This window comes from Phragmites australis, chromosome 10 (assembly GCF_958298935.1).
Source record: "Phragmites australis chromosome 10, lpPhrAust1.1, whole genome shotgun sequence".
Taxonomy (NCBI): domain Eukaryota; kingdom Viridiplantae; phylum Streptophyta; class Magnoliopsida; order Poales; family Poaceae; genus Phragmites; species Phragmites australis.
This window is the reverse complement of record NC_084930.1, coordinates 31,149,266-31,215,016: the sequence shown is the minus strand read 5'-3', so window position 1 is coordinate 31,215,016 and position 65,751 is coordinate 31,149,266. Positions and strand designations below refer to the sequence as shown.

General features: G+C 44.5%; 3 protein-coding genes across 4 annotated transcripts; 1 reads left to right on the top strand and 2 right to left on the bottom strand.

The window, feature by feature from the left end:
• Window positions 1-7,626: 7,626 nt before the first annotated feature.
• On the bottom strand, window positions 7,627-9,190 carry LOC133931215 (uncharacterized). Of its 2 annotated transcripts, XM_062378055.1 has the most exons (4): window positions 8,987-9,190; window positions 8,783-8,907; window positions 8,530-8,651; window positions 7,627-8,431 (listed from the first exon to the last, which is right to left on the bottom strand). In XM_062378055.1, exons 1-3 carry the CDS (start codon window positions 9,137-9,139, stop codon window positions 8,546-8,548), a joined length of 384 nt encoding a protein of 127 aa, XP_062234039.1. In that variant the 5' UTR covers window positions 9,140-9,190; the 3' UTR covers window positions 7,627-8,431; window positions 8,530-8,545. The 2 variants fall into 2 exon arrangements, with proteins under 2 accessions (XP_062234039.1, XP_062234038.1); XM_062378054.1 differs by having other exon boundaries at window positions 7,630-8,651.
• A 15,396-nt stretch (window positions 9,191-24,586) lies between these two features.
• On the bottom strand, window positions 24,587-32,217 carry LOC133930707 (uncharacterized). Its single transcript, XM_062377422.1, has 9 exons — window positions 32,000-32,217; window positions 27,080-27,832; window positions 26,880-26,972; window positions 26,685-26,780; window positions 26,411-26,572; window positions 26,217-26,282; window positions 25,609-25,674; window positions 25,462-25,530; window positions 24,587-25,155 (listed from the first exon to the last, which is right to left on the bottom strand). Exons 2-9 carry the CDS (start codon window positions 27,728-27,730, stop codon window positions 24,919-24,921), a joined length of 1,440 nt encoding a protein of 479 aa, XP_062233406.1. The 5' UTR covers window positions 27,731-27,832; window positions 32,000-32,217; the 3' UTR covers window positions 24,587-24,918.
• A 12,760-nt stretch (window positions 32,218-44,977) lies between these two features.
• On the top strand, window positions 44,978-50,319 carry LOC133930706 (ethylene-responsive transcription factor 1-like). The gene is made up of 3 exons (XM_062377421.1): window positions 44,978-45,387; window positions 49,083-49,953; window positions 50,040-50,319. Exons 1-2 carry the CDS (start codon window positions 45,117-45,119, stop codon window positions 49,907-49,909), a joined length of 1,098 nt encoding a protein of 365 aa, XP_062233405.1. The 5' UTR covers window positions 44,978-45,116; the 3' UTR covers window positions 49,910-49,953; window positions 50,040-50,319.
• The last annotated feature ends 15,432 nt before the right edge of the window (window positions 50,320-65,751 follow it).

Sequence of the window (65,751 nt, the reverse complement as noted above, 5' to 3'; positions counted from 1 at the left end):
ATGATAACAACATGCAGAGGAGCACATACTATGGTCAAATAGAGGAGGTCTGGGAGCTGCACTACTTGGAATTCATGATAGCCCTGTTTCGATGTTGTTGGATACATGGGGTAAAGGGCGTCACTAATGACAAGTATGGATTCACTAGCGTTGATATCAAATATGTTGGATACAAGTCTGAACCCTTCGTTCTCGCTAAATATGTTCGACAAGTCTTTTATGTGACTGACACAACAAAGAAGAAATACCATGTGGTTCTCGCTGGGAAAAGACGCATCATCGGAGTTGCAAACATCGTTGATGAGGAGTTCAATCAATTCGATAAAATTCCCCCTTTTGCTACTGCAATCGTAACACGCCTTTCACTGACTGCAATCGTTGATGAGGAGTTCAATCAATTCGATAAAATTTTGTTCGACAGGCCGCCCGATCTCCTCCCTGTCTCTGCTCGCACTACCCGGTCTCCTCCCCTTCTCCAACACATAGCCCGGTCTCCTTCCCGTCTCCGACATGCCACCTCGGCCTCCTTGTCCCCGATCATAGAGCGCATAAGGTAAGGATCATTGTGTCCTTCACTCCAATTTTGGGGATCCGAATGGGTTTAAGGTTGGTGTTCCTTGCTTTGTCTGACGTTGGGTACCGAAGTAGCTTTTGTCTGCAATGCAAACACAAAACCATCAGTGCTCTAGATGAAAAATTGAGTGTAGTAGTACCAAATTGCAAAAATGAACTAGTATAGAATAGTAGTGTACTTAGAAAGATGAATTGGAAAGAAATACTAAGCCAGCGAAACATATATGAGTGAAGTTATTGTCCTTGTTAGTATTCTAGCCAAGATGCAATGACCTTGTTAGTATTTTAGGAATTTCTTTTAACAAAACAACAATGGTTTCCAACAACATCTTTGTAAAGCTTGATTATTAACTAGGTGGATTCATGAATTTATAACATAAAGGGGAAGGTTTGAATATAATCAAGAGGCATGACCAAATAACGTCCATTTTCAGATCAACACTTGCAAACTAGCATGAAACTGTTGATGTATGGTATGGTATCAGCAAGAATTTGACATTTGTCTTGTTGTGTAGCAACTTTTCTAGTGAGGCAAAATGCTGAACTAATATTTAAGTAGACCAGCTACTTAGGGAACCATCTAGAATGTCCCATTCAGTGAACAAAATTCTGGGCTAATCTCTGATGCATGATCACCAATTTTTACTCAAAAAATGTTTAATGAAAAAATGGGGTTAGTTGAAGAGATTCTTGGGGGAGTGCATTTTGGGTTTATCAGAGTTCATTATCTGTGTTATAGAAATGTACAAACTGGATTTTAGTTTTCTGAGGGATGTGTTCTAGGGACACAAACTGGAACTTGTATCGCTATGAACAATATGTCTAAGTTTGACAAAGTTGTAAAATTTCTAATGAGTAGAGAATGAATAATATGCAAATGGCATAAACCGGTGGAAGCTCACCTTTGCAAGCTAGAGTCTTGGCTCTTTATGGCAAGCTCAATTATTGGCAGGCTTAGTAAATTATGTATCTTGTTTAAATTATGAAATAGAAATTGTCATCCATTGGTATAGTTGGAGCTTCCTCATAGTTTTGTAGCTGTCTAATGAGTCTCCCCATTTGCTAATGAGTTTTGTAGCGATTTGATGCGTGGTCTTACTTCACATACTCATGGGATCCCTTCTCCCATCTAGAAAGCAACTTGTGAATAGCTTTGTCAGTTGCAAAGAAACACACACACACACACAGAGACCTCAACTCCAAAGTATGCAGATAAAGCCGGATGATGTACATCTATACATTACATGGCTACCTTGATTTATATATTACCTTGATTCCTGTTCTTAACCTTGATTCCTTTTCTTTCCTCTAAGAAACCATGGAGCAGAAGAGGACTGTCATCCCTGAGAAACCAAAAGCACAGAGGATACTAGCACTAGAGGTCGCCCCAGCGCAAGATGGGGCGGATAGGAGCCGAAGCACGCACCCAACGTCCTCCTCCAACAGTAGCGAAAGCCAGTATCATAGCTCGAGCCTTGACTCGTCACCGATGCGGGAGAGCTGATGTCGGGCAAGTGACGAAGAATACAATCCCACTGAAGATGTATTGATATGAGCCAATGCATTTTATACTTGTTGAGTGGAGGAATATTTTTTGTTTATGTCAACTCCCATTGTTTTCTCTCTAGATGGATGAAGTACAGTCTCCAAGCTAGACAGCTGGTAGTGGTGCATGAGCCCGAAAGACAAGGTCACAAACATAGTGGCCGACGGATAACTTACCGTCATTTTTGGAATTGATGCTGACTGGCTGCCTATGGATGAAAATGCTCTGAATAGATTTTGGAGGGTTGCAGGGCTCATTGCTCGAGAGAGGGTGCCGATAACGACTAAGTTCGAAGACCTCAGTGACGAAGCTAAGAGGGACTTGTTCGATAATGTCATCAAGAAGTATCTAGAGTACCCTGGAAACATGAGCGAGCGTCAAACGATCGCTGTTGTCAATGCAGTAATGAAAGCGATCGTGAAACTTCACCGAAACTTTATGAGCAAGCTTGTGAATCGGTACTTGGCTAAAGGGTTGGCTCCCTTCGAGAGCTACAAGCACTTGAAAGAGGAAGATTGAGATACTTTTGTGCAGGTTAAGAGCTCAGAGTAGTTCAAAAAGGAGAGTGAAAAGAAGAAGTAGCTTCGAGCTAGGAACAAGCATAACCAAAGGATCGACACAACCGGGTACTGTCGGAGGGTGAATTCCTCAAGCGGAGATCCGGAGGGACCCCCTTTGAGATTCGACTGGGGGGATGATTCTGAATCCGCTTCGTAAGTGAAATAAATGGAAGTAAATGAGATGCAGGTGGAGGTGAAATGATCGGATGTGGGAAGGAGTAAATTTTCAGGGGATTTTTAGGTAGGTTCGGGCCACACTGAGCGTAACACCCTACTCCTGTGTTTATGCTATAAATGCTCTGAGAATATCTCTCTGAGGATCTGCTATGTTACAAGAATATTTGTCTAAATCTAGAGCTTCGTGCTCCTTGTTCTTCGGGACTCGTCGATATGTTCCGTGCTTCGATGGTGGTCGTCTAGTCGTCCCAGCCTCGGTCTGGTCTTCTCTCCGGGGAGCTCGCCCCGCTTATATACCCGCCGGGGCGATAGCGTGCCCAGAAAAGGATGGTGCGAGTTCCAAGGCGCCATAAATGGAAAGCAACCATCATGGGCTGCTGCGCGAGGTGACGGGGAAGGTTGAAAACGCGCCCCCGTCCGGTCTTGTTCGTCATCATTCGACTTTTCGTCGAGTGCTGCGGGGAGGGCCCACCGGGCAGCCTCTGAGCAGCCCCGTGTGCCCGCCCGGTCAGAGCAAGACTGACACAGCAGGGCGGCAGGCGGTGTGCCTCGAGCTCCGCGATGTTATCCCGAGGCGCGCCGAATGACGCGCGATGGGACCCGTGCATTAAATGTCCCCACACCTCCCTACCAGGCCGTGGCAGGGACTGACAGCAGGCGTGGGGGGAGTGGTTGGAAGTGATAGGCCACGCGCCCTCTTAAATGCAGCATCGGGCCTCTCACCAGTTGACACCTCACCGCTGAGCCCTTGTGGGGACCACCGGTGAAGGACTTCTCAAGCCCTCGGGGAACTGTGAGTGCTCGGGGGCTACTGTTGGCAGCCCCGAGCACTCTCTCCCGGATATGCCTTCTCTTGGTCCTCGAGGAACCGAGTGCTCGGGGGCCACTGTTCACGGCCCCGAGCACTCTCTCCCGGAACTGACTGTTCGGGTCCTCGGGGAACCGAGTGCTCGGGGGCCACTGTTCACGGCCCCGAGCACTCTCTCCCGGAACTGACTTCCGTTTGGTCCTCGGGGGACTCGGGTGCTCGGGGGCCACCGTTCGCAGTCCCGAGCACTCTCTCCCAGAATGGCTTTTCTTGTCATCGGAGAACTTGGGTGCTCGGGGACCACTGTTCGCAGCCCCGAGCACTCTCTCCCGGAACTTGGCTTTTCTTGTCATCGGGGAACTTGGGTGCTCGGGGACCGCTGTGCATGGCCCCGAGCACCCCCTTCCCGGTACTTGGCTTTTCTTGTCATCGGGGAACTTGGGTGCTCGGGGACCACTGTTCATAGCCCCGAGCACCCTCTCCCGGAACTTGGTCTTCTCGGACCTCGGGGAGGTAACCCCCGAGGGAGGGCGTCATGTGGCACTCTGCTGTTCTGGCCTCGGAACTCGGGGAACCCTGGTTCCCATGTCACCGACAGGTATGCTGGAAAAAGGCTAAATGGCAGGCGGAAGACGAAAAATTAGCTAGAGAAGGCTGCAAGAATCCTTGGTTCCAATTCCTAGGATGATCACAGTTATATTTGCGTGCAAGGGGTAAGCTATCCGAAAGCGGAGAAATCATATTCAAAAACAGTGAAACCCATGCAATCGCAGAAAAAGTAAAAGAAAAGGCAGCCGAATCCAGCCAAGATTCTTTCATGGGGTTAGGGAACATGATGTTCTCTCAGCTGGGAAATCAGGAGTACTCAGGTCGAGTGCGAGGTGTATCCAGTTCTTAGGGCTGGAAATGCAGCTTTCTTGAAGACCTCAGGATGTACAAGAAGAGAAAAAGGTCGGGTGTAGTGGACGTGGATGCATTGACATAGGATATCACCCAGAAAGTTTATACAACCATCATGGGGTAGCTTGCAAAAAAGGGAATAGATATTTCCATGCCACAGGAAGCTAGTCCTGGAGCTACAGGGAAGAGTGGCTGCGCCTCCAAGGAGGTCGAGCAACAAGTAGCTGTGCTGTGACTGAGCCAAATACAATTACCCTGCTAGAAAGGCCCACACCCTGCAGCCTTGTAATTAGGCCCGGCGGGTATCTCATCGAGGTTATAAGGGGGCAGGTGCTTCCAAACGTCTGTATCTTACATACGGTCCTGATATGTGATGGTTACACCATGGTTACGGTGGATATGGTACATAGCAATGCCACTGATCACGTGTTGGAGCTCCCCCCCCCCCCCCCAAATGATGAAGTCACAACTCTGGGTGAAGCTCTTCGTCAAAGGATCCAGTGGAAGAGGGGCGACATCATGGTCTCTAGTGCATCCCAGTCTGGATGAGCGTCAAGTGCACCGTCGTCGTGCCTCTCGCTTCCAAAGAAGGAAGCTTCACTGCCTTCTCCTCCTCCTTTAGAGAAGTCATGTTTGTTGTCTTCTCCTCCGTATCCGGTAGCCTCACTTCTAGCTCCAATGTCGTCTCCCCCAAAAGATCCCAAAAAAGAAGGAAAAGGAGGTCAAGAAGAAAGGCTCTAAGAAACACCTGCTGGAGAGGTCAAAGGCTATTGTACCAGCAAAGAAGTCCACGGACATTGGAGCAGTGTGGACACAGGCCAACACGAAATTTCAATATAGGAATCCCATGATGACGGTAGATGGTCTAACAAGGGCGGAAAAAAATATATGTCAACCTACATAATTACTACATGCAGACTTCTATAGATAGCATTGCCACATCCATAATAATACAATACAAACGATGACACTTATTAAGTAATAACGACAGCTACTTCATTGTGAGCTACAATAACTTATACGGCCTCTTCAACCTTGATGGCCTGGACATACCGTTATTACGGATCTTCACATTGTAAGTCTCTTGAAACTGTATAATCATTAATTAATATCACTAAGTGTTGAATCTAATTATGACACTTGATGAAAGAAAAAAAGAAGAACAAGGAGTTCATCTCATTTCTTGACCCTAAGGCCATTACAACATCGATTATCCAACTTCACCCCGACTATGCTACGGACCATGTGGCCAGGATAATGCAACAATATTCCAAAATGGACTACCTGTTGAGCGCCCACAACACCAGTAGTTACTGGATCTTACTGGTTATTTCTCTCAAGTAGAACTTGGTGTTCTACCTCGACTCGTCGAGACCAGTAGGACCAAAAGACAAACTTAGACAGCGTGATTACAACGCTGTAAAAAGACTCCTTGACGCGTAAGTTTTGCCTGACTTAGTTTACATGTTTAACTTTTCTAACACTCAAATGCTTCCTAATCGATCCCTCTTTATACAGAGCTTATGACAAGTACCTTCGAGTTCAACCTGACTACAACGCGAAAGACAACCGCAGACTAACACAAGATCGGGTTCGCGGTAAGTGCTACCTAACGTATTACCAAATGCTCTATGTTGTTTTTTCTCCTTTTGATTTAATACTAAATTTTCTGTTCAGTAGTGCCACCAACAACCAACGGGCAACTTCTGTGGATTTTATGTTGTATGGAATATGCTCCTCACGCTCCGCATAAAAAATCTCAAGTCCCTTGATGTAAGTTCAACGTAAGATTATTCGTAACTAAGTTTAGTAATTAGTTTAATTTTATGGTAACATGAGATTAATTATATGCCAAATTATGCAGGAATTTAACGCTTTTTTTATACGGTGCAGTCTCGTACTCTATCCCAAGCCCGGCAAGGATGTACGGCACCACCTCTTCTTCACGAAGCGGGTGGCCAACAGACGTCATCATGTTGGCTAGGTTCTTCATGCGGTGGAAATACTCGGACATTGTCATGTCCTTCTTGGTGGTGTTGACGAGCTGTGTGCGGAGCTAGATCATCCGCACCTTGGATCAGGAGGTAAATCTCTCCTCCAACTCCTTCCACACTTGTGCTGTCGTGGACATGAATAACACATGTCCCAGCAGCTCCGGCGACAGAGAGGCCAGCAGAGTGCTTAGCACCAACTGATCCTGCTGGAACCACCTTGCGTGCTACGGGTTTGGCATCTACGTGGCGCCATCCCCGGTTGCCGTCGAGATCATCGCCGGTGGTGCAGGGCGAGGTCCATCAACGAAGCCATATAGATCATGGCTATGAAGAGCAAGAACGACCTGCGCCTTCCTTAACAAGTAGTTGTCGCGATCGAGCTTGACGGTGATGAGCGAGCCAAACGATGGTGTTGGTAGACTTGCAGCCGGCATGGATGCCACAGCGGCAGAGGTGGAAGATGAGGTGGAGCTGGTGGTCGACATGGATGGCTCTGGTACCATGTGAAGAAAGGTAAAACGCAAAGGAATGGGAAATTTGCCGCATGAGACCCAAGCATGGCTTGTCAACTATTTATACAACCATTGTATACATGTACATGGAAAGATTACAACTGAATACGGCAAGGATCAATCAATCGTATCTGCAGATAGGCTTCCTTCTATACAGTTTCCATTTCAGCCACTGTCGCTGGAATGTCCGGCTGGATCCCAGAAAGTCCGGCTGGCTGGTTCCTTTGACGTTTGCATCTCTGAATCAGATCGGTTCTTTAAAACTTGTCATGTAAATCTTCCTCAGGAATGCAGCGGTTGATCACAAGCTACCGCCTTTCATCGGGTGTTCACTTACGTGGCATGCAGCCACGCACCGTGTAGCTTGTGTGCTTGAATCTAATGGAATCAGAATGGCTCTGTGTTTGGAATTGTAAAGCCATTATGTTTTGTTCTGTTTGGAGAGAATGATTTTCATTTGGAATTGTAAAGCCATGATCACACGTTCGAGTCTCATGGTTCTCCCTGGAATTTCGTTGGAAACTTCGCATCAGGAACCCGTTTAGAACACATGAAGATTCTCTCATTCGTGCAGGGGTAAGTTCCTGCGTTCCAAACAGGGACAGGATGTTTCTTTTGCCCCAAAAATCCTAAATATTTTGAACGACTCAACCACGGAATTGCTGCAAATAAAGTCTAGAAAGTATAGTCTTTGCTAAAGTCCAAAATACTTTCTTGTTTAAGCTGATAATTGATGCTGAGTTGCTCACAAGGTATGAAAGGATAATGAGATGGTTGTTGAATGTCTCCAATGATGTTGACATACACAAAAGCCTCCAGATTCTTACCCACACATGACAGACTTGCATTAACAATGGCCACCAGTTTGCTGATCATTGACCATTTCTTTTAATTTATTTTTTTGTTCTGAGTTTCCATGGACTAGCGATGTTATTGCTGGCTAAATGCGATGGAACAAGAAGTGGTATTCACAGTCAGATGACCAACCGAGGCTATAAAATGCAAGTAGCTGCAACTGTATTTCTTCAAGCTAAAGAAAAACAAAGCTTCTGGTGTATGACATGCCCTGATCAGGAATACAGAATTTCAGGTCTCTTTTTCCGTCAAAGGGAAAATATATTCAGATCTTTTTGCTGACGTAACTGGTAAAAAAAGATGTGGTATAAACAATCTCATCCTTGCAGAAATGCTTCTGTATAACTTTTTCACCACTTGATAAGTGCTCTTCTATGCTACTGTGAGAAGAACAGAAGCAATTTTGATGAAGCACAGAGTTAATCCTGGTAAATTAAACAAACTATAAACTGCAGTGCTTCCTCTTCAATATACGGCTTCAGTTCCCCAGGTCCATCTCTTTTCAACTAGAGGACGATGGAACAGGAGGAGCAATATGAGTAACTAAGTGCAACACCTCTTGCGGTTATTCTCAAACAGCATCACTCTAGACAACTATGCTTACATGATCAGTTCCATGTTCAGGGCTGCCTCTTCTGATCACTCTTGAGCTGAAGAGCATCGACGTCCTCGAAAACCCGGAGCGTCGCCAGCTGGATGAAGTCAGTGACATGAACTCCCACAGGCCTACAATTTTACACAACATAATGAGGATTAGTCAGATGACTGAGTTTTCTTTCATCAGACAACACCCTTTTCTTAACCTTGCCAAACCACCGAGAGCCAAGATGCAGAATATTCAGAATTCAGATGCTCACCATGGGAAGCAGGCCTTCTCCGGCAGCCGCATTCCAAGCCTCGGGCCTTCGTCGTATCCTTCGCAGATCATCTCCCCCTTCTCATCTATGTAGCACACTATCCCTCTCAATTGGTCCTCAAACACCTATCAATTCGAAGAACAGATTAGAACAATAGCTTAAACACACCTCGTTAATCTTGTACTACTCCATGTCCATGTCTACCTTCTTGTTGTTCGTTGCAGCAAAGGAGAGGTTGCTGCCATGAGCAGAGGTGCTGAACCTGAAGGAAGCCTTCCTTGTGCCAGACCTTGGGCTGATCATGGCCATGGAAGAGGAAGAAGCAGGGTGACCATGACAAGAGATCCTGGCTGCCATTTTTGGTTTTGGTGAAAAGCAAGGTGTTCACCAAAGGGGCCTCCACTAGGCTGAAAAGGATACATTTATAGGAGATGGGCATGGCAGCAGAAAGGGTCACAAACCAACTACTATTGTACCATTTTATTATTTTTTTCGAAACAACGGCAAGAGCTCTGCCGATTTTATATTAGAAGAAAAGAATTGATCTAGTTTACGAGAAAAACCGAACCCGAAAACTATATAACTGCACATGGCATATCAATGACCACTTGGACACCTTAACTGATGGAATCTGCCATAGGTTATCATTGCCAAGCATGATTGCAGCTCTAACCTCCTATGACGATCCGCAACTACTACCTCTATCCACTGAGGCAAATAATCTGACAAAAGAAAATGTCCAGTGAACAAAAGGTTCAAAGTGGTCAAAACCGCCGCCGAAAGATCCACGCTCGCCCCCAAGCCTGCAGCTACCCGAACTCAGGAAGGGACCTCCATTGCAATGCCTCTAAGAAAGGAACAACATCCGCAGACACCGTCATCGCTTGTTCGAACACTCGGAGTTCAGTTTTCACATGGGGAGTCCCCAACCTGAAGATGGGGGGCAACACGACAACGCCTTCAAGAAGGGGAGTGGCGCCACAGGCGTCACCGTTATCGACTTCGGCAAGAAGCCGAGCAGGGCTTTCACCCGTGTCCCCCGCACCCCAACCGACAAGCCACAGACAGACACCGCGGCACATCAACAAAAGTAGCCACCCCTCCACACACGAGCCACCCCGGGCCACCACCATGCCGCCGAGCTCCCCGCAGGCCAGATTTGGGGGAGAGAAGACAAATTCGGCAAGGGGAGAAGCAAAAACAACAATGGGGGGCTAGGAGGCGACCGTAGGGGTGGAGAGGGCCAACAGCCACAGTAGATCTGCAGCCGGGCCAGCCACCGCATCGTCGGTGGCCCACCGAGCTGCCGACAGTGCCGTCGTACCACCCACCGCGTCGCTGGGCCAACCACCGTGCCGCCGGGCCGACCACCTCAACGGTCGACGGCACGGAGCAAACATCAAAGTAGCAGAGGGGTGGCTAAAGGTGAACACGACAGCAACAACCTGGCAGCGCGAGCACATCAACAGTCGGCTTCACACTGCGACAGCAAAAACAGCATGGCACAACAGGAAACACGACGATGACAGGCTTCAACAGCATGGCCAACAGCAGCAATAGGGTTGTAAACAAGCCACACAAGCGACCGACCACTGGGCATCTAACTGACATAATTACGTCGCTGCACCAGTACCGACGGGAACCGACACAGAGAAGAAGACGCCTTCTATGCACCCTGACGTCGGTGCCCGGTTCCTTGCAGCGTGGCGCCATTCATGGATCCGGCCACGGAGGCTGTCAAGACCACTGAGTAGAGCTAGATCTGGGCCAAGAGCGGCCGGATCCAACCGACAAAGGCATGGTGACACCCGACAACCTCAGAAACCCAAGCTACAAAAGGAAAGGAGGGAGAGAGGATGAGGAAGAGGGAGGAGGACCCGTGACAGCTGCCCCACTTGGCGTCGCCGCCACCGGTGACGGCAGCCACTGCACCGAGCAGGCCGACGAATGGGGTGCGGCGAGTGAAGAGTCAACCCCCCCCCCCCCCCGATAGTGTGTGTAAGGAGAAAGATTGTACCATTTTATTGCAAGAATCAAAAAATGAAGGTGTTGATTCTTGTAAGAGTAGGGTAGGAAATGGCAATCATATGCAGGAAAAGGTCAAAGCTATCAATTATTTTGGTTGCAAGTTAGTCTTGGTACATCCTAATGACTATTATTATTGTACCATGTCAGCGATGTGAAGACGCTGCGAGGACCGCGTGATGCAGCAATCCGATGGACGAAACAAAACCAGCTACGTGGACCAGCTGGCCGCGCGAGATCTCGACGATGACTAGAGAGGAACATATGCAGCTAATGGTTTTTCGTCGCCGCATGCCATCTTGCCTCTAGGCTTGGTGGGCACGTGCCATTACCCCACAAACAATAGCATCAAAGTTGTTAATTAATAATTAATATTCCTTAATTAATCAGACACAATTGGCTACAACATGACTAGGCTTATCCGAAGATGTGGAAGACTTATTAAACAATTACATGGCCATCTCATTATCAACAGGGCAATGGTTAAAAAACAGAGGGTGGCAGTCGTCTTGCCACTTGTGGTTTTTTTTTAAATCAAAAACAGATGCTGATAACATGGGCATACATAAAAAGTTGTATAATCCATTACGCATAAAATATGTAATTAGAGGAGGGGAATGGTTGTGGAAGCCAAATTCAAATTTTAATTCACCTTAATAAAATACTCAATTTAATATCAAAATCAATTAGGGACATATCACATCAATAAAAATGATGTATAAAAAGATCTTACTGACTGACAGATTGCCCCCCAATTTTAACTGTAGAAACTAAATAATGATAAGAAACTATTACAATAAGAATAAGTCAATCAGATCTTCAGATCAAGAGTTATGATTTTTGCAAACAAATTGTAACAGATGGTGACAAAAATAGATTAAACCCTAAACTTACGATTATACAAGAATTACAAACATTGAATCTATCAAACTTTTTAGAACTTTACCATGATGCTCTAGGATGATTTTGGATGGATCAAACCAAGACATATTGTGACGATCAAAAGATTCACCGAAAATCAACACAGAATGACAAACGAAAAGCACGAAGAAAGAACGGAATTACCAACTCATCAACTTACAAAATTTGATCTTTATTGCATGGATGAGTTCACAAGATGCATCTCAAAGCATCCCTAAAAGATTTACACGAAATCCTAACCCTAGATTAGTTTCCTCTCTACTATGTCTCTCGTTGTCGCTATTGTTCCATGTACGACAATTAGAACCATCGCTATTTATCGTCCAATCGGTCTCTACAATACCGAGTTGGACTCCCTCACATCAACAATCTAGGTTGTCTCCACACACCGGCTGTGCATGGGCCATGGTGCCCTCGCCTACACTGGCCCTCTCATCCACACATCGTGGTCTGCTGCAGGCTGGACTGAGAGCACCGAGCCGCCCACACAGAAGATCGCCAAGAAACAATGCCAACAACACAATACCATGCATTTGATCCAATTTCCAATTCCTCTGTTCCATTGCAGACACACATGCATGCATATAGAACAATTTGGCCACGCCATACATCACATGACGCGATCCTCCACATCACAGACTGCACACCTGTCGTGTACATCTCATGGTGTAATCCAACTTCACCACACAATAGTTCGTACATCTCCCATGTACATCTCATGGTAATCATCTTCGCATACACCGTTCCCTAATCCGAACGTCATGTGTGACCTCCTAACCGTCTTCACCTCAGTTCCTCCCTAGACTTAGTCTCGATCCTATCGTCGACCACATCCGCCCTCAGGACACACATGCATATGAACAAAACCAACTAGAAATTATGAGCACAAGTTCTCACAAACTTGACTCGCATCAATCCGCACACTACCACTCACATGAGTATATTGCACATATCAAACCACAAATATCATTATGCTATCACGAGCATATCCAAGCAACATATTATAGAAACACATGCATATCATCTAAATACCAAATACTTTGCCAATTTTTCTAATTTCACAATAACACCAATTTTTCAGCATACATGTCCAAGGGCTACTATGTGTCTGGGACTACGAAGAAGGGCTACTACATCGCGGAACCAAGAAGAAGATCCCTTGCCACGAGCTTGGCCTCTTCATAAATGTCAAGGAGGATTGGCTCAGGAACAACGTTCTTGAGGGCCAGGAGATCGAGCGCACCAAGTACAAGAAGCAATTGCATGGGTCCTCTTTCTCAGCATCAACGACAAAGTCTCCACCACACGCCTCATCAAATGAGGGCTGGAATGGGTGGGAGGCTCTGGCACCACATCATGACTTTTTATCCATGCATTGCCTATTCTCCACTGGAATTAGCACAAACTTTGCTGGAAAAAATAAGCAATAAGACCATCAAGCTTCTAAATAGTGTGATTGTTTGGTTGAAACTCATATCTTTCCAAACATGTGCAATCTGGTAATGAGGACTTCATCTGTGCCTCCAGATCAACCTTTGCCATTTGCACATGTCCACTTTTATAAAGCGTGTGTTCTCCCCTTTCACATCATTGAGTTTCTAATGGACTTTTTTATGAGTTTCCTGTAATACCAAGTAGAATAATATCTTAGCTTGACAATATTCTAAGTTATTTTTTTCTATCATTTTTTCTCTCACCAAGCTACACATATCAGTTTTCCACTAAATATTTGTAGAATAGAAGAACATTTAGCCTTTATTCCTTGGTATGAAAGAGGCAAAATATTGGAAAATCTTTATCTAAAAACCTTAATTGAAGAGTAAATTTCTTCAGGAGATGGGTGCATAGCAATTGTCTAAGTATGTTTTTGTGGTTGGTTCTAAGTTTATATCTGTTTAAAGGGGAGGACTAGTGTATAAATCTTAAAATCTGAAAATTATAAATCAGAATGGATATGCATATGTTCTTGATGAATGCAGGTGGATGACATGGTTTCAATGTTGATCTCCTTTTGAGAGAATTTTCATACTTGGTTTTGTTCGGGGACAAGCAAAATCTAAGCATGGGGAGTTGATGACGCTCATTAACACACATATTAGCATCATATTCTCTTAATATATTATTAATTATCAATGCTAATCTTGATGATATTTGTGTATAGTATTGTTTGGTTATGACTTACAGAAATTAGTAGAAAAAGACGATGAAATCAAACTCAAATGGACCCTACGGAAAGACAGACATCGATCCACTAGGAAGTGGACCACTTGAGGCCCAAAATTTGGTGATGCCACGTGGCATGGCCCACGGAGCCACGCAACACTACCAGTTCAAAGATCACCTCGGCCCATCCAAGGCCGAGGTACCTTTCCCTCGTATAAGCTTTCCAGAAGCTACCGCCGACATCACTAAAAATATTTTTAAAATATCAAATATGGAAATTGAATTTTCAAAGATTTAGACTTATCTTTATAAGTCTATCTCAAGAAATCTACACGTATTGGGGTCACATGAAAGCCCCCTAGACATCTTCTAGAAGTTAGCTGTGGCTGACATGACAAATGAGCCTTCGTAAAAATCTAAACAGAGTGGTAAAAATCTAAACAGAGGGAACTTTTAGTGGTATTAAAGTTAACCATTGCAGTCCGATGGTAAATTTCTAAAACGTGCATCTTTCGGTAGCACGAAACCAATTTTCCCTAAAGTAAACCATTGTCTAGTTTTCTTGGGTGAAAATGCTACAATTGACCCATACAGTTGCGGTATTTTGATTGTGCGTAACTAGCATCAATACCTCCCTCCCTTCCTCCTTTTGCAAAAGCGTCCATAATCTTAGCCAATAGGTGCCCCTAAAAAGTGCATGCAAAAAAGAAGTAATTGTTTTTTATCAAATACAATATCGTTGCGGCATTTCCATATAACCCAAAATAAGGCTACCACCCGGACCATGATTTTCTTCTTTTTCATTGCCCTTATATCATCCAGCCAACTAGTCTACATATGAATAACATTCCTAGGTTTATTGATACCTAAGGCTATTCTAACAATACGCCAAACTAAGCTAGCAAAGTGACAAAAAAAATAGATGTTGAATACTTTCATTGTGGTTGCAAAAATTGCATTTGAGGCTCCCATTCCAGTTTCTTTTGGCCAAAATATCCTTGGTCAAAATAACCCATCTATCTAAATATCACAAGAAAATCTTTATTTTGGTGTGGTAGGGAAGGTGTGAAAGTGCCTAAAGGGGGGGTGAATAGGCTTTTCTGAAAATTAAAACTAAAATAGCGGATTAAATCTACTGGATACTCCGGTATGGTCCGGAGTATCCGGTCTAGTCCGGAGTCTCCGGTCTATACAGGAATTTTAGAACAACTACGAATTAAAGCTAATAGCTAGAATCTAAGGTTGAAACTAGGTCTACTGGATATCACGGAGCTAGAATAACACTTAACACTAGCAAGATGATCACTAGAGCAATTTGTATGACGAATCACAAATTTCACACAATAAAGCAAATTGCACAAATACGAACACAAGAGATTATCCCGGAGTTCGGCCACCTCACAAAGAAGTGCCTACGTCTCCGTTGAGGAGCTCACAAAGAGCCGGGTCTTTTCCAACCCTATCCTCTTCTAGCGATCACCAAGATCAAGCTAGAAATTCTTACTCAATGTAGATGTTTACAAACTTCCCGTGGCACTCCACAAGTTTGGGTGCTCTACGGGCGACGCCTTGCCGTCTAGAAGCACAAAGCTTCAAGAGAAATGATCGTAGCGAATGCTCGATGAAGAACTCAATGCTCAAGTGGCTTGAACCCTCTCCAAACACAAACTCTCTAAATTTTTGCAAACTTTGCACTAGAGGAGGTTGGAGGGTCTTTGAATGCTCTTAAAGTGCTCAAGAGGTCTAAAGTTCACCAGCAACAGCAAGCTCTAAATGCCATGGGGTGTGGGAGCATTTATAGCCCTCTCTAAAAAACTAGCCATTACTATTTTATCAGAACTGACCGGAGTATCCGGTGAACACCGGAGTATCCGGCCCTAAATCCAAAAATGACGTCAGAACGGTCACAGAACGTGTCAGAACTAGCCATTACAGTTCTGTTAAATTACCGGAGTCTCCGGTCCTGACAGGGCTTCCAAAAACTTTAAGTCCGGAGACTAGCCGGACCCTCCGGCCTCTCCAGGTACCGGAGTATCCGGTGCACACCGGAGACTCCGGTCTTTATTTTTTCATCAAAAAGATTAAAAGCTAACCGAGAGTCTCTGCCGGAGTCTCCGAGGTTAACACGAAATTACTTACCGGAGTACCGGAGTCTCTGGCGGAGTCTCCCTTGGAGACTCCGGTCTGTTAACCCATAAATTACTAGAGTATCCGGTGAACACTGGAGACTCCGGTCAAATTCCAATAAAAATAAACCGTAACCGAGACTCTCTGCCGGAGTCTACCTCGGAGACTCCGAGCTAAATGCTGAGTACCGGAGTATCCGGTGAACACCAGAGTATCCGGACTCAGTGAATTTTGCAGAATAAACTCGGTGTCCGTGGGTGATTGTGTCTCTCAACTAGTTGGTTCTAAAGGATATCTTGAGCATTGAGACACTAACCAAGCAATCAAATGCAACCCTCTTAATAGAGCGGCTATCCTAGACTTAATTTCAAAAATAAAAGAATTTAAATCCTATTGAGTACTCTTCGTTGATTCTCCATTTGTTTCGACGGGCGTCAAATGTCACTTATCTTTTCAACTAATGCTTAAACCTGTTCATAACTTAGATAAGTATGTTAGTTCTTTAATCGTTTTGTCATCAATAAGCCAAAACCCACTTAGAGGGCCTAGATGCACTTTCAAGGTGGCAGGTTGATTTACAATTTGTTGGTACATAGAATGGACTAAAAATTGATCATTCACATGCAACCTCCACCTAAACATTTCCCTCTATTATATGGCTATATATATTGGAGTTTGCATGCATCTGATAGAAGACAATAAGAATATCTGATTTTATCTCGCACTCTCTTTATTCTCTACATTTTTGCGTACCAATTTTCGATAGTCAATAAGTAGTTAGTATATATTCCCTTCGTACATCTCTATAAGGCGTATTTTGACTTAAAAAGGTCAAACTTTGTAAACTTTGACCAACAATTAGTCAAAGTATATGTATGTTTAGAGTACAAAGGTTGCACCAATAGATTTATATTTCAAAATACTTTTAATATGATGCTAATTTTTAGCAATTGACAATATATCATAAGAGAAATTGATGCTTAAAATACACTCTCGAAGACTTTTTCAAGTCAAAATACGCCTTATAGAGATGGGCGGAGGGAGTAACACGTTATCAGCACGACTGCCTCTATAAACTATCGTGAATTACATTTCTTTAAGAATATTTTGCTAATCGTCGTATCCTTTTCCACGGTAAGATATTATTTCTAGTCTATTAAATTTATATATTGTCTCTGTTCTATATTTATGCTTTGCATTCGTATATTGTAGTTCGCTATGTCGAATCTTGCCAAACTTGATTTCATGGCTTTGGATATTACTGGCAAGAACTACTTGCCTGGGTGCTATATGCTGAAATTCACTTGAATGCCAATGGGCTTGGTGAAATAATCAAAACAAAAAATAAAGCATCTGATCAAGACAAAGCTAAGACTGTGTTCTTTATTCACCGCCACCACTATGAAGGTTTAAAGATGGAATACCTTACTGATAAAGATCCACTTGTTCTTTAAAATAAATCAAAAGAAATGTACAATCACCAAAAAATAGTAATTATCCCCAAAGCTCATTATGACTAGTTGCACCTGAGGTTGCAAGATTGTAAGAGTGTTTCTGAATAAAATTTAGGCATGTTTAGAATCACTTCACAATTGTTGTTATGTGGAGAGAAGGTTACTGATGAGAAGAGAAAACATACTCTACATTTCATGCTTCAAATGTACTACTTTAGCAGCAATACCGTGAGAAAGTATTCAAGAAATATTTTGAACTTATTTCTTGTTAACTAGTGACTGAACAAAATAATGAACTTTTGATGAAAAAGCACAAGTCCCATCCAAGTGGTTCAAGTCCACTCCTAGAAGCAAATGCAACTAGATATGATAATCAAAATAGAGGACGTGTGTAGCGAAAATGACCCTATTAGATCATGATTATGATTTTGGTGATTAATGACAACATAGTCATTGGGACTAACATGTTTGCCAAGAATATATATTAGTAAGTCTCATGGATGCAATACATCAAGAAGCTACCTCATTCGGGACAAAGTTTTATTGAATTGGAGAAGTCCCAAGAGAATTAACCTCATGGGAAGGTCCAGTGCAGAGGAGTTTGCACTCACCGGAGCATTGTGCATAGAGACTGATAGCCTCACCAGATAGTCTGATGCTCTGTGTGTTGAACTCACCAGAGTTTTTTTAACAAAGGGGGAGAAGGTTAAGGACCTCATCGGATAGTCCTGTGATCTGCATAGTGTAACATCGGAGTATTTCTTGCAGAGAAGAATGCAAATGCAGAAGACTGAATATCAACCCACCAGAAGGTCCGGTGCTTGGTTTGTGCACATCGGAGTATAGTACCGGAATATTTCTTGTAGAGGCGACTACAAATTGCTGAAGAATGAAGATTAACTCACCGGATAGTCTGGTGATCACATAAATAGTTGCATCGAACCATTTCCAAAGAAAAGAAGAGAAGATTTAACTCACCGCATGGTCTGGTGTGAATGGAATGAACACTAGATGAATGCACCGGAGCATTTTACACAAAGGCTGTAAAGGCTCGAACAGCTCAAGATAACTCACCGGAAGGTCCGGTGATGGATTTGAAGGCACACCAGAGTGTCCTATGTTCACAAAGGCTTTGAGTGAAAGTCCAACGGCTAGTTTATGAGGTTCTACTCACCGGATGATTTGATGTTAGTACTACTGTTCTCATCGAATCATCCAGTGTTAACAGCTTTTCTGAGCCACTAGGAAAATAGCTAGTTGGCGGGTTTGAAGCTATAAATACCACTTCACTCAGTCATTTGAAGGTGTGGCATGTTGCTGGAGTTTAGAGGAAGCTCATATACACTTGAGAAGACATCCAAGCAACCAAAGTGCTTAAAGTGATCATTCAAGGCGATTAAGCACAAGATTAGAGAGTTTTTAGTGCTTATAGGCCTAGATTGAGTTGTAGCTAGGTGCTGTGACTTGAAGAAGGGATCAAGGAGTGATCGTAACTTGTATCGAGTGGTATGTTGGCGCCTTAGAGTCTTGGTGACTCACTAGTATCTTGGGTCTTGGTGGCTCAAGCTTGTTGACCATCCGATTTAGTGTGGAGTGGCAGCAAGACACATGTACGGGGACACGGAGATCTTTGACTTGGTGACTCAAACTCCAAAGTGATCACGACGGTAAGTGACCGAAAGAGAGGCTAGTGATGAGATCTTGTCTTGGTAGCATGGTGACTCATCGTGCTTGAGACCTTATCTTGGTGACTTTGTAGCTCAAGAGTTGTGAACGGAAAAGACTTGGTTGCTGGGAGCATATCCTTTGTGGAGCTCCAACGTGGATTATGGGTGTCATTCATGTCATTGATACCATGGGATAAAAATCTTTTGTGCCGAGTTTGTCTTTCTACCTTATTTATGTTTTCGCATTTACATACTTGCAATTTACCTTGCTAGAGTAGGTTGTAATTCTCTTGAGCGGTAAAGTAGACACATTAGATAAACCTAGAGCCCATTTAGATAGAAATTGATATAGATTTATCTTGTGAAGTTTTTTGAGCCAATTTGTTTTAGGTTTCTCAGTGTCCTAATTCACCCCCTTAGGATGTCACCGTTTCTCACAACATGGACGAGGTCGCGGATGCGGACATGGCTGTTGTCGTGGTTATGGATTTGGGTGTGGCCATGGTAGAGAAAATTATGGTGTTCAATTCAAAAACTCAGTCAATCCTCATAAAAGACAAGAAAAGGGATATAAAGAGAAAGGTGAAATAACTGAAAATACATGCCACCGTTGTGGAGAAGAACTCATTGGGCACGTAACTGTCGTACACCAAAATACCTTATCGATCTATATCAAGAATCACTTGAGAAGAAAAAGAAAAAGATAGAGACAAACTTTGCAAGTGGCAGTGGTAATGATATTTTCAAAGATGATCTTATTGGTGTGACAGATTATGGAGAACACGGCCACGATCATGCAACTCACTTAGATGTTGCTGATTTCTTCACACAAGAATAGATCATCTAGTTGTTACTTATTTCTTCATGCATGAATAAATATGATGTAATAATAGTAAGAATAAAGCATGTTGCACCTTATTTATGAATGAATAATTTCTATTGTGTTTGTATTTAGCATTCATGGCTATATTGTGTCACTACTTATAAATTCATTTTAAACGTATTAGTATTTATTAGTGTATTTTCTTTTGAAGTGAATGGATGAGCTGTTGACTCAAGAGCCTGTATATGAAGAAGATATATGTCTTATAGACAGTGGAACAACACATACCATATTAAAGAGTAAAGTGTATTTTTCTTATCTTGTGACACAAGATGCAACTATTCATACTATATCCGGAAGTGCTAAATTGATACAGGGCTCTAGAGGAGCCATAATTATATTACTTTGTGGGACAAAGATAAACATACACGAAGCACTATATTCCCCCAAGTCTCAAAGAAATCTGTTGAGCTTTAAAGATATCCGACAAAATGGATATCACATTGAGACAATATGTGAGGATAATTTGGAGTACCTCAACATTACAAAGATGTCATTGGAAAAAAAAGTATGTGTTGAAAAAATTACTAACATTGCCTTTTGGTTTATACTACACAAATCTCAATAAAAGTGAATCATATATGGTGGTAGAACAAAAGTTCGCCAACCATGATAACTTTATTATTTGGCATGACCAGTTAGACCATCCTAGATCAGTAATGATGCAAAAAAAAAAATATTAATAATTCATGTGGGCATATGTTGAAGAACCAGAGGATTCTTCAATCTAATGACTTCTCATGTATCGCATAGTCTCAAGGAAAACTGATTGTGCGTCCATCACTGGTTTAAGTTGGACATGAATCCCTTGCTTTTCTAGAGTGCATACAAGGAGATATATGTGGATACATTCATCCACCAAGTGGACCATTTAGATACTTCATGGTTTTAATTGATGCATCAACTAGATGGTCACATGTCTCCTTGTTATCAACCCGCAACCGGGCATTTGCGTGGCTGTTAGCTCAAATAATCAAGCTAGGAGAACAATTTTTGGACAATCCTATCAAAGCTATATGATTGGATAATGCCGGTGAATTTATATCAAAAAGTTTAGACGATTACTGCATGTCGATTGGAACAAGTGTTGAACATCCTGTAGCACATGTTCATACACAAAATGTTCTTGCGGAATCACTTATCAAACGGCACTAGAAAGGCCATTACTTATGAAGTCAAAACTCCTAACACATGCTTGGGGTCATGCTATTTTGTATGTAGCAACATTAATTTGCATCAGGCCAACAAGTTATCATACTGACTCCCCGTTACAATTGGTTTATGACAAAGAGCTAGATATTTTTCATCTAAGAACTTTTGGATGTGCAGTATATGTTCTAATTGCTCCACTGAAATGCGCTAAGATGGGACCACAAAGAAGGTTGGGAATATATATTGGGTATGAGCCCCCATCTATAATAAAGTATCTTGAACCATCAACATGAGATGTATTTACCGTAAGATTTGCTTATTGTCATTTTGATAAATCAAATTTCCCAACAACAGGAGGAGACAACAAGCAGCTGAATAAAGAAATAAGTTGGAAAGAATTATCACTATTTCACTTTGATCCTCGCACAAAATAATGTGAGCAAGAAGTTCAAAGGATAATTCATTTACAAAGTTTAGCAAATAATTTGCCAGACGCTTTCACATACTTGAAAAGAGTGACAGAGTCACATATTCCAGCTGCTAATGCTACTAAAAAAATTAATGTCCAAGACGGGCAACCGTCCACCGCTAATGAATCAAAACCTACTATAAAATGTGGTAGATCATTGGGTTCCAAAGACAAAAAAAAAATCCTCAAAAAAGAAAAGGAACAAATAATCAAGATGGCCAGGTCGAGGAAATAACGATAATTCAAGAAAAATCTCTTGAAGAGATAGTAGATGGCAAATAGTAATGCTACAAAGGAAATAAATATACATGATTCTTCAAAAAATGAGATCCCATTAAATTATGTCATGTCTAGAAAAATTTAGAACCATGATAAAATCATCATTGATGATGCATTTGCATATAACCTAGCACTAGAAATTATGGATGAAAATGAGGATCAAGTACCTTGATCAGTCGAGGAATGCAAACAAAGAAAATATTGGCCACAATGGAATAACGCAGTTCAAGCAGAATTAAATTCCCTCACAAAAGAGAAGTTTTTGGACATGTAACCCATATACCTAATGGTGTCAAACATGTTGGTTATAAATGGGTCTTTGTGTGAAAACGAAATGAGAAAGGAGAAATTACAAGATATAAGACACGATTAGTTGTCCAAGGATTCTCCCAAAGACCTGATATAGATTATGAAGAAACGTACTCTCTTATGATGGATGTACCTTAGATATCTTATTAGTCTGGCAACATAAGAGAATTTTGACTTGCGTCTCATGGATGTTGTTACAGCATACTTATATGGATCACTTGACAATGACATATACATGAAACTCCTTGAAGGGTTTAAACTGCCAGGAGCAGGTTCTCGAGAACAATATTCAATCAAATTGAACAAGTCATTATATGGATTAAAGCAATCTGGCCGAATATGGTATAATCGTCTCAATGAATATTTGACAAAAGAGGGGTACAAGAATGACTCTATTTGTCTATATATATTCATAAAAAGATCCGGATCTGAATGTGTGATAATAGCTATTTATGTTGATGATCCAAATTTGATTGATACTCCTCATGGAGTTACTGAGGCAATGGATTGCTTGGAAAAGGAATTTGAAATGAAGGATCTGGAGAGAACTAAATTTTGTCTTGGATTACAAATTAAACATCTCGAGGATGGAATTATATTGCATAAAACAACTTATACAGACAAAACATTGAAACAATTTTACATGCATAAAGCGCATCCCTTAAGTACCCCAATGGTTGTGAGGTCACTTGATGTAACCAAAGATCCTTTTTGCCCACCAGAAAGTGACTATGAAATTCTTGGTCCTGAGGAGCCATACTTAAGTGTCATATGAGCACTCATGTATCTTTCTACTCATACACGATCTGATATTTCATTCGTTGTTAATTTGTTAGCAAGATATAGCTCTTGTCCTACACGATGACATTGGAATGGTGCGAAGCATATACTTCGTTATCTTTAAGGTACAAAGGACATGGGTTTATATTTTTCTAATATATGCAAGGGAGAACTAATTGGTTTTGCAGATGCAGGGCATCTATCTAATCCACACAATGGTCAATCACAAAGTGGTTATGTTTTCATGTGTGGTGATGCATATTTCTCATGGTGCTCAATGAAGCAAACTATAGTAGCAACTTCATCTAACCATGCAGAAATTTTGGCAATTTATGAAGCCAGCAGGGAATGTATGTGGTTAAGAAATATGACACATCATATTCGCAAAGAATGCAATTTACTTTCAGAAGAAGTGTCTATAGTCATACAAAAAGACAATATGGCTTGCATCACTCAATTAAAAGATGGATATATCAAAGGAGATAGAGTGAAATATATATTGCTGAAGTTTTTCTTCACCCATATTCTTCAAAAGGATGGTGTTATTATAGTCCAATAAATTCGTTCAAGCGAGAATCTAGCAGACTTATTCACGAATGCACTCCCCACTTCACTATTCAAGAAATTGACTCACGATGTTGGACTACAACGACTCAAAGACATTATGTGATATTGCTATCAAGGGGAGTGAATATGGGTGCACTCTTTTTTCCTTGGCCATGGTTTTTTCCCACTGGGGTTTTCCTTGGTGAGGTTTTTAACGAGGCATACATATTCATAATTAATGGACATTCAAGAGGGAGTGTTATGAAATCTTCATTTATGTGGATGTCCATAACCCCTATAACATAAAATCTTTAACCTTCATGGTATTAGTGATGTAACTCTCCTAGTATCAATTCTCGAAACAATGTTATATGGCTATGTATATATAGGAGTTTGCATACATCTAGCAGACAATAAGAATATCTTATTTTATCTCTTACTCTCTTTGTTCTCTATATTTTTGCATACCAACTTCTGATAGTTAATAAGTAATTAGTATATAACAAAGCCCTAAAATTACTTAATTTTCCATGAAAGAAAATTACTCAGTTTTTATCCCCACATGCCTTTGAAATATCAGGCCAGTGGCTCAACCATGATCTTCAAAAGTAACCGGGCTTTTCAGTGTGCCCTGGTCTGTGCCTCTGCGCCTTAATCGTCGTCATTCACAACACTATGCAGCCCTGCAGTCCACAGTTGCCTTCTCCAATTACTTGGTACATCCAGCCAAGAGCCATCATGTCCCAAGGAAAAGTTCATGGAGAAACAAATGGCGTACGTTCGCTGTCAACACTTAACACCACATGATTGAAACTGATCGAATGACCGATGATGGCTACAGCTAACAAACTGACAGCCGGTCATGGATTCATATCAGGAAGGAACCCACATGTACGATGCACCAGGCCTACCAGGTACCAGCGCAGAATCAGTTTGGTCTCACAGTTCTGCTCCTCTGTGTGATTGCTTGCTTGAAAGATTCATGCAAGCGCACGATTACCAGCAGCAACTACCAGCTCACACTTCGTAGATTTTACATTTTGTATGGACAAAAGAGAAACCAGATAGGTCCAGATACAATTCAAGTTTCCAAAACGCAACTATCCTACAAGCGTCCTGCTGCAATCCGGAAAAAAATAAGGAAAAGGATACACATGAACAGATGGGTATGGAAAAGCTAGAGATTCTGACAAGCAAATTAGTAGATTAGGCCATAAACTGGAACTGGTCAGATTAAGTTCCTATCTTGTATGCCATGGGGTTTTATTCTCGCAAAATCTATGGAGTCTAGTGCGTTCTTCAACCGTTGAGTTCTGTCTTCTGCAGTTGTTTCCTCCTGCCGACCGGTGGAGCAAGTGTTTTCACCTTTCAGGAGGGATTGCAGCTGCAGCCATGCCTTTCTGGTTGGATACGGCTGAAGCAAGAGCAACTGGCATCAGGCAGAGGCCTTTGTTCTGAAGGTACTGCATTGCACTCGTGATACTTGTTTCCATCAGCTTCACAACCTCTTGCTCAAAGGAGATGGTATCTTCCAAGTCTTGTACATCCGGCAGTCCTTGTGCAGTGGTTGGAGCTGACAGAGGTTGACCTCCAAGGTCCTGCATGAAGTTTGACAGTGTACCACTTGCATGAGTGAACTCATCGGTGCATGGATATGTGTCTATTTAAGTGAATAACAAACAACTCAATAAAAAAAAATAAGGCGGTATATCAAATGCAACTACAATACAAGTGGAACTCTAAGACTGTTGCAATAAGCCATCATGCTGTAGCTAAAGATATTTGAAATATTGCAATCGGATACACAAATGAAAGAAACGTGAAATCTAAAGTAGCAATTATAGAACAACAACGTTCTTTCAATGTTACATTGGGAACTTGTAGAAAATAAGAAGGTTTGGCACCTTGGTTTGAGAATCTGTGAGAAGGGGAAGAACTGCTCCAGGACCTCCTAGCCTACTCATGCTCAAAACCTGAAACCAAGTAATCGGGAATGTTAACTGTCTGCCAAAGCTACCCGTGCTCGTTTCAAAGACTGCACACAGCCATACCTTAACCTGAAGCTGAAGAAATTTCACATAATCAATTATTTCATCCAGCATCGATGCCTTGTCTGCCTGCTCACATCAAAATATTTTCACACCATTTTATTAAAGAGTTATTTTTAAACAAAATCAACCTCGTTAAAGAAAGTAAAACTGCTGTATCCTTTGGTATGATACTTTGGCTTTCTTAAACGAGCTCTGCATCAACAATATAGGGGTGTTTGGATGAGTGGTAGTTCGTTGGAATATATAGCATTTTGTTCAAGTTTGAGCTAGATCCAAAACATTCCAATGAAATACCTCCAATCCAAACAGATCCTAAACCTCCATGTCTTTAAAACAGCACCACACTTGAACCAATGGAACAGGCCCTGACTAAAGTTGTCCTCAACAGATAAAACATTCAATCCAGTATATTTGGAGAGTTGAAGACTTAAATATCTGTACTCCCAAAAGGACCTAAAATTCAATAATTGCTCACTTATATTGTCTCACTAGGTAGATTTCAAACAATAATTCAGAACACATGTTCTTATTACATATAAGTTATTATCACGACTGTGGTTGCAATATGAAAATGCATGGGATAAGTTAAATAGAAATAAAAAGGGCACCTTATTGGAATTTGGGACAAGGTCTTGCAGATTTTTCATCCTATCTGAAATTTTCTCTCTGCGAAGCTGCAGCACAATAGGAAATTGGAGTTAAAACTTTATGCTACAGACAGCATGCAAAACAAACAATTCAAAAAGATTATGCAACTTTTCGATTTGTCCTAAAGTGGACTAATCTCGTAAAAAGAACTCACCCGTTCAGCAATACTATGAGGATCAGTTGCCTGTCCACGACGAGCCCTTACTCGTGGCTTCACGCCGACACCATTTCCATTAGCGGAATTTTCTTGGGTTTGTACATCAGAAGGGTGGCTAACAGGACACTCGCTTTTATTTTCATTGATGCACGATGGCATCTAAACATTGGCAAATAAGAACCCCATGTCAAATATAATCTGATGAAAGGTAGCATAAAAGGAACAAAGAGAATGAACACAAATGTAATTTTTAAAGAGAAAAGGCAAAAACCTTTGGAGGAATCAGCGCTCCTTGTGTTGCAGTAACTGACATCTGGTTACGAGCAACGAAAGTAGGGATAGGAACATTGCACATTGCAGTTTGCTCCTGCAGAATGGAAATGTTGAGTTACTGGTACAGTTTAAATGAAATAGCAAGATGAAGTTGCAGATATTGTTGTTTCGTGGCACTGTTTGAAAATAAAACCTGCTTCTGAGTCTTGCAACCACCGGCAGCTAGGTTTGTTCCCTGGACAGTAGAAAACGAGGGGAGCCTACCACTTATAAACTCTTTGCTATCCTGTAATACAACAAGAACCAAAAAATAATTGAATGAAACAGATAAGAGTAGCAGCAGTCTATGTAGTTTTTTTTGGAGGAAAAAGCTGTCTATGTTGTGAGCATTACATGTAGTGATGCCAAGGCAGCATTGTCAAATACTGAGATGTTCCCATTGGGATGGCTTGTTTTGTTAAAAATAGCATCATTTTGTGCCCCTTGAAAACTGAAAGCTTCTAGATTCACTGGTTCCATGAATGGAGAAGCATTTTGGAATGTGGAACAAAAATTTGGGGCTGAAGAAACAGCATGCACATCAGCAAGAAAAGCAGAAATTTCACTGCCGTTACTATCAATTGAACTAGACAAGGCATGCGGCAGTTCTGAAAGACCAGGAGTATCCAACTGTGTATGAAATCCTCCAGGTGTTGAATTGTGCTGAAGCACCCCTGGGGCCACTAAATTACTCTGCAGATTGCTGTTGCTCTGCAGTCGTTGAAGCTCCAGAAGACTTTCAGGAAGCTTATCATCAGATACAATCTGACCAGGAAATAGATCGGCCTGGCCAGCATATGACAAGCCGTTTGTAAGCGTAGTGCAGTCCTTTTCATGCTCACCGAATTTAAAATTGTGATCTGATCTAGCTGCCATGAAATAGCTTGAGGGTGGCATGCTTCCTTTTCCTGCAGATGATTCCACTGAACCATCAGTAAGACTATAGCTCTCAGAAGCAGAATTGCCAGGCCATGATGAGAAGTAGGAACCAGAAGAGTAATCCATGTTAACCCCCAGAAATGCCACTCGCAACCTCTGCCCAAAAAAGGTTAAGAAAAAGAGTTGCTTCTAGAAACTGAGTATCCACAGCTGACAATTTGGTGATGCCTGAATTCAAAATAGAAAATCTGTTATTTTTTCAAGACAATCTTCGGTGGCAACTGGCAAGAATGTTTCCTTTGTACAAAGGCAGCACAATTATAGTGGTAAAATAACAGCTGTCAACTACTCATAGACATACGCGATAACTACTTCAGGAAGCCAATATTAAAATATGCCTGGATAATTTAAATTATTTCATGTTTACTGCATACAGTTGACAAAAGCTCCTTAGCACACAGCATTGTCATATTCATGACAGTCAAGCATAGAAATTATCTACGGAAGAGTGAATTCAATTCTTCAATTATTTGAATTTTTTCCCTTACAAAATGCATATCTTCCATTTCATTATTGCCTTACTGACAAAACTAAATATACACGAGCCTAAACTATAATTAAACCCACTGAATATTTTCCTCTCTTTGAAGTTAGATGATGAATGTCTAAGCCAACTTATGCTACCATAAATTGCTCGAATGGTACTTCACATCATGCTATATACAATATACTTATACCAGAACCAGATCATTTTGCTCGTCTAAGCAGTAGTCAGAAAAGCTAAACGGGTACAATAATTATTACAAGTAAATTAACACTACCATTTATCTCTGTTCTCTGACACTACAATAACACTTTAAAGTCCCTGAATTTCCACCATAAAACTCATAACTAGGCCATCTGTCATGTAGGGCCAAACCTACAGCCGCCGCCACCCGAAGCTAGGTGCAGCAAGTCCTGATCACAGATTTATTACTTTCCCTTCAATCAGGATATCAGATTATTACTTTCTCTTAAATCAGGATATTAGCTTCCTTATTATGTATTTCCTTTCATATGCTTTCTGGTAGATGGAAACTATTGTAAGAGGCCCTCTCCTATATAAAGGAAAGGAGCATATGAATGAAAGGCAAGCAAGAAGAATTCCTCTCTCTCTCTCTCTCTCTCTCTCTCTCTCTCCCCAAAGCACAACAGCTCCAGGACACCAAGCAGCCAGCCGCCCTCGACCTCCAATTCACCACACCTACACCCTCCGGTCATCGTCGCAGGACCTACTTGTTGAGGCCCATGACAACCTGGTATCAGAGACTAAGTTCCTCAACCCTCCACGCACCATGTCCACCTCCAACGAGCCTCAATCAGTCGACGACATGCTTCGCGACCTCCTAGCCGGCCAATAGATGCTCTGTGCCGCCATCGACCGCGTTGACCGGCCCGTCAGCGACATCGACCAGCAGCAATAAGCCCACACCAACGCCATCAACCGCCTGGAACACAGCCGTGGCAAGACAGTGGCAGAGATATTCGAAACCTCCACCGACCATGGCATCTCCGGAGGATCCTCGGGACAGCAACCACCACTATTGTCCCACCTTGTCCTCCCCAACAACTGTGGTCCAACATGGGGCGGCGCCCCCCACTTCCACAAGCCGAATTTCCCCACCTTAGATGGCGAGGGCAACCCACTACCATGGTTGAATCACTGTGAGCAGTTCTTTCGTGGTCAATAGACGCTAGAACACGAGAAGGTGTGGCTAGCGTTCTACCATCTCACCATGGGCGCCCAGCTGTTGTTCCACTGCTACGAATTGGTGTGGCTAGCGTCCTACCATCTCACATGGCCACGCTTCATCGAACTCATCGACAACCGCTTCGAACCCTCCATCCGTAGCAACCCTCTAGGAGAGCTGGTGCATCTCCGACGGCTCAGTTCGGTGGCAGACTACTGCAAGCAGTTCATGGGGCTCTTGTGCCGAGTCGACCCGCTCTAGGAACGGCAAAAAGTCCAGCTCTTCACGGCTGGCCTCCAAGAGACCCTTTAGACCAACGTTGAGCTCCAGGGCGCCAAATCCCTAGAAGACGCCATGAACTTTGCCCGGCGTACGAGCGCCACGACTCAATTCTACCTCCTCGCTCGGGGAGCCGCATCACCACACCCAACCGTCAGCACACACTACAAGGGCTGAGCTAAGTGCCCCACCCCGGGTCTCGTCCGCCTGGCGCACTCTGATGCCTAGGGAGATGCAGGCTCACCGCGACTAGGGCTTCTGCTTCAACTACGACGAGAAATTCATCCCTGACCACAACCACCAGTGCAAGCGCCTCTTTTTCATGGAGCTCACGCCCTATGACCCTGACCCCTCCGACTCCGACAACGATGACGGCCCTATGATATCCCTGGCTGCCTTGACCGGGATTAAGCCCCATACAGGGCAAACTATGAAGGTTGCAGTCTAGATCGGCATCGAACGCTTTACCACCCTCATCAACTCTGATTCTACACACAACTTCATCGAGGAAGACGCGGTACTGCGCACGGGCATCAGGTTGCACCACCGCTCGGGCCTGCGCATCATCGACGCCAACGGGGACAACGTGCAAAACACGGGGGTTTGTCGTGCCTTACTCATCGCCATTGACATTGAGCGCTTCGTCATCCCCTACTACGTGATCCCTCTTGAGGGCTACAACCTCGTCTTGGGCATCCAGTGGCTAGGCTCACTCGGCCTGATTGTTTGGGACTTCAGCGCCCTCACCATGATGTTCACCCGAGATGGCTGCCGTGTGATGTGGCATGGTCTTCCTGGCCGACCCTCCGACCTGATGCTGACCCTCCTCGACGACTACGCTCACCTGTTCTAGGAGCCGACCGGCCTACCACCGGCCCGCACCCATAGCCACCGCATCTACCTCAAGGTCGGCGTCGACACAGTGTTCGTCCGGCCCTACAAGTATGCCCATCTGCAGAAGGACGAACTAGAGCGTCAATGTCATGACATGCTGCACCAAGATCTCATCCGTCGTAGCAACTCAGCTGCTTTTGGAGGCAGGGAGAGATGTCATGTGGGGCCAAACCTATAGCTGCCGCCACCGCCCCAAGCCATGTGTGGCATGTGGCTAGGTTTCAATAACAAGCCTTGACAAATATCCCCCTAGAATCAGATTTATTACTTTCCCTTCAATCAGGGTATTAGATTATTACTTTCCCCTTAAATCAGGATATTAGCTTCCTTATTATGTATTTTCTTTCATATGCTTTCTGGTAGATGGAAACTCTTGTAAGGGGCTCTCTCATATATAAAGGAAAGGAGCATATGAATGAAAGGCAAGCAAGAAGAATTCCTATCTCCCTCTCTCTGTTCTCTCTTTCTCTCTTGCCCCAAGCACCACGGCTCTAGGGCCTCGACCTCCTGTCCACCACACCTACACCCTCCGGTCATCGCCAGAGGACCTACTGGTGAGGCCCGTGACACCATCAAGAACCGAGAGGATTAAAAGCAGTAACATCACTTTCTCCATTTCTGAGTTATGGCTAGTGAGAAACAGCAATGCTGTGAGCCAAGGCACCAAGACAAGAGCTGCTGATTATATGCTCTCTACAACTAAAACTATCTTCAACGGTTTCCCTTCAAAGGTCAGAATCCCTTCACGACGGGATTTTCGTTCCCTTCAACGCTCTAACGGTTTCTCTTCACGATTCCCGTTACGAAGGGATTCCCAAGGTCATTTCCTTCAGAACGGGATTCTCTACTTTTCCTTCACGATTTCTCTCGATGGGAAACTGTTAAAGATGGATAGAAATAAAGAGAATGGGAACAGAAAGGAACGGAGAAGAGAACAAAATGAAGGGGAAATGGTTAGAATAGTCTAAGCTGTCATTACTCTCACATCTTTATAGAAAAATCCATCACATACATCCTTATCTAGAATTAAAAACCACGAAATCGCTTCTTCCTTTTCTCCCTCTGGGATTTAATTTACATGATACAATTTAGGCAGGAAAAAAAAACTACTTGCAAACAATAAGATACAATTTTCACTTAGGAATATAATCATCCGTATCGATGAACAAATATTTCGAGACAAAGAAAAAAGTCGCAAACAAAGAAAACAAACCACGATCGAAACATCACACTCGCATCAATTAAGCCCACACGATCGTTCTGGACCATCTCTGACATTGCTCATGCTCCTTTGCCACACAACTGAACCCCGCCAAGAAACGCTAATCACCACCCCTAATCAGCGAAAAAAGATCGAACAAGAAACCCCTAACCTCTGGAGGCGCATACGGGTGACACAAGCCTCACCAAGAACAGACCCAACAGAGCAGGCACAAAGCATGCAGCAAGGTTGCACTGAAAGGTAAAAGGGGGAACCAAACTCAGCACTTACCAGGGAGACGGAGATGGAATACGGAGACCGCGAGAGAGATAGTGAAGCTGCTGGTGTGGGGACTGGAGAAGGGGCAGGAGAAAACGGAGACGAAGGGGGAGGAGAAAAAGGGGAGGCTTTTTCCTGCCGGGGATGAAGAAAAGACGTGTTTGGGCTGCTGTTGCTCAGCCAGGGGGTGCAATGCAGCACAGCGCTACCAGGAAAGGCGCGGCAGTTGGCGCTTGCCTTTTTGTTTTTCAGTACTCTCTTTCTGTTTATTCTTATATATATCTTTTGGTTTCTTTCAGATGCAATGACGAATGTAGAGTAAAAAAATAGCAGCTTTTTCTTCTTCTTCCTTCATTCTCTTGTTTTCTTCTCTTCCTCCTCCTCTTATTCTCTTCTTCTTCCATACCTAAAAATTATAGAGGGAATTTCAAGTGTGCTTGAAGGATAGTGGAGGCTCAAACACTCTTCCCCCGTTGGAATGGATGGATTGGGTGGAACAAAACATTTAACATATGGTTCTTCCTTTTGTTTCTTTTAGACAAGTATTGTGTTTTTATGGTCCATTTTGTTGTTACTGTTGTTGTTATAGAACTAGTTTTTTTTTTCCTTTGAAAGTATGGAATAGTTAACTGAAGCTTATCTCCTTTTCTTTTCTTTTAAAAAGTGAAAACCCGAGCTTTGTGCATTAGCAATGTGTGATGTGTTTTGCTTGGATAGCCATATTTATTGTAAGCCTAGCTCATATTATGTTTGATGAGGTAACTGACAAATTTTCTTTCCGTGTATGGTCAGAAGTCTGTAAAATAATGATGTGCACAAGCTGGCAACATATATACATGCAAACATGGTGCCACGTCCAAAGATAGCACACTATCTCTAATGGACGTACTAACACGTTAGCATCTTTGAACATCTCATATTCGGACTAGAGTAGGTGCAACGCCGTAAAGAAAGAAGACACGGGCGATGATGGTACACGCCATATAGATTTGTTTTGCCGCTATAACACAGGAGATTGGGTGTGGCATTTGAATACTACTAGTCATATACCATGCCTACAAGTACATATCTTGCATAATTCACAAATAAATTGACTTCTCTTCCATAAAATCCTCATGTTTCCGGTCTTAACGGTTGGGGGCATGTTCTTCTCGAGTGAGTAGTCGCCGTAACCAGGATTCACTTCCGGGAGGACGAACAGAATTAACCAGCAAACCGGGGGCTGAAATGAGATACTGCCATACTAATCCTATGTCACGGCGCGAGTCGAGTAGAGTCGTGGGCAGGTTCGGTCGTGCCGTCACTGTGCAGTGGGCCCGCTTCAACATCCCTTCCGCTGCCGTGGCCCCACATTTGGCACCACCTACGGGGATGTCGCGACCTACGACGGCGGTCCATCATTTCGGTTGTTCTTCCCCTCACAGAAAACAATAAAATGCGTCAAATCTTCGAATCAGATTAAAACAATAGATATAACTAATTAAATATATTTTTTATAAAATTATATGTGTTTACCAAGCGGAGTAGATTTGGACGACTAAACACACTCCAAATGCTCCATCGATCATCGCCGATCAATCCTTAATCCTCTCCGCTTAATCAACATTTGTTTTCTTAATCCATACACTTAACTCCTAGTAAGAATTAGCCTCTCGCTCTAACATGTGATCACACGTGGCACGCTCCCATTGGACGCGAGCTGGCTGCAACATCGACCGGGTGCCTGTTTGACTTACCGCTAATCCCACGCGGCTTTGAACGTTGAAGCGGGTAGTTGCTGCATGCATGTGCGCCAGCATCAGTCTACGTCCCCCGGCATCACCGGGGCGTGGAAAATTAAACTCGCGCGGAATTTACCCACGCATCGCGGCGCTCAGTTGTCGGGCGACCGAGTCCACCGCTCCGGCATGCAGAAAAACCAAGTGATCGTCCATCCCCTCTCTCTGTTCTTCTCCATTTTATTATCTCCCTATCTTTTCTTCTTTTTCTTTCTCTGTTTCATCCTCGATAAAAAAAAATATTAAGGGCTCGGAGCCTCCATTGGTTGAGAAGTAGTAAGGAAGCCTCAGCCCTAGCCTCTGGATCCGTAAATAAATTAATAATTTATCATTAAAAAGATTGACTATTTAATTATGATGTTATAGATCAAACGAGATGATGCAAAAGAAAATTCTATAAAACACGGATGGAAAAGACTCCTAGTAGATCTACATCCACACCGTTCATCTTTAATCCAACGATCTCTGCGTGCGCATTTTCCTACAGTAAAAGGCACATGTCGACGTCCGATGAGATCTATAAGTGAGATCGAATCTTATATAATTTTCTTATAGATGATGAGGCCGTACCCGCAAATTAGGCCGGGGATCAGCTCGCGCTAACTGCCCACCCACTTGGCTTAACCAACGCTGCGCGCTTTGGACCCGGCTCGGTTCGCGGATTAGTTTAGCCTCCACCGCCGGTTTGCGGGGGCAGGCAGAGGTTTGGGCACGCCGGAGATCATAGAAACGAACGAACAGATCGATGGTTGAGTGGGTCGGGTCAACTAATCACGCAGGAATTGCGATCGCAACGCTTGCAAGCAAAGCGTAGCCTTTTGTTTTCTCCACTTATGACTGATGGAAGCATGGATCCATCAGCGTCTTTGGTTGGTTAGTTGATCATTCAAAACCGGGCTGAGATGAGAGTAATCAAGTTGGATGATGGCCTAGCCTCTTGCTGCATGCAGTAGGGTGGTTGTCGGCTAATCGCGTTGTGTAACGGTTACTCTTCTGGCTTCAGATTCAACGGGATATATTCACCCCCCAGAAGTTCCGGAAAATTCATGCACGTAGACACGTGTGTAAAATTCATACCAAAATATTGCCGTATGTTCAATATGAAAAAAGAAAGGATGATTTGTTGAGAGCATATTCGGTGTTACCATCCCCCTTTGTGTGCAAATGGTCATGTGGAATTTTAGGCCTTTTATTTGGATCGATTGCCGTTGGATCTCTGTTGTTGGACAGGCCATATTGGGCTGCAAAGGCTCTGAGAATTACTCCGTCGGTTGATGTCTCTCCAGCATTGCTTGGTGGACCGGCCCGTGAATGAGGCAAGAATACAGCCATTTTTCCTCTCCCAATTTTGCAGATGTGGGGATCTAGAGAGGATGGCACGTAAGGTACGAAATGGACTTAGACGATATCAAAACGATATAAAATGCACAAGTAAGAAAGACGAATCAAGCTTGTGCTATGCATTGCCAGCGTTCCGTTTGATAACCACCAGCTAACTTTAGTCGCTAGCAGACAAGCATCATGTATTTCTGCAGTGGTGGATCAGTGTCACAAAATAACCAGGTTATCCTCCTTTTCTTTCTCCTCTTACATACTAAAAATTTGAGAAGGGGCTTTCAGATGCGGTCGGGATAGGGGGCTTGAGCCTCAGGGTGAATCCGCCCCTACATTTCTGCACGACACGGTAGGTTTAGGCCTTAGGGTAGAGACGTGTTAGCAAGAGCAGACCCAGACGTACGCAGCTGCTTTATGAATTATGACGATGAAATGTCCATGAGAACCAAACTAAGCTACTAGCTAGCGACAACCTCCGTACGTACCACAATATTATTCTGTAACAGTTGAAGACGTTGATCGATCGAGATGCTGAATTTCGTAATACAGCTACTATCGCATTCGCAAGCACTAGTAAGCATGCAAGCTAATAAATAGCAGGAGTGGTAGCGGATTGCGAATAGCAGAATTTAAAGAATACTCACAATTTTAAGTACAGATCATGGTACTTGACATTTTAACATGATAAAATAGTAATTAATAACTAGAAAATAATGAATAACAAGCAAAATTGATCAGCAAATACAAAGTCTTGTAAGGTCTATTTGGAAGATCTTACTGGCGGCACTAGCAGGTGACAGGCCGGCGATAGTGGAGCAGGAGTATAAGCACTGAATGTTTGGATTCACAGTTCCTCAATCCTCATGGGGTGCATGCGGTCGGTTAGTAGTTCATCGATCCTCATGACAGACTCACGATTGATGGTTGATGCTAGGTTGCGGCAACCAGTGGCCGTGGAGGACATAAACACTAGATGTTTGGATTGGAGCGTGGCTGGCAGCGGGCCGACAGGCGGAGGCCGTGGAGGGCACAAACACTAGATGTTTGGATTGGAGAGTGGCTGGCGACGGGCCGATGGGTGGAGGCCGTGGAGGGCACACGCACTGGGTTGGAGTGCTGGCGGCGGCACTAGTAGGCGGTGAGGCTGGTGGCCATAGACCACAAGCACTAGATTGGAGGTGGCAGCGGCTCCTCAGTCCTTATAGACTCAGCGCTAGGTTTAGATCGGAGGTGGCAGTGTCTCTGATAGACTCACGATTGACGCTAGGTTTTGCATAACAGAAGTTAATGGTATGTTACGGCCTAATAAGCGCAATTATGGTCCGTAAAGTTACAACCCTCTACATTCGCAGCCGAGCCGAGTGGCTCCTGAAGGTTGCCGTCGGGGGAGCAATCCGGGTTCGAGCCCCGGTGTTGCCCCTCGGGGCGTTCGTACAGTCCCTGTACGATTGTGTGAGTGAGAGCTGCGATTCTGAAAAAAAAAAAACATTTGGCTTGCTACCACACGGTAACGACAAAGATCCACTATCGTAATAATGACTGCTACAAATACTATTTATTACCAATTATGTCAGTACATGCCGAAATATCCTATTCACATGTGTGCAATAACTTACATGCATGTACCATCCATCATGCATGATACTGAATATTTAGCAGTTGGGTGCGTTGACCATCAGCTAATGAATGTTGGATATTCTATATCAGTAGCGAACTGAACAGATATTTATGATGCCTAGTTGCGTAATTCTAGAAATCAATTGCCCACTTGTCCTTGCTCGCTAGTTAATTCCACCAACCTTGCCGGACAAATCACGGTTCAGTCTACTAAATAATCAATCCACGGAGCAATAGCTGTCCTGAGTATCCAGTGCAAGATGATGTTCATCGTTCCCCTTCTTGCGATGTCGACACGTACGCCTGGCCATCAGATATTTTAGATGCTTTCGGGCAAAGTCATATGCGTGATTCATATCGTTTCCGCCATTTTCTTGGGACGGGCGAGTGGGTGATCCGGACGGGCGAGTGGGTGATCCACGTGACGACCCGCCGGCCGTACGCTCGAAAGCTAAACTGATGGTGGCACCGATGAGACGCGTACACGAACACTGTTCCTAGTAAAAACGGGAGCACGCTGTGCGCGCGTACTACCGATCACCCGTCGTTGTCTCCCTGTTGTTCCGGGACCACCATGAAAACGGGATGGATATTTTCCACTCATCTGTCGGCTCCAAAGTTTGTAAAGTAAATATAAAATGATTAGTATATATGTTTGATTTTGGATTTAAGAAAAAAGATAATATATAAGATGATCAGTATCCGTCTGAAGTATTCAAATGTTAAGTATTATAAGAAAATTTATTATAATTTTATCTAAAAATATGATAATATATAGTTAAATTGTTACACATCTGTATATAGATAATACTGAATGTTCTTATTTTTACATCCTAACGATCACTCTATGTGCTCACTTTGATTGCACCATATATTATTTAATGTGTTATATAGGAATGCAAATTATATGAAAAATCATCTATTCGACTAACCTAAAGCTTGTGGTACTATCCGCTCTGACCCTGACCCTGAGAAAAAAAAAGTAATACATGATGAAGAAATGATTATCCGGCATTATCCGTGTTTAAATCTGACTCCTTCAAGAAAAAAAATGTGAGATAGGATACAAGATAAGCTATATCCGTCTGTATCCGATTCGATTTCACCGCTACTAGGGACAAAAGCCACCAAGATGGTTTAGACGCTGTTGCGATTCAGCCAGGGTGACGAGCCCATCGACAAGTGGCTCAGCGATGGATCACATGCGCGAACAGACACTTGATTGTGCTCGTTAGAGCGCATGGTAGAGAGGGAGTGTATTGGTGCCGCGGTCCCGCAATGTTGGTGGGAGAACGCGGATGTAGGCCTGGCCCTAAGCATGGGCCACAGGTGTGACTGCCTAGGGCTCCTCGGTCCTCAGAGGTTGGGCCCAGCCCAGCGGCACGCAACGCATAGGTGCAGCCCGCTGGCTAGCCTAGACGGTGAATGCATACACCACACCCTCATCACACAAATTGCCCAGTCCAGACTCCAGAGCCTAAATTCCAAACGCTGCTTAACTTGACTACTCTGCTTGTAGCCTGTAGCCTTAACCCTAGCCCTAGGTCTCTATTCCCCAATGACCAATCCTCCCCATCTTGGCTCCCGACGGCAGCGACACGGCGTTTCCTTTCCCTTTCCTAGTCTTCCCTCATGGCCTCACGCCCTTACCTCAGGAGCAGGCGATTGCCAATGCCTCGCATTCGCCTCCTACATGTGGCGCCATTAGTGGAGGAAAAGAGGATTTCAATTGGCAATCACATCCTACCCAGCTTCAATTGCCTAATTTTGCAACAGTATGCTCAAAAATCTCTCAATTAGCTGTCGCAAGTTGCAAGTTTATAAATTCCCCAATTACTCGACCTCACCCCAACTGCTTATTTGCTTCTTTTTGCTACTTAGGCGATTGACGACGGTGAGTCTGCGACATCCCCGGCTCCCCACTGTTGTGCACTGGTCACTGGTGCAACTGCATATGGTGCTCAAGCCTGAGCCATGGAGCAGTGGAGTTAATTGTTGAAGAGTGAAGATAAGGGGTAGGGCTGGCAATCGGACCCGTGGGTCCGAGTACTCGCGGGTTCTGCACCCGACAGGTCTGAGTTCAGGTTCACATTTTTGCCCATGGATCTGGCGGGTTGGGTACCCGAATAGAGTTAGGTCAGGCTCAGGTTTGACATTTCGCCCATAGGTACCCACGGGTTACCCGGTATTGCATTGAAGTTGTAGCACAGCCTACCGTTTGTAGCCTAGCCCATGCCCGTGAAAACATAGCTCAGCCCCATCACACTGCACATCGATCTGGATCTCCCAGTCCCGGCCACCATCTCTTCGATTCTCCGGTCTTGGCCGCCGCCCCATCGTCATCTCTCGATCGCCACTGCCCGGCCACCATCTCTTAACTGTCGTTGCCCGGCCGCCGCCGCCCCTCCACCATCTCTCGGCAACCGACCCCCGGTAGCCATCGCCCTCACCGCGCTAGCCTTGTGATTTTGTGAATTGACGGCTTGAGTGCCTAGACGACAGCCTTGTAGAGCAGCGCGGCGAAGGCTGCCAGAGACGGGAGTTGGTGTGCTTGGCGGAAACCGATGACGAGCGGGAAGTCATCGAGTGCGTCGTTGAGGGAGCGGAAGAGCTTGGAGCACATGAAGAGCTCATTGGCGATGTTGAAGGCGAGGAGCCGCACCTACGCATGTAGTGAGAAGGAGGAGGACCGGAGGCGATCAGCGCATTAGGGTTTAGTGGAATTGAGTATTGGTGCACGGAAATCGACGGAGGGTGCGGTGGTTGAGGTGGTGCGCTCGATGAGGGAAGCCATGGAGGACTCCGCCGCCGAGGAGGAGGAAGGGTTCGATCCCAGCTCTGCTTTAGCCAGCGATCAACGAAGGAGGAGGAGGTCGTTGGGCATGGCATGGCAGCGGTTCGCCGGGAGAGGAGGAGACCGATCGTGCAGCAGTGGGTGCGACTTCTAGGGGGCGGGGAAGCCATGATGGTGGTGCTGCTAAACTGAACCCGACAGGCGCCTGACGGGTTCGGGTACAGGTTGCAGTTTTAGCCCGTTTGGTAATTCGGATTTGGGTTGGGTTGGGGCTCGTGGGTGTCAGGTAAGACATGGTTTTGCTCCACTCGAATCTGACACGATCCATTACCAGCCCTAATAAGGGGCAGGGGCATCTTTTGAATTATGATCTTTAAGAGTTCTAAGTGTTGTTGCTCCTTATCTCTAATTATTTTTTATATTTATTCATAATATCATGTGATAAGATGTCTACTCGAAAGTATTTGTCTGGTAGTGAGAAAAGAAAAAAGATAAAACAGGTAGATAAATTGATATAATCACAAAGAGGTGCTAATCGACAATTTTTTTAAAGTAATGCATGTTCTTCTAGTAATGTTAATGAATTGACCATAAGTGTTGTTGAACAACTGCCTACAGATAATTTGGTTGAGCCTAATGATACTTATGATAATAATAATAATTAGAGTGTGAATGAAAATTTAGATAATTCAACTGATATAGAAAATGATGATGAACAACCTACCTTTACTATGGACATTTATGACCCAAGAAATTGAGATAATTTTAATAAAAAAGCAAGGGATATTTTAGTTGAAAAGGAGTCTATAAGAGAAGAAAATTGGGATAATCTTGAACATTGTCTTTTGATGTAATTTTAAATGTCTCATGGTAACAACTCTAAGTATCTATATATTTCTATATTTATGTTTAATGGCGGCTTTCAGTTTTGTTTCGCCCCAGGGCCTCCGGAACCTCAGGACCGGCCCTGCGTGGATGCATGCTTGGTGCTACGCGCGCGCGCATGCCACGGATCGCGTGGCCGCGCCTCCGTCGTGACAGGCCGGGTCGCTCGGCGGGCAGGCAGCCAAGCTCGCGCAGTGCACGCATGCGGCTCGGCTTGGGGTGATTTCACTGTGCCCGCCCCGCCGGCGCTACTAGCTTTAAGATCACCGGGAAACGGCCAAACAGGTTAGATTGTGCGCCCGTGACATCCGCGCTGCCGTGCTCGTTGCACGGGCGAGTTTGCTTTTGGCCCTACGCTGCTGCTGGTACGGGATCTAGATTGCGCTGCTCTATCGCCGGTGCTACCCTGTACTGTGCCCGCTACTGCGCATGGGATGGGCAAGTTCACGGCTTCACTCTCACCGGCGGTCCCTTTCCCCGGCACGGCGCGTGACGTCATGACCGGTCACTGGAGCACGGTGAGGATCCGCCGCGCGGCGAGATCGGGGCGCTGGGGCACGTGGTGGCCACGCGACGGGACCCCGTGCCGACCTCCTCGCCGACGCCCGTGAGCCGAGCGCGCAGCTTTCCGAGTTGTTGCCTCCGCCGGCCCGTTCCCCTCGGTGCATGCACCTTTCCCTCGGCTCGGAAGTCGGAAGGGAATCCCGTGTATTTCGCTCTGGCTCTCTCTCGTTTTCTAAGTTCTAACCCCTTTCTTGCGTGGCTGCCTCTGACTGCCTAACCTTGTCTTCGTCCCCCTCAGAGCCCAGAGTTTCGGATCCGCGTCCAATCGCTTCAAAGAAGAGCCTAGATCAGGTAGGCGGTACGATCTAGCGCTAGTTTTGTCGCCGCGCGAGGCACGGGGCGTCCAGGTTCGTCCTGCGTCAGTCCGTGAGTCACCTGATTGGACACTGGGCGGTGAGCTGCGGCTGACGGACGCGGCATGCCGGCGTCCGCTTGATTGAGTTGCCGTCAGATACTGCACTATACGAATTGCTAAGTAATTTGTACTACTACTCCCTCAGTTTACAAACAAATATTGTTTTTTACATTGACACATTCTTACAAAATATAACATTGACTACTACTACTTGTTTATGTAATATATTTATAAAATATAATAAAATTATAATATTATTAAACTATTTTTCAAGACAAATCTTCATGTATCATTTTAAAAAATTTAAACTTAATATATAAAGAGTAATTTGTACTGAAGTTTGAAAATATTAACTGCATGCAATCCAAAACAGAAGGAGTATTTAGTACTGTTGGAAATATGCGACAAATATTAAATCCAGATTTTATTAGGAGAAAAATTGCACATGAAAATCTAGGTGCAAATACTACAACTACCAGGTCTATCATGTACTTCAGATCGAAACAGATATTTCTTATGATTAAAAGTTACACGCATAACTTACTTGTTCGGTTGATAAACAAGTGCTTTCGCGAGAGCTATTTGGTCAAAGTCGTGGAAGCAACTCGACGTCGCGGGAGTAGTTGTTGTCGAGAAAGTAGTCGAAGAAGATTTACAATCACCGAGCAATCACGCAAAGACACTGCCTAAAAACTCAATTGCTGCCATGTGTAGGATTCTATGCGGCACCGGTTTCGAAAATCCTGCTCTCCTTTCTCCTCGGTGCATGCTCATCGGAAAGGTAAACAAGGCTCGGCAAAAGAACAAATCAGAGCAACAGCTTGCAAGAGAGAGTGGGATTGGGATATGGAGAGACCGAAAAATCAGAGCTCGCATCGGAACGTCTCTTGGTTTTTTATAACCATAAAATGTTAGTTTCTCTCGATCACAAATGGCTATCAATCGCAATCAAATCAGACACTTAATCTCATATGTTCCTCAGGTGTTTAATCTCATTAAATCGTCATGTTAAAATGTCATTTAACTCTGCTTTTCAAATGCCTGTTTAATCACATTAAAATAGAATCATCGCAATAAAAAGAACAAAATATTGCACAATTAGCTGCCAACATTCACATGTATGCGCCCGCAAGTCACAAGTGGCTGCCAACATGCACAATTGACTGCCAATATTCAGGCCTAGCTAACTTTCCTAGGGTGCAAAATAGCTGAGAAATTTTGGGTGGTGGCACAGCCAATTGTTGTGCCCCAAGCAGGAAGTAGATCTTTAACGTAACTGTATCATGATGTGGCTGCTGTCATGTGAGTCAACTCTCAGTAAATTTCACGTGTCGATATAATTCCATGCAATTAAATAAGACGAATCGCTTCCTCCTGAGCAACCCTCTCAGCCTCACCCTCACCAACGCAGGAGGAAACTGCTGTTAAGGTGCTTCAAAGTCTGATGTTTGGTTGGCGCACACATGGCCCATTTGACATCTTATGGAAAATGTTGATTGAACTCGTTAGCTTAGCTCGAGTGGCAAGGTACCAGATGGTGCTGAGCCGGCTGGGGTTCAAACCCAGGTCTCGTATGAGGCTGAATATTTTCTCCGTTGGTTAGATCTCAAGTAAAGATGGGGCTGATCGGTCAGAGTTCGAGCGTTTGAGTAAATCTTGACTTATCCTTGGTTCCATGGTCTGCAGTGAGGTCGGAGACATTCTACTATAAGAGTAGATTTTTTCAGGGTTAAGTGTTCTACGTATCAGATAGTCCGATGCTTGCAATTGTGTACGCTAGAGGTTTTACCAGAGTATTTTTAGAATATTCCTTCGGTTCAATAGAAGATGAAATTATACACGTCGAATGTTCTAGTGATTAAAGTTATGGATGTTGAATGCTTCGTCGGAATATTTCTAGAAGTGTTCGTTCGGTTCAACGAGAGAAATGGAGTTGTATATATTGGATGTTTTGGTGCTTGCACTACTGCTAATGTTGGAACATCCAGTGCTCACTATTTTTTTATGAGCTTTCAATAGATAATTTTGATTATGACTAACTGGAGATAGAGAGAATTGGACTTGGATAAACTTGTGTGTTTATCTTATAATGTGTAAGTAATGGATGTAACTTGACGGTCGATGATGGTATGATCGGAGCTAAACGGGGTACTTGGTGCCAGACGATCAAGGAGGTTCAAACGGAGTCAAGGGTGATCCTAGCTGTATACATGGAGATAAAATAAAGCGTGAGAAGATGGATCAAGACAATGTGTTAATAAAGTCAAGCTAAAAGTATGCCGATGCAAGTGACAATACGACCCGAGTGATCGGGAGCGGGAGAAACTTATGCTTGTGTTCATCTCTTTCTAGTTTTCCTCTTGGCTCCCTCGCATGGTTGCAAGTTTCTCGGTTTTGTTGTGATTTTTATTTTTATTGAAGAGTTGAATTTTTGCATTGTGTTGAAGTAATTCTTCTTATTACTAGAGTGATAATAATCATCTATAAATTGATCTTAAACTATCCCTTACCTCTAGATAACCCGATGCATAGTTTTTTTAATCTAAGTGTTATTTCTTCCAGTTGTAAGTTTGTTTAAACTACGACACTTGAAATAACTTTATATAAAAACTAAGGTTCATATCCATCCATTGGATCTATGTTTCTTTAAAAAAAAATCTTTGGTGTGGTTTATTATTGTTTCTCTCAATTTCTAACTTCCACGTTTTAATTTTAACCAAGTTGAGTGAAAGATTAGGATGTGCTTTCTAAAAATTTGATACGACCTCTATTCTCCTCTCTCTAGCCATCCCCCTCGATCGTATAAATTTGGTCAAAAGATTTGTCATGTTTGTCCTGATTCTACGTTTCTTAAAATGTCTCGGTCTTTCGTAAACCAAAAGGAAAATCGTAGGTGATTTTTTCAGTGATGCCCTTCCTCTTTCAGTCGCCGCTCGAATGGCATTCATTGCTTGTGCTGAACACAGGCCACCAAGAATTGACCCTCCTTTCTCGATCGATGGCCATCAAAGGCTTTTCGAAGCTGAAGAAAAAAAAATGTAACCTCAGCTCTGACCGGTCTTTTCTTAGAGAAGATCTTAACTGCAATATGAAACATTGAACCCAAATGCAAGTTGATGTCGAATGTAAGCAGAGATCAATTCAGTCACGCTCCGAGTTTGTTTAGCTCAATCTTCTTCTTAACTTGTCCATTTCGGCTTCATTCTCGAGAGATGTTAAACATATATATAAAATTTGTAATTTTTAATGTAAATAAATATTATATGAGTTTAAACATAATTAATTATTTTATTCGCACTAATATAATCATCGATATTTAAGTAAGTACTTCGCTCCCCCCACATAAATAAATGTGCTAATGCAATTGAGAAAAACACCTAATTTTTTTTTTCATAAGCACCTCCTCTAATCACCTTATTACGCATGCTCTAATACTACATATTGATACAATTGTTCCATGGATTCTCATCGCGAAAAATGTTAGGCGGCTGTGATCGCGCTCATCGAGAAAATTCGTATCCAGCCCCTCGTGCCAAGATCACTCGATCCTAGCCGTTAACCTTACATCAGACGGCCTCTGCCATACTCCATCGCTCACCCAATCGTCCACGCACACTTGTCAGCACACCGCACCTCCTGACCCATATATAGACCGCACCCGAGGTCGAGCCATCCCTGATTCCTCTCACGCACTCCGCACCAAGCAAAGCGACCAACCCACCCACCGCACCACACCGTCACATCTCGTTCGCTCTAGCTGTTCGTGGTCCCACAGGTCAGCCAGCCACCAGCCCACCAGCCATGTGCGGCGGCGCCATCCTCTCCGACATCATCCCGCCGCCGCGGCGGGTCTCCGCTGGCCACCTCTGGCCGGAGAAGAAGAAGCCGAGGAGGGCCGGCGAGGGGAGGAGGCCCCGGCGCGGGCCCGAGGATGAGGAGGTGTTCGAGGTGGAGGACGAGAAGGACTTCGAGGCCGACTTCGAGGGGTTCGAGGTGGAGTCCGGGGAGTCGGAGCTCGAGTCCGACGACGAGATCAAGCCCTTCGCCGCCCCCAGGAGCGGGGTCGCCAGAGGTAAAGGACTCGGCTCGGCGTCGATCTGGGTGGGGTTCGTAGAGGGAAAGATGGGCGATTTCGTTGGTACGTCGGCAGAGAGATGGGATTTTTGGGCCACTGATTCGGAGATTCGTACGATTGCTTGGATTCGTTTGGGATTTCCGAGGTAGATTTGGGTTCTTAGGTGGGTTGTTGCTTGGACTGGGGAGAAGTGAGAAGCTAAATTCACACAGCTGGTAAAATTTTCCTCCGATTTGCTTCGACAAGTTGTAGTAGTAATTTTCTGTTTCTTCGACAGGAGTTTAATTTCTGCAAAGTTTTCCTCCAGTTCTTCATTAATGCAGTGAGTCCTTGTTGTCATGCAATGGACCACTATGAGTGAGAATACCCGACCGTTGGCTCTGGCGACTGCGGGGGCGACCTAGGAGCCCTCCGCCGGCTCTCCGGCCCCTCACTGCCAATAGTCCTCTCCCCTCTGCAGCCCCACTCCAGCCATCTCCGTTTGAAGGCCCGCCAAGACGCTCGCGGGCACCGCTGCCGCCGCGACGCGGCCCTAGCCGCGCAGGCGTGAGACCTCACCGCCACCAAGAGCTCGTCACCTGTCCCGTCCGTGATACTGCTCCGGCTCCCTTGTCAAGTACCTCCACACGGTGCCGCACGAGTCCTTGCCACTGGAGACGCCAGATCCGCGGAAGCTGACCGCCGGAGACGCCCTTGAGGCGCCGGATCCGAGGGGGTTCAACGTTGTACACGCCGGATCTGTGTGGGAGAGGTCGCTCCATTCCTGTCGCTCCGCACGTCACTGCTACACCACATCCCACGGCCAGCTGTTGATCCATATGACCCCCTTCGCCAAGACACCTGAGGACCGCCGCCGCTTGGTGATTGGAGCGCAGCGAGATGACCTGAAGAGGAGGCTCCTGCCGGTTGTGGCTGTCCCCTCTGCCAGCTTACTCCGTCTCAGGCTCTCAACACTGGTCCTCTTCATCTCCGTCCACCTGGAGGTAGGCAAGCTCGCTCCAAGCCCGTCGTCCGCCATCCGTGGGAACCCGTCGCTGGTCGCTGCCCTCGCTCAAGCACGTGCCACCCTTGTCAAGTTTCGATGCCGCCCACGCTGCCAGAGGCCAGCCACAATCATCTCCTCTGCCGGGTCCCCACCACTGATCTAGATGGGTTGATCTAAGGGCCCCGACTGCTGCTCTGGCACGACAGGCAAACTAGTTCCCCCGCCGTCGCCGGGGTTCCTCATGGGGTCCTCGGCGTCCCTCGAGCTGTAGGTGGTGCCTCTGCCTCCGTCGTTGTCTCCCCTATTGTTGCCACCAATGCCGCTGCCTCCACCTTCATCGGCGCTACACACCAATTCCGTCAGGGCGCCGTGGGTGTTGGTGGGCTCAAAGGGTCACCCTAGACGGGATCCATCTCCGCATCACACCGGGCAATCGTTGCCTGTGCTCACAGCACAATCGGAATGCAACCTCACTTTCAAAAAGTGGGCCCAGGGCAGATGTTACCGCTGCCTTGCACGCGACAAGTCAGCTCCTGCCAGGACGTCTTCTATTGTATCTGCTGTCGGCGCCTTGGGCATCGGGAGCGACAATACCGCTTTCGGTCCATTACTCCTCTTGGCCCACACGGCCCCTCCCTATCCGCCCAACCTCACCATTCACAGCCAGCTCGGAGCTGGGTGGAAATCGTGGCTACGATTCTGCAGCGTAGATGTCGCTCCTCGTCGCCGGTTTCACCTTGACTCTTTGCTAGGTGTGGCAAGGACGACGACTCTGTCTGCTGCGACAGGGGGATATGTGCGGATGCTGCTGCCATGCCCCTCAGGACTCGACCGCACTGGACCTTCAGTCCGTGCTTGCGCCTGTGGTGCAGTCACTACTCTTTGAGCTCCAACAGTTGATTGCAACCTCCTTGGAGGAAGGGATGCACCCTCACAGGGGTGAGGCTTCTACCATTAAGCTGTGGCTGGCACGTGTGGCCAACCAACTGGAGCGCGCGGAGCCGTCTAATGACGACCCCTCCTATGACGATATGGTTGGCCTCTTTGGTCCTTGCTCTCTAGTTCGGCACTCTGACCCTATCATTCTTTTCTTCGCTCGTGGCAATTTGCACGCCTCCCAGAGACTCCTTGCATGTGGCCGTTGCGGACTCGGACGGTCGAGAGTTTTCCGTCGTTAGTAAGGTGGATAAGGAGTAGACCACCTCCGTTGCACAAAAGCATCAATCCACTCATTAATCAGTCACAGAAGCACCAAGATCCACCCATAGAGCGAACGTTGCTCCAAGTTGTTACCCATGTCGACCCTTTGGTCACCATTGCGGATGGTGTTGCCCAATCGATTATTGAGGAGAGGTCGGGGCCCATGGTCGACCCTGGGTTGCAGCCCCAAGCTCATGCCGCCAAGGTGGAAGATGGGTCGACCACAACGCATGTGGCCACAACCCCTCCAGATTGCGAGCAGCACACGATGGCTCCGTTCCTCCCTGCACTTGAGCCAGAGACCCTGGAGTACTACTGTGACTACTCAAGGATTGAGTTTCAATAGCTAGAGGTGGTGTCCCCGATTTATGAGCAACTATTTGAAGCTTACCTCCTCTCGCTAGCAACCGCCACCACCATGTTTGAGCCGGAGACTCCGGAATACTATTTGGACTTTCGTGTTGCGCCTATTTCAGACTCCTCTAAAGTGCCTGAATGTTCACCATTCGCGGGGGTCGAGGATCCCCCTTCCACTCCACCGCGACCTATACCGTTGATGGCGACACTGGTAAGACACAGGCGAAGGATGTATGATAGGTCGACGGTCCGTCGAAGTGCTCGTCTTGCCTTGAAGTACCTGACCAAGTTTGATAGATCACTTCCCCCACCATCGGAGGTGCTCTCTCGGATCATTTCGGTCGTCGGCCTTCAAGCTTATGTGGGGCAATGAGTCGTCGATCTTGCGAGTTGCTCGGGAGCGGTGCCAGTGCGGTTCTTCTTTTGTTGGCGCTTGTAGTTACTTTGGCTGTAGTTTGTTGTGTTGTCAGCGCTGACGATGTAGTTGTCTTTTTCCTTTTTTTCTCATGTACGTAACCTCCCAGGGCTACTTGTATTTACTCTTGCTTTATTTAATGAAATTGGCATTGTCTTGTGCTTGTCATGAATGATTGGTGCTATGTCGATCCTTAGATTAGCAGAACATCCATAATTATTTCCCCTATTGTAGTTTGGCTCCTCAGTTACCTATTACTAACCATGAATCTCGTGAGTACTCCTTTTGATGGTTTTTTTTCCTTAAATTGTTATCTTAGATCATAATTTTAGCTTAGTCCTGAAAATCCCCCCCTCAGCCACGCTTAGGTGATGGGGTGCTTCTGTTAACCTGTCCAGATTTTATCAGATCTATGTTCTTTCTTCATGTTAATATTTAAATTAGCCTACCTTCATGCTTAAATTTACCTTTGCCTGAGGAAAAAAAGACAACATTGGATGCCAAACTGGCCAAAGTGAAGCTTGATATTTCTGAATGAAGATGGGGCCGTTGGACCACTTGCTCTGAAGAATTTTTTTAGTCTGCATATTAATTTGGTGACCAGTTTAGTAGAGTTTATATGCTGTAACACACCATTAATGATTCAATTCTAAGTCTATATTTTGATCTACTAGCATACTTTCAATCTTTCATGGAGTGGTGGATGTCTTATGTTGATCTCACTCCTTGCTTCAGATGGATTAAATACAACTGCAGCTGCTGTTGATGGCCCTGCTGCGAGATCAGCTAAAAGGAAGAGAAAGAACCAATTCAGGGGTATCCGCCGACGCCCGTGGGGTAAATGGGCTGCTGAAATCAGAGATCCGCGCAAAGGTGTTCGTGTCTGGCTTGGCACTTTCAACTCTCCTGAAGAAGCTGCCAGAGCCTATGATGCTGAGGCACGCAGGATTCGTGGCAAGAAGGCCAAAGTCAACTTCCCAGATGAGGCTCCAATGGCTTCTCAGAAGCGCCACGCTGAGCCTACTTCTGTGAAGGTGCCCAAGTTGGACGCAGAAGAGAAGCCGATTATCAAGCCAGCAGTCAACAACATGACCAACTCAAATGCGTATTCCTACCCTGTTGTTGACTACACCTTACATGAGCCAGCTGTGCAGATTCAAAACATGTCTTATGTTCCTGGGATGAATCTTGTTCCTCTCACGCAGGAGCCTTTCATGAATCTATCCTCTGATCAAGGGAGCAACTCTTTCAGTTGCTCGGACTTCAGCCTGGAGAATGACATCAGGACCCCTGACATTACATCTGTGCTTGCACCTGTTCCCACCTTGACAGAGGCTGATGAGACTGAATTCCTCCAGAGCACCAATAATGCTACTGTACCTCCTGTGATGGGCAATGCTAGCGTTGATCTTGACTTAGAACCATATATGAATTTCCTGATGGACAGTGGTTCAGATGAATCAATGAACACCCTTTTGAGCTGTGACGGATCCCAGGATGTGGTCAGCAACATGGACCTTTGGAGCTTTGATGACATGCACTTTTCTGCTGGTTTCTTCTGAGGTTCTGAGGCCTAGCGATTGGTGTATGTACATAGGGACAAAGGGTAAGCATATTCAGTCATGTAGATCGGCTCTTTGTGTTGCTTGCAATTTCCATTCCTTTGATTCTTTTCTTTCCACCGTGTTACAGGAATAAATATTCCGGAGATGAAGAAGCGCTCGTGTCAAGCGCCTACTGGCGTGCGGCAGCGATGTTAGTATATGCTTAGTGCGCAGTTGCTTTGTTAAGTACTCGTTGGAAATAGACATTTACCTTATTTGACTATCTATCCATGACAACTATTATGAGTCTGGATCATCGTATTCTGCTTCTACCTTTTCTGCCATTTTAATGTCTATGAACATCGTGAATCTGTAGACAATGTGTTATGCGTGTATTGTTATAAATTTGGGTGTTGTTTGCTGTCCAACGAGAAAGATTCATCGTGCGCTTCTTGACTGAAGTTGTTCTCATCAAATACTGAATGCTGGTAGAGGATATGGAAGAAAAATGAGCGCACCATCCTTGCGGGATGACTGCGTGTTCGAACTCTATGAAACAGCAGTCAAAGTCTGTAGACAAAATTAGTTCATCGATGATGGCCAGCATCGAAAACGAATCAATTATAATCAATCTAGCTATAGATGTACCTCGTAAATGCATCATGCGAACATTGTGATATCTTCTATGTTAAAGTGGTTACTTAGAATCGAACCTCGTCAAACAAAAGAGAGAGAGGTTACCTGGAAAAATAAAAAAAGAGAATGGCTCGAAAGCTCTGTTACCTTGTCCATGGCACGTAGTGTCTCCTAGTAAGCCACATCACATGGAATTCACCATAGTAAGATGACCAAAAGGACCAACGGCGCGCAAATTCTACTAGTAGCAGTATGCTGGGCAAATGGCACTTCCAGTTCGCTCTACTGTTCTCACGAAATGCCGCTACGGTCCAGCTGGAGTACTGCCAGTAGCGCGTGGAAAACCAATCGATCGCCCCTGCAATGAGATGGCACTGGCAGACGGCAGGAGTCGGCCCGGTGATCCTTTCGCTAGTAGCAGCACCGGCCGTGCAGGCTCAGTGAAATCAAACCAAGCCGCACACGGGCAATCACATGCTGTGACTACTGCTGTCTACGTATGGATGGGCGTGAAGCATTTTAGTTCAATTCAATCAGCTAGTTAGTTATTTTGACTAGATCAAAATGATTAATTAGTTAATTAAATTATACTAGAGTGGATGTACGAATATCCATGGGTGTTCTACGTCCATCCCTATTCTACAGTGACGCGGCAATGCTCCCATAACCTCGTGCGCCATACATGCTCGCTCCAATTTCCAAACATCCACTGATCCAACTGCCCAAGATATTGAATCGAGCATGCTTGCTCTGTGGACACACGAGCTTATGGGATCAAGCAGTTTATTGAATCTAATTTATACGCATGCTTTGTTCTGCGGACACACGGCTCTGAACCTTCACATCCAGTAACATCCTGTGTATAATAATTACTTACCTTAAGCAGTTTATTGAATCGAGCCAAACATTAATTCGACCTACATGTATTTATCTAGACATTATGTGAAGGTTCCAAATTTAAGGTCTTGTCAAGGTGAATATATGACTCTAAAGGTAGCTTGGCTTTCTATGTATACCTGTGTTTCGATGACACTAGCTAATCAAGTTAAACATGACATGTAGATTGCAAGGATTCGTCATATAAACTACAAGAATAATGTTGATGTGCACAGGGAATTAAGGCGCTAGATGATAGGTGGAGTGTGAGAACTGGAATTGCAATAAAGCAAATAAATGAAAAATCAAAATGAAAAAGGGTGACAAAAAAAAAACTCTTTGCGATTTTCGATCACCATTCCGACGTGACATTTCGTCCAATAAACAGTTGGTACACGAACGGACACCCTTGACGTGTACTTGGAATAGCTCGATTCCATGGCTATATGCAGTGTGGAAAATCTTGAGAATAATTGCTCCTGACGTTGTACTCCACCAGCAAGTCTTGAGCTGACTGCACAGCAGGTGCAAGGACTTGTGCGCTATCCGACGGCAACTCAATCAATCGGATGGCGCATCCGTGATCCGTCAGGCACTCAGCCGCGGCCCCGACCTCCCCTCACCATTGCGAAGCACCACCAAACACCGAGGGGATCGGGATCGGCGGCGCCGCGATCTTGCCGCACGGCGGATATTCACTGTGTCCAACGACAACGACCAGCCATATATCGTTGCGTCACGCAGCCGTGCCGGGCAGGGGCGCCGCCGGTGAAAACCGTGGTGCGCCGGCCAGGCGTCGCACCAAACTTTCCACGTTTTCACCCACCGCTCCATTGGCATCGCGGGCAGCGGCGCCGATGTCCCCCTGCCGCGCGCGCGCGCGCGCGCATCTGTCACAAGCAGACTCATCACAGTGGCAGTCCTTCGCGCGCTCGATGGATCGCCGAGCCACCGAAAGCCTCGTCGATTTGGGCGCCGTGCGCGCTGTGCTTTCGCGGCCTGTTTGATTGCAGCGATGATCCAGATCGTTATGGTAGCTTTCGTGGGTGGACACGAGGGAGACGGCGACTGGCACTGTGGCAGGCAGGTTCTGTTTCCCTTCCATTTTTCCAACTTTCAAGGGGACTCGAGGATGGATCTGTATTCCTATCTGGTCTAAGGCTCTCCTTTGAGCCTCTTGGATTCTGCTGTTACCTCTCTATGCCCAACTTGGTAGCAAGCTGCTTTGGCATGTGCCAGATGCTCCGAAATTTGCAGTGGACGCATCCACGGACAAGGGAACGGCTGAAGCGCTGAGCAGCCAGCCAGCCACCAGTCGGCAGCTCAACCTTCGTAGCCAGGCAGCGCTGTGAGCCTGTGACAGTAGCCTAGTGATCCAAGACTGACGTTCTTGGCCGTTGTACTAGTGCAGCTGCAAGTGTGGTCGTTGTAGGTGACTTGAAACATGGATGGATGATGGATCATCGTCGTGCGCAAAATTAATATCTGTACTGCTCAGCCACTGATATTGATCATTCACTTGATGAAAGCTGATACATGCACAACCCAACTGCCAAAGAGATTTTGAGCGCGCAGGGCATGATTGGCTGGTTCATGCATGCAAGTTATTGCACACATACGAACAAGAGTACTTGGACATTTTGCATCGTTTTTAGATTGTCTAAAACCATTTTGTAGCTGACATGCCCCCTTCGCTGAACACCTAGCCTCTAACCAGAACCCAAATTAATGGCCGTCAGGAACTCTTGTTACCAGTGGCGGACCCAGTGCCAGAGTATTGGGTAGGCACCCGATTAGATTTTTTATTTTTTTCGGTTTTCTTTGGACAAACCGTGGGCTAGATCACATACTGAATCAAACTTGGATCAGATCTCAGGGTAGTCTCAGGCCCGCCTAGACTACCCTCTGGATCCGCCACTGCTTCTTACCATCACCCTTCCTCCTCCTCCGTAGCCATGATCACTCCAAGGTTTGGCACCAGGAAGGCAGCCTTCAGGTTCAGCGCTTCTGCACATGCTGCAGTTCTTCATCATACCACTACTTTGCTGCTGCAACAGACAAGAAGGTAGCTACACACACAAAGGTATGGAGTAATACATGATCAAGGAGGTAAGTATATAGACTCTTCTAAATATTTTCTCTTAGAATCGGTAGGTGTTCTGCTAAGGTTATGAATTGAGACTGTCGGACCCCACCTTTGGATCACCTTATCCACACTGTATTAGTAGCTGATACATATAATTTCAACAAGAATGAATATTATAGACATAGTTCGAAATTATACCTGAATTAAAGCCTTATGATGCAGCAGAATCTTAACGGGCACATCCTAGGTCCTAGAGGCAACTTGGGTGTGGACGAAATGTCATGCCCCGAATACGGGCCTACGCGACAGCCACCACATAATTATGGATTAAAAACCCATAACCATGTTAAGGCAAAAATAAAAATACTCAAATAAAATCAATAGTTTACATAGCAACTAGCGAAAGCTTTATTTATATGAGAAGTCATAATTTATATGGTTAAGTGTCTGATTATACAACTTATTTTGATGTAAATAAAATATTAAACACTACACTATTGATATATTCCAAAATTTCCCACGCATAGCATCTAGTTATCGATGTCTTGATCATGAGCTTGAGATTTTGCATTTAACAACTAAGACAAGTATGAGTATAAAATACTTAGCAAGATAAATACATTATACGTATAAATAATCTTAAATTATTCTAATATCAAAATTTCATTATTTATTTAACTCTGCAGAGATTGTCTAATCACTAATATCATGTTGTGTTTTGAACCACGATGGGCCTTGAGCTTTTTCTATGGACAGTCCCAAATGATACTTTCAATGCACGTGCCATACTCTAGAAATACAAGCATTAATTAAAATGTAACACCAAGCTGTAATATTAATAGATAAAAATACGTCATAAAGGGAAATAAATATTGAAATATAAACAAACAATAAGTCTGATATAAATATAATGTAAATAAGATGGGTGTCAACGCAGCTTGCCTCTTACTAAGAAAACCAAAATTCCCTCATTGACTAGTGATATAGTGCCTTAGCCCTGATATAAAATTTTGGCAGAATCGACACTTGAAAACAGATATATATATCTCAGCCGAAAGACTTGGACTATAACTCGACAGAATACCCGCACTATAGTTTAATTATAGGCTATAGCACCCTAATGGTAATATATAGGTAGCTTTAGACTAATACTAATATGAGAGTGTATGTGTATATGCGTATACGTGTGTGAGTATGTGTGTGAAGAAGACTTGAGAGCTGGTGTGTGTATGTAGAGCTGTTGGCTCAATGGTTCTATCTATATATGTAGGAAACTTGGTTGTCACGGTAATTATTTTGGCTGCTAGTTAGCTGTTTTCTTGTCGTGCCCATCAAGTTCGTGGCATGAACATTATCCACCCCTTGTGCTCACGTCAAGCAACTCAGATTGTCATGTTCTAAATTCTGTAATCGCGTAATTAAGCTTAATCATATATCATTAGTGTCATAATTAAATTTAAGAAAAAATATTTTGGCATACTTAGTACTTCGTTTTGAGTCAATTGGATAAGAGGAAGAAATTTGGGACAGAAAAAAAATGAAATTCACAGTTAAAATGGACCCCTTTTCTCCAACACGTGGGCCCCACAAGTGACCCTACCATCCCAACCACCAAAAGGGACGGCACCACCTGCTCCCTCTCTCTCCTCCCTCACTCCCCATGCCTCCCACCCAGCAGCATAGCAGCTGCTGCTGCCCCCTTTCCCCTCTCAAGCTCTCTCACCCTCCCTTGATTTTTCTCACTCTAGAGGTAAGGCCGTGGTGCGCATGTGGTACCATTGCGATCACGAGCTTGTAAGTTATCCATCCCTCCAATTCGTTTTCGTTTTTCCAAAGGATTCAAGCCGATTTTGGTGTCTTTTGGTGTTTAGGGTTGAAACGTGAGGAACACTGGATTTCTTCGTTTCTCGGGCGATTTCCACCATCACCCGACGAGCACCCAACTCCACAACCATCTTGGGTAAGTCCCTTAGGTTTCTCATGGCAAGAATGCATGATTTAGTTGGTCAATTTTGAGTTTGGAGCTTAGGTTATGAAGTTATGGTGTTCTTGAGCTTTGGGGTGAATTAAAGGATTTGAATGAGTTTTGAGTTAGGAATCGAGTTGCCAGGTTAATGAGTGAATTCTAGACCCCATGAACTATCCCAAATATATTTTACTTTGGCTTGGAGAGGCTCTCAAATCAAACCGGCCAATTTTTACTCTCAAAATGGCTGTTCTGGAGTAACCCGGAGTATCCAGATCAACCCGGAGTATCCGGGCAGCCCCAGGTAAAAATGACAAAGAACCCCCTCCTAGAGGTTCACTCGGAGACTCCGCCACCTGGAGTATCCGGATCAACCCGAAGTATCTGGGTGGTCCTAGCTGAAGATGACAGAGGACCCCGCCCGGAGGGTCACCCGGAGACTCCGGAACCCGAAGTGTCCGGCCCAACCTGGATAATCCGGATTTGCTGTTCGTCAGACTTTTTCCTTTGTGCTGATAGCTTGTAAAATTCATAGCTAATTCATACGAGCTCCAAAAATTATGAAACTAATTTTGTTGGCTTCATAATAACCTCCTCTACCTGTTAAAAAATGTCCCCATCCATTAAATAGTTAATTAAATTTCTGAGATTAATTAATTAGGTTGAGACTTCATTAATTCACCATTAATTCTCTACAAGTCCAAAATTAACGAAACCAATTTTGCTAGTCTCCTTATGACTTGTTCTAGCTAGGAATAATATTTTCATGCTTTATATGGCATATTTTATAGCAATTCATCATATGTATATTGTAGCATGCATTATTGCATTTCCCTCGTACTCATCGTTGCATGCGCTTTTCTTTAGTGAACAAGGAGCCGGAGCGTGATACGACCGTGGTTGAAGACGACTCTAATCTTCCGAATTACTACGAGTGTTGCATTGGTAATTATAGGCAGCCACCTGAGTAGCAAGGCAAGCAACTAAGCATATTGCACATTTGTTCAATTGAATGAAGTCTAAAATTGATAAACTATGCTTATGTATGTTTGCACGTGTCGAGTCGAGATCGGGTACAAGTAGGTAGATCCTATGTTGAATGCATTACTTCTACCTTGAATTGTTGTTCATCCTTTCCTTGTCGCTTTGAGTATGTTGTTGGTGTCTAGATTATAAGTTAAATCGAAATGCTTAGTAATGCATAGGTCATTCGGTAGAAGTAGAGCGATGAATTGTTTCATCGTTTGCGAGCATAGGCGTTAATGATGGTTGTATGAGTGGTGAGTATGAGACGAGACGTGGGCGGTGCTAGAAGGTGTTTATCCTGCCCGGATGTGGAGTTCCCCTGGGTAGGTCGGAAGAGAAAACCGGACACTGTAGACCAGTTGCATCGTTTAAGCATCGATCGTCGGTGTAGTCGGCTTTAGCACTTACTGTACTCACCACATGCTGATCTAATGGTAAGGCGAGCCGAATACCTTTGTAGTTGTGGTCATTTGGGGCCTGGATATCGACGGTGTGAGCGGGTGGGCTTAGAGTGGTATTAGTTTTTCTTCGGGAGTAGTTCTAGTACTACCGCGCCAAATGATGCATGTTTCAAATGATCGAGGCTTATTGGGAAAGGTTGACGTGAGTACCCCTTGTGTGCACTTTAGCGGGTGGCACAAAACATATGGTCCTCGTGTCATGTGGGTTTAGGAGTATCCCCTGCAGGGTGTAAAAATATTTCGAAATGCTGCGCTCTCGGTCATGATCATGCTTCTGTCCATTTGCATAGGTCGTAGAGTTTTTGCTTGTGTTTGATGGTTGGATATGTGGGAGATGGTTGAGTTGGTTTTTGTTACTCATATGTTCTTATGGTTCTAGTTATTTATGTTCAGTTGGTTATGGCAGGGTAGAGTTATGTTGTTGTTGGTTAAATTAGTTGCTCACACATATGTGTCCAGGTTGCTTACCGCTTATGTTTAACTTAACCATAAGACTTTTTCTTGCTAATGGCTCAATGCATAATTCTGAGAGTCGAGCTATGTATATGTGCTCTATATGGTTTAAGTCTTACGAGTACCTTCGTACTCATGCCTGTGTTTTCAGGTGCTGCTGGTGAGGAAGAGCTGGTGTTTAGCTACTTCGTACCTGCCGATCAGGGTGGGGCAAGAGTAGTTCATCCTACTCTCGGAGGTCGTGATTTTGGGGTTAGCCTAAGGGCATGTGGCTCCACTCTCTTTTGTTGTATAAGTTTATGTTCCACTGCGTAGTTGTTACCTTTTGATATAAATTGTTGAAAATGGTTTAATGTTAAAGACTTGTAATATAAATGTTAATTACTTGCTCTTTCTTAAGCTATGTTGTGATGCTAAATATTGGAAGGCATGTGTTTCGATCTTGGGCATAAAACACGTGTTGGGACTACCGAGATGATATTTTGGTTAATCATCGAGATTTTAATTATGAATAATGATCCTCCTGGTGATTAATTATAATATTATTTGGACGGTTCCTCACAGTGTGGTATCAGAGCTTGGTTTAATTAAGTAGCCTAAACATAATTAGAACGTTGTTTAGTAAGTGGTTAACTTCACTAAGCAACTCACTAAAATTTCTTTTGTGCATCTTCTTGCAAATATGTATGAACCTGCTATATTATGTCTCTAAGTTTAACGTATGTAGTTGTGATGCTTGATAGGGTGAGATGCATTTGAGAAAGATACGTGTAGTTTAGAAGCGAGCATACTTTCATGTTTCATTGTTCATTTTTCATCATGCCTTTGAACATGCATTTTCATCAGTATATAGTATACGCATCCAAGTAAGCAAGATCTGACATAGTAAGGTAGCATTAGTTGGAGTTTGATTTTTCACCTATGTCGGAATTTAACCTTCGCCTTTCTTCATTCTCATCGTCACAACGGGATGAGAACCCGTGACAGTTTGGGAGATCTTCCAAGGGTTCTAATGAGAATAACCCGCCTCCACCGCCGAGCATGGCGGAGGTGTTTATGCAAATCGAGCAAAACCGTCAAGCTCATACGGCGCTTCTCGAAACTCTCGTGCGTAACACGGCCCCTTAAGGAGGAGGTGAGGCCGGACGCGGAGATGACTTCTCGGATTTTCTTTGGACTCAGCCGCCTACCTTCACGTGGACTGAGGATCCTATGGATGCCGACCACTAGCTCCAGACTATCGAGCAGAAGCTCACCCTCCTCAGATGTGAAGATCACGAGAGGGCGCTCTTCGCTGCTAATCAGCTTCAAAGCCCGGCAGACGCGTGGTGGTCCAACTATTTGACCATGCACCCTGCCAATCATCGGGTGTCTTGGGTGGAGTTCCATCAGGCATTCCAGGATTTCTACATTCCTCAGCTGCACGATCTTTCCTGAAGTAAACTCTAGATCTACTATGCCAACACCATGATCAGAAGTATGAGACTCATTTTCCATCAAGACGGAAGAATATCGAGTGACTTGATAAGAAGAGAACATTTAAATGTCAGCACATACGTGAACATTAGCCCCAGTATCAATCAACTAAATGGTAGACTGATTCACTGAAAGCACAATAGTTAAATTACCATACTCATTAGCTCCATCTCCAGTATTGTCAATGGTCATGTTGACAGACTTGATGTTCTTTCCTTGATTAACCTTCTTCCCTTTGTAGTATTGGTAATCTTTAGCCCAATGGCTAACCTCACTGCACACGAAATAAGATTTATCATCTTCTTCTTGAAGTTGGTGGTTTGTTTGACCTTGTTATTTTTCCCTTTGAACTTGCTATTAGAGGACTGTTGCACCACATTTGCGCTAGACTGTCCATCGCCTCCTTTATTATGCGTATTCCTAGCCCGAGCTTTCTCCTCAATATCAAGAGACGCGATCAGACTCTCAACAGAGATTTTTTGTCTCTTGTGTTTTAGAGCAATAGCAAAAAAAATTGTCTCCATGGGGGAGGCAATTTGGCAATGATGCCTCCAACCACAAACTTGTCGAGTAATGCACACTTCATGAGTTCAAGTTCTTTTACAATGCAATGAATCTCATGAGCCTGCTTGACTACCAACCGATTATCGACTATCTTGTAGTCATGATAATGTTCCATGACATACAGTTCACTGTTTGCATCTGATACACCAAATTTTGTATTAAGTGTGTTTCGCAACTTATTTGCGTCCTTTATATGCATGTACATATCATAGAGACGATCGACAAGAGCGCTAAGAACACATCCTACAAAGAGTGTGTTGGCTCCCTAGAACTTCTTCTCCTTATCAGAGAAAAGAGTTCCTTCAGGCCTACCAGACGCAACCCAGTAGCAGTTCATAGCCGTAAGCCACAGAGTGGCTTTGACTTGCTATCTCTTAAAGTGCACACCGGTAAACTTATCCGACCTCAGTGCATCGGCAAAACCAGTCATCGTTAAATCAAAGTGCCTACAATAAGGTATTTGGATTGTCTGAAAAATAACACTTTTAGATTTAATTTAATTCAATTCATAAATATAACATAAAAAGAAACATATGCAAATAACCAACTCCGACTAGCTCCAATGAGCCCCCGACTAGCTCTCCGAGTGGGATTCCGACAAACTTCGACGAGCCCTGATAAAGTCTCGACAAGCCCCGACAAGTTATATAACATATCACAGTGTATATACTCGATGGCAGCGTGAGATGCAAAGGGTTTCGTGATGGCGATGCAGTAGACGATGACGAAGATGAATTAGACGAAGCAGATTGTGATGATGTAAAGAAAGCATATCGTGAGCAGTTGTGCCGAGCGTTTTCCAAAAACCTTATTCGCCATCTTCCGGTGCCGGATCCCAAGAGTGACAGGTTTCAGAGACATGCTCTCCTGTTCGTCGGTGCACGCTGGCGCAGCGGGATGAAATAGACTATGTGAGATGGCGTAGCAGAGAGAGGCAAAAACCCTAATTGTGTGTATGCTTTGTGGCGATGGCTAGCAAATATATATAGATAGAGAATCGCGTGGTTGAGACGCATCACGATCAGAATCTATTACGTGCCACGATCGGATTCTTAACCGACATAAAATTTATATATTTATCTGTTTGCTAAAAAAATAAAATTATAAAAAAAGATCGAAAAATTGAACCCAATTTCAATGGACCATTAAAGTAGATGCCATACACCCGCACTCCGCCCCGGCCCAGCGAGGTGAGCGAGAGCCTTTTCCTGTCCCACCGATGCTTGCACGGCATGCACTCGAGAGAGATACGTGCAGAGAGTGAGACGAAGAAGAGTTAGCTCTAGAGAGGAGAACCAAGCTCACAAGAAACTTGTTGGCTAGAGAAACCAACAGCCCCCGTTGGGCGGAGGATGATTTTCATAGCGGTAACAGAAGAACTCGAAGGAAGATGCTGAAGATATCTTGTGGAGCTATGGAGGTGATGGATCCGGGGAGGGGAGGCTGGATTGGAGCTGCCTTTGGTGAAGAACATGGTGTAAGCATCATGGATCTTGCAGCCTTGCAGGGTAGGGATGGCTGGACTGAAGCTTGGGACTTATGAGCAAGTTCTGGAGGAGTCTCTGTAGAGAGGGGACCTAGGCAGCTAGTTGCTTTGGGGAAGATGAAGAGGTAGAGGCTGCTGGTTGCAGTAGATTGGCGATAGTAGAGCTGTAGAGGTGAGGTAGGTGCACTCTACTATTAAGTTAGCAAAAAGTTGTACAGCTAGCAAAGAATTCTTGCCAGAGCGACCAAATAACAAGGATTACCGTAGAGTCAAATGCTTCCTGACTTCTCTTCGGTAGTGTCCTCAGTGAATGCAGCCACCAGGTTTGCAATTCATCGCGGCTGCAGCACCAAGTGTTGTAGATTGCACCATTGCAGAACCATGAAGCATACTTCTCTTGCGACAACACCACCAGTCAGGATGTGATCTACATGCTCATCCTCCTGGGAGCCAAGCGAAGAATTAGACTGCCAAGAAACATGGCATTGTGAGCTGGACCAATGTGAACAGATGACGTCTTCCCAATACGCATTTAGCTGGACTGACTGAATTGCATTGCAAATCTGAAGATATTCAGCAAGTGCTTGTATTGACATGGCACCTCGAATGTCCTCGAGCCACTGAAAATTGTCACATCCTGACAGACTGATCGTTCCTTCACTTTTCTTCTTGGCGCTAGGGAGTATAAATTTGGCGCGAGCTCTTTGATTGACTTCCTCCGGATCCATTGGTCTCGGTCTTCTCAAAATAAGATTGTACCCGTTGCCAACTAAGCAGTATACCGAGGCAAAGACGGCGTGGACCTGTTCGTTCGCCTCAATTTGCAAACTTTCCCAAGGTCTAGCTGTATCAGATTTATCTAGCTACAACCATTTAGTTTGGAAGGCCTTAGATAGTAATATTTGCAACTCAAGTACTCCGAGGCCTCCATAACACAGTGGCCGACAGATACATCGCCAAGAAACGAGGCATAACTCAAGTACTCAGATTTTTTTTTTTTAATCGACGGGCTGCTCTGTTATACTAGAACAGAGCATGCAACAAGCCAAAATGGCCGCGGCGGGAGAACCGGCGACGGAGGGCAGCCGGCAGCGAGTCCAGCCAACTCTGGAGATCAGCTGGCGGCAGAGGGCAGCCGGCGGCGGCGCGACGACGGAGGGTATCCGGTGGTGGAGATGAACCGGCTGAGGAGCTGGCGCGGCGGTGGAGGGCAGCCAGCGGCGGACCAAAGGGAGTCCGGCAGCGCGACGAGCCGAATGCGGGCGGCGCGGCGACAGAAGGTCGGATCCGACGAGGGAGAGGTTTGATCCAGCCGGTGGCGGGCATAGCTGGCCGGTGACGGGCAGGAGAGAGAAAACCGACGACAGGTTTGGATGAGCTAAAACTAAGGTGGCGTTTGGATGGAGTATGAAAGGGAAAGGAAAATGAGATGGAATAAAATGAGTGGGTATGGGATAGGGTTATAAATTTTATTCCTATACTTTTGTTTGGCTTGTCATAAGATAAGGATATGAAAAATAAATTTAAATGACCAAAATACCCTTTCAGAATAATAAAATAACCAATAAAGAGCAACATAAAAAGGGCAAATATGTAATTTCACATGTTTTCTACACCTATCCCCTATTTTCCACCCCCTACCCTGGGTTTCAAATGGTGAGAAATGAAGTCTTTGTATCACATTCTCAATCCACTTTCTACTCCCAAACCTATGAGCCAAACATTGGAAATGTTTCATCCCACCTCTCATTTCCCAAACTCAACTCGCATTTCCAATGATCCAAACGCCACCTAATAGCTAGTCAGATAATAGCTAGAGCTAATTGTTACTGATTAATAGTTATCTGGGATATGTTTGGATACATTAGCTAATAGGTAGTTGGATTGCTAGTAAATAATTATTTTGCTCTTCGCTTAATAGGTGGGAGAGTAATACTATCTTTTTGTCATCTATTAGCCGAAATTAGTTAGGTTAAACCAGTTAATACGATAACTATTAGCTAGGATGTTAGCTAATAGTTAGCTACTGTCGGTGACGTGGGAACCGGGGGTCCCCGAGTCCCGAGGCCAGGACAGCAGAGTGACACGTGGCGTCCTCCCTCGAGGATTATCTCTCTGAGGTCCGAGCAGACACAGTTCCGGGAGAGGGCGCTCGGGGCCATAAACAGTGGTCCCCGAGTGCCCGAGTTCCCCGATGACCCGAGTAGACACAGTTCCGGAAGAGGGCGCTTGGGGCCATAAACAGTAGTCCCTGAGTACCCGAGTTCCCCGAGGATCGAGAAAAGATATATCCGGGAGAGAGTGCTCGGGGCTATAAACAGTAGTCCCCGAGCACCCAGAGTTCCCCGAGGACTTGAGAAGCCCCTTACCGGTGGACCCCACAAGGGCTCAGCGGTGAGGTGTCAATTGGTGAGAGGCCCGATGCTGCATTTAAGAGGGAGCATAGCCTGTCACTTCCCACCACTCCCTCGACGCCTGCTGTCAGTCCCTGCCACTGCCTGGCAGGGACGCGTGGGGAAATTTAATGCAATGGGTCCCGTCGCGCGTCATCCGGTGCACCTCGGGATATCATCGCAGGGCTCGAGGCATATCACCTGCCGCTCTGCTGTGTCAGGCTCGCTCTGACCGGGCGGGCACGCGGGGTTGCTCGGTGGCTGCCCGGCGGGCCCTCCCTGCTGCACCTGCTGAAAAGCGGGATGATGACGACAAGACTGGACGGGGGCACATTTTCAACCCCCGTAACATCAAGCTGCAACCCATGATGGTTGTTTTCCATTTATGGCATCTTGGGACTCGTGCCCTCCTTTCTGGGCACGCCAAGTCCCCTCCTGACGGTATAAAAGGAGGGGGTGCATACTGACGACGAGAACATGTTCTTTAGGACCAGGTGCTTCAAGAAGAGGTTCTTTAGGACCAGGTGCTTCAAGAAGAGCTTCTTCAGGACCAAGTGCTTCAAAGACAGCTTCTTCAAAGCTGGACAAGTTCAAGAAGCTCAACAGATGCAGATAAGCTAATGAAGCTCTAGACTTAAGACAAAAACCTTGTAACACAAGAGACTCAGAGCATTTACAGTATACACACAGGAGTAGGGTATTACGCTTCGTACGGCCTGAACCTGTCTAAAATCCCATGTGCATTTACTTCCACTAGCATCCGATCATCCATCCCACCTGCATCTCATTCATTTCCATTTAATTCACGTACAAGGTAGATTCATAATCATTCCCCGGCCGAATCTCAAAGAGGATCCCTCCGGATCCCCGCTTGTGAAGTTTATCCTCTGACAGCTATCCTATTAGCTGGTCTATTTGGATCAGCTAGAGCTAATTTTAGCAGCTAATTATTAGCTCTAGCTGATCTAAATAGTTCTTAATTTTCAAAAGAAAACATAGGTCTAATAACATGTTAGAATAACAATTTGTATTTCATAGAGATGGTAGGTAAGTACATAGTTCCTTCGGTCATAAATAATTGTCGTTTTTGATTTTTCACAGTTTTCGATGTGCAAATTTGATCATTATTTTATATTAGAATATAGTTATAATATCTAATAAAAATATAATATTATGAAAGTATTTTTCAAAATAAATCTACGCATACGATTTTTATGTTTCCAATTAAATATTTAGAAGCTATTGATGGTCGAAGTTTAAAAAATTTAACTGAATCTTATCAAAACAACAAGTATTTAGGACCGAAATGAGTATATATATCTATGTATGAGCAATATACAAATAACCCCTTGTAACACGGAGATATTACACATTCAATATATATCTCTAACAGCATTAACCCCTGCTGACTTCTGTTTGACCCTTCCAAAGGAACCTCTACGATATCTGTTGATTGCTTTAACAACCATTTAGGAAGGTGAAGGCCAGCACACGAACTGGAATGGCGGCAAGAATGGCTTTGACCTGAATTAGCCGGCCAGCCCAGGTTCCTCCCACAAGTGGTACCTCCCAACCCGGAAGCTGGGCAACAACCTTATCCACAAGTGGCTGCAGGTCATGTTTCCTTGGCTTCTTGACACAAGAGTGGCACGCCCAGGTAAGTGCTTGGAACCTTTTTAATCTGGCAAAGTAACACTTGCAAAGCTTGGTCAAGCAGCTCTTGTGTACAATCATGTATCAACCCAGATGCTGCAGCAAAGTGGTCCAGTAACCCTCTGATGACGTCACCATCATCGTTGGAAAGGTTGATGCATGAACAGCACCATATCATCAGCATGAAGAGAAGTACACCACAGATGTACTCCTGTCGAGAGGGGCTCCATGATTCCACGTTGTTCAGCTACAACCAAGATGATAAGCACAAATTAATAGCATAGGCGACAAGTGACCCTATTCAGCAAAACTCTAGTGGATGCTGACCCCAGCAACATGGAGATCCAATTACGCCATCTATTTCCGAAGCCCAAGCATACTGTATCAAAAGCATGGGCGACGTCCAATTAACTGTTCATGTTTTAGAAGATAGTTCAGAGAAAATGTTAATAAAACCAGCACATATTATTGTATAAGGAATTCACGAAATATTAAATCTGTTATTTTGTTGGGCAGCTGAGATATTTCAGCCAGCATCTAGTAATCTATATAGCGCCCCATATGTGCTGGTTTTATTAACATTTATAAGAATGGATCAATTATGAAGTATGCCAATGAATTGCCCAACGGTTCATTTGAACAAAAGATCCAAGTGATTTCATCCCCGTACCACATATAACTAGGATCAGCAAGTTGCTAGAGAATATAGCAAATCAAATGCTACGATGGAATAGGGCAGGTAGGAATAAAAGAACTAACATTATACAAATGCATGTCAACTTCC

Excerpts from the sequence above, each read along its gene's own strand:
- LOC133931215 (XM_062378055.1), bottom strand. The coding sequence starts at position 9,139 with ATGGCAGCCAGGATCTCTTGTCATGGTCACCCTGCTTCTTCCTCTTCC. Across the intron at positions 8,908-8,986 it reads CTGCAACGAACAACAAGAAG|GTGTTTGAGGACCAATTGAG; the intron begins GTAGACATGGAC and ends TCGAATTGATAG. Across the intron at positions 8,652-8,782 it reads GAGAAGGCCTGCTTCCCATG|GCCTGTGGGAGTTCATGTCA; the intron begins GTGAGCATCTGA and ends GTAAAATTGTAG.
- LOC133930707 (XM_062377422.1), bottom strand. The coding sequence starts at position 27,730 with ATGGATTACTCTTCTGGTTCCTACTTCTCATCATGGCCTGGCAATTCT. Across the intron at positions 26,573-26,684 it reads GAGCGCTGATTCCTCCAAAG|ATGCCATCGTGCATCAATGA; the intron begins GTTTTTGCCTTT and ends GCCAATGTTTAG. Across the intron at positions 25,675-26,216 it reads TTGTCCCAAATTCCAATAAG|GCAGACAAGGCATCGATGCT; the intron begins GTGCCCTTTTTA and ends TGATGTGAGCAG.
- LOC133930706 (XM_062377421.1), top strand. The coding sequence starts at position 45,117 with ATGTGCGGCGGCGCCATCCTCTCCGACATCATCCCGCCGCCGCGGCGG. Across the intron at positions 45,388-49,082 it reads CAGGAGCGGGGTCGCCAGAG|ATGGATTAAATACAACTGCA; the intron begins GTAAAGGACTCG and ends TCCTTGCTTCAG.